At 50.2% G+C, this 72,089-nt stretch overlaps 1 protein-coding gene across 1 annotated transcript; it reads left to right on the top strand.

The window, feature by feature from the left end:
- Positions 1 to 12,788: 12,788 nt before the first annotated feature.
- LOC144947549 (zinc-binding protein A33-like) lies at positions 12,789 to 68,773 on the top strand. The gene is made up of 6 exons (XM_078876772.1): positions 12,789 to 13,410; positions 13,886 to 13,981; positions 35,189 to 35,422; positions 36,257 to 36,279; positions 36,613 to 36,716; positions 68,223 to 68,773. Exons 1-6 carry the CDS (start codon positions 12,853 to 12,855, stop codon positions 68,771 to 68,773), a joined length of 1,566 nt encoding a protein of 521 aa, XP_078732898.1. The 5' UTR covers positions 12,789 to 12,852.
- Positions 68,774 to 72,089: the final 3,316 nt, after the last annotated feature.

Below are 72,089 nucleotides of genomic sequence, written 5' to 3'. Positions count from 1 at the left end.
AACTGTCAGGGTCGGAATCCAACCAATGACCTCCTGCATACCAGGCGAGGGAGTTAACATATCCTAGCCACAACGGCGTCCCTCCTTAACGTGAGACACCAATCCGGTGTGAACCCAACCTCGAGTCTCAGGGTGTCGAGCAACGCTTAAATGATTTTGATTTGACACATTGATTATATTGTACCAGTTGAAATAATTGTGTAAACGCTAATTGCATTGTGCTCTGGGCTGTGGATGAGATTTCTATTTTCTTCATTGCTGGCATGGGTTTGACTTGTTTTGCTATTATTTTCATTTTTGTGAACCAGGTAACTCTTGTCAATGAGACTTACCCTGATCTCCTGAGTGATAACCTCGTTGAACTCAAATTCAACACGACTCGATCATCATCAGCAGAAATATCATCAGCTGCAGAATTAGTAACAACAACAGGAGCAACAGCATTAGCAGTGGTAGCTCCATCGTTAGCATCATGATCAGTATCAGAAGTAGAGCCATAATCAATAATAATACAATCATTATCAGCAGTAACAGAATAATCAATAACATAAGCAGCAGCATCATCGCTAGCATCATCAATATTATCAGGAGTAGGACCAGCAGCATTAATAATAATATAATCAGTAGTAGTAGTAACAGAATCATCAGTAGCAGCAGAAGCAGCAGCATCATCATTCTTGCAACCGACACTCATCCTAGTATCTTGAGTTCTCACCTGGTTAAACAAATCGACTTTAACACGTAGGCTTTCGCGACCAATATTATCAATAATAAAGGTTTCTTGGGTTAAATCGCGTAAATATAAGTATACTTGATTGTGTTCTGGGTTACCTGTGAATTGGAATCACGTTGTATTGTGGGTCAAGGGTCAAAATATTCTGGGTGAATACAAATTAAATTTGAAAATTATTTTCAAGATTGTCATCCAGGCTTGAATGTTTCTCTCTCAGAGCTGAGCCTGACTGCCTTGTGTTATATTACGCGAGATTAAACCCGGTACGATTTGGAAATCTACAGCATACGCCTTCACAGGTAAGTGCTGTCTGTAGCATTGGGCTAAATTCTATGGCGTGTCTCGTGGTATTTATAACTGCACACTCAGTCAGTTTGCTTGTTCGTATTCACGATGAGCTATGATGAATTGATCCCGACTGATGGATGATGATGAAGAGTATGATGATGATAAAAAGTAACAATGACTATGCTTGGTAATGATGACCACAACCCACTCACCTGCACCCAATACTCTCCTACCCGATACCTGTCACACCTTAACCCACGACTCACCCAGCCGTCTACAGAGACCCTCCCTCCCACCTGCCCACACTCACACCTGCTCGGCCATACACCTGCCCATCCTGCCACCCGTTCCTCCTACCCTCCCACCTGCCCACCCACTCGCCCACCTACTCGACTGCCCAACCTCTCACCCGTCCACCTCATGCATATTCAAGTACCCATTCCCGGCTGATCTCCCTCCCACCTGATCGCCTGCAAACCCGCTCACTCACACACACTCACACAAAGACAAAGATCCCCCGTATAATTCTAGATTTGAAGCTTTCGTGACTGCAAAGATTCATATTCTTAGGTTTTTTCAGTAAAGTCACGTCGGTAAAGCCACGTAGGTAAAACATTAATATTAATAATTAAGGCTCACCCTCTTAAGCCTCACCTTACCATATGAATAAAAAGTGTGCTGTACTTGGCCCTTCCCCCCTCTCCAACCATTATATAAACGGAGTGGTAGCTCCTGCAATCTCTCATTTACTTGATACAGCTGTCGTGGCTGTGACGGTTCCACCTGAAGACGGAAGCTTGTGTTGCCTCCGAAACGTCGTGATTTTTATTTTATTTTACTTTTATTAATTTTAATGTTTTACCTACGTGACTTTACCGAAAAAACCTAAGAATATCCCCCGTATAGCCTGAACAGACTATTGGGCAAGTCCTGTTAGCGAGCACCTATGACTTCTGGCACGGCACACGAATGGGTTGGTGGCCAGCACCAAGCCCGGCCGCCTTTGTCTCCCGAGTGGCGATGTTTATACTCCGCAGCAGGTACTCATTTGAGGCTGAATCGACCTAGGGGATGCCCATGACCGGTTCAGGCAATGGTCACTGGTGTTGGTGGCCGTGAGTGGATGTCGAACTTGGGTCGGCAGGTTCGTAGCACAGCGCACTCACCACTACAACACTAATCTCCACCTACACACACACCTGCTCAACCACCAATACGATCACCCTCATATCCTCCCACTCATGTACACGTGAAGTTGGGAGATGATTTGTCAAATTATTAACAATATTAAGTTAACTATTTTTTAAAGACAATTTTTATATATAATGCTCAAATAAATCCTGAACAAATAAATGGCAATGATAGAGACGACAATTAAAAAAAACTTTTATAAGAATGTTTTACAAGGTACGGTTTGGTGCAGAAATCCAACGATCCTCTCCAGAGCCGACGACATCAGTCCAAGGAACAAACCATCACCGTTTGCCTGGCCACTCTGGGTTTTGCAAAAATCGCGACCTGTAAACCCCAACACCGCGGTGTGAATGCAACGCTCCTGTCTACGCAGGTGAGAGTCGATTCGTGTCTTGGTTCGTCGCCGCCGTGTGCGCTCCAGCGACAGCGTCTCTCAGCCACAGCGAGCGGCTATCGGTGAGAAGCCACTGAGAGTCGTGGCGAGCGCAGCTCCCACTGAGAGCGTAGCGAGTGGACCTGGCTCCCGTCTGGAAGTGGTCAAAGCCGACCGTGTAACGTGTCTCACGTTGCGTCTAGACAGCTGCGTGCGATACGAAGCTCGTGTCTGTGACCTTGACCACCTGAGCACATTTCCACGGAGTGTCTCGTGAGGTTTGTAACCTCGTGCTAAGTAATGTTGGCTTCCTTGTTCATCTCCGATGTTGTGAGTCCCCAGGATGTTGATGGTTAAAATATTTTACCTGGAAAGTCGCTCGATTTAACTTCTCATTCGCAAGGGTGTTCTCGGTGTCAAGTGACACATGCGTAAAAACTTCAATAAGTTTACTGTGGACTATATTTTGTTATATTTCACCAGGTAAGGCACACTGAACAATGTAGCTCTTTTTCAGAAACGATCTGGCCATCACAGATGATAGCTCAACGAAGTGGTTTATCGTGTGGAAATGTATAGGAGTAGCTTAATACTCTAAACGCGTGATGTTGATTCTAAATGTGGAGGGGAAAAACGACCCCAGTGAGAGAGACACGCTAACTCCTAATATGCAGCAGGCGTCGGGGTCGGGATCGAATCCACGACCTCCTGCAGACCAGGCGAGGGAGTTAACATCTAATCACTCCAAATAAAAACGTTACAATCTACATCTTACACGGTTTACGTTTATAAACAACGTGAAACACATTGATACAGAGCCAAGAACAGAGGCAAGGCAAAACACCCACGAGCATCAGAGGGCAGTCAAACGCACGAAAGCGCGGTGCGCACTGACGGTTCATGTGGGACGTTCTCTCGCTGTCACAAAGTAACTCAACGCGTTCGTAAAACACTGCGTGGAGCTTAAAAGTAACATTAAACGACGTTTCAGGCAACGGACCTATTCATAGGACATCATTGAGAGTTAAAGGAGGAGGGCGATTCTGAATGAGTGCGTGCGTGCTTGGGGTTTGTACTCTGATGATCGTTGCTTGAGTGAATGTAAGGGTTTGGAATTGGTTCCCACGCACGCGTTTCTCTCTGTGTGCACGTGGCAGAGTTAAGCGGATCAACAGCGAATTAATAAATAAATAACAACGCCAGCCTCTGTAGCGCCTAAGCATGGCGAGCCGTTCTCCAATCACCAAAATGTTTTGGTGACGCTACGTTTGGCAGTGGCGGACAAATAACAACAACAAACAATCTCAGCACATTCGTAGAGTCGCTCTACCTCTCGTGCTGTGAAGAGGGGCCTTTGCTCGAAACGTCGCCTGTTGTATACAGTACTGCCTTTTAAGGCCACAGAGTGTCATGAATAAACGTGAGTTTTTATTGTTAAAAATACGTGTGTATTTGCACGTGTACATATATATTTTTGTGCATTTCAGTTTCTACGTGTCTTTGAGAGTGCAACTCACACCACTGAGTAGCTATGCGAGTGTGTGTTAATATTTACTACCCAGATTCAAGCGATGAGGTTGTCCATAACATGACACATCACACTATCTACTGTGTACAGCTCAGATACAGTATACCTGTGTGTAATGTTGTTACATACCCTCACCATGTACTATAGCTGAGTTACAAAGTGTGCTGTATAGTGTGATGTGTAATGTTGTTACATACCCATACCTGTCAACCCATATGGGTTTACCCGTATTGTTTCTTGCTGTGGTTGTCCCACCTGATGACGGACGCTTGTGTTGCGCCCGAAACGTCGTGATTTAATTAATTTTATACCTACGTGACTTTACCGAAAGAACCAAAGAGTATTAAATTATAAATATTACTTGACGCTCACGCCAGTTGGTTCAGGGCACGGGGTCTGCAACCTGCAGCTCCGTAGCGGCGTGCGGCTCTTTGAGGGACGGCTGCTTCGTGAGACGTTTTTATTTATCAAGGACCAACACCACCACCGTCTCTCGTACCCACACCACGTTTTATTTATCAAGGACCACCAGCACCGTCTCTCGTACTCACACCACGTTCTTATTTATCAAGGACCACCACCACAGTCTCTCGTACTCACACCACGTTCTTATTTATCACGCATCACCACCAGCACCGTCTCTCGTACCCGCACCACGTTTTTATTTATCAAGGACCACCACCACCGTCTCTCGTACTCACACCACATTCTTATTTATCAAGGACCACCACCACGGTCTCCCGTAGTCACACCACGTTCTTATTTATCAAGGACCACCACCACCACGGTCTCTCGTACTCACACCACGTTTTTATTTATCAAGGACCACCACCACCGTCTCTCGTACTCACACCACGTTTTTACTTATCAAGGACCACCACCACCGTCTTGTACCCACACCACGTTGCATTGCAGCTCTTGAAATAACGTGTTGGGTTTTTTTACTTACCGAATTGTAACAAACAAAGAAAACATGTCTCGTTATTTTGGTTTCTGAACCCCCTGGTTTAGGGGAATCGGTTTTTTAAACCCTGAATACGATCTGACAGCGGTGTAGTTTGCTGGGCAAAACGCACAGCCTCACCCTAGCCAGTGTTTTGTTTACGTGACAAACCTTTCTCATTGATTGTGTCGGGTGGTGGCGGGTTTAACGACACGTTAAATATTTACGCGATCGAACCCAAAAACACGTTTAATGAATAATATTGGTCGCGATTAGCCTACCTATATTTTTAAATCTGAAAAGACAGTACGAAGCGATAGAGGGACAGTACGGCTCCCCGGGACCATGGTTACTAATTGAAGTGCTAATGATGATTGATGGGACGAGCGTTGACAGGGTCACGTGAGGGGAAGCACGTGACCCAATGGCCGTGAAGTGTAAGATTGAATAAGAGACGGTGCGAACCGGACCTGGGAGCTGTTGTTGTTGTGGGGAATCGCCGTCGTCTCCATCGTCTGAGTAGTCTTGAGGCTAGAATTACATTGTCTCATCAGAATAGAGTCGTCAAATTACCCACGTGTATATCGTCACTCGTCACGTTGTCAGCAGACTTTATTCATAATAAATATACATGAACAATAAGACGGTGTCTCTGAGAGCTACATTACAAATGTAACGCCACGTCTACACAGGTGAGCACGGGCTGCCGCGGAGAACATTCCAGGGCGAGTCTAGTGGCGTTCATATTTTAACTGTAGGTGAAGTCAGATCGTTTCCTTGTTCGTCGTGGCTGCTCCATGCTTTTTACATATCGCTTCGGTGGCTAGGAGATGTTAACTACCTTGCCTGGTATACAGGAGGTCGTGGGTTCCATTCCAACCCTGACGCCTGCTGCTGTATATTTGTAGTTTGCGTGTCCCTCTCGCCGTGGTCCCGTGGATTTTTTTTCTGCTTCCTCTGGTGTCCCCTCGACATTTAGAATCAACGTCACGCGTTTAAAGTTTTTGGCTGAAAAAATATCCACGCGAAAAGCCGCTTTGTTGAGCTTTCAATCGTGGCCAGGTCGCTTAAAGAGCTACATAGCTCAGTGGATCTTACCTGGTAAAATATAAAGAAATATTTTTAATAGAATTTGCCAAAATCAGCCAGAGTAAAGGATGTAAAATGTTGACATTGATAAGAATAGGTGATGAAGACTTCTTTTGTTTAGGTATTGACGATTTTAAATATTGAACAATATATTTTATATTCTTGGTTCTTTCGGTAAAGTCACGTAGATATTTTTTTTTACCGAAACAATCAAAGAGTATGGATTCTTGCAGTCACGACAGCTTCAAATCAAGAACGATTAAAAGTGTCTGTCGTCAAAGTAAAAAGTCACATCGGCGATAAAATCGCGCCTAGTGAATTGAAAGAGACATTGATGAGACGTCAACCATTAATGTTGTACAACAACAACAGCAGCAGCTGCTGTGCGTCAACGAGCTGCGCCACCCGCACGCCGTTCGCCACAACGCGCTACAGACGCAGTCCATGGAGACACGGAGCCAAGGCGAAGTCGTCGCTGCACTCCGACAACAAAGAAAGCGGTGGATAAAGCAAAGCACTTTGTGGCAATCGCCCCGAATGTCAACAAGACGCAGGGAACTACTAACTTTTATATTTATATATATACTGTAGATGTACATAATGCAGGTTGTTTGGGTTAGATGGTTAACCACCGATTAAACTGTGTAATGGTTATTGGTCGCGAAAGCTTTACGTGTTAAACTACTGTTAGGTGTTCTAGATTTGAAACTTTTGTGACTGCAAGGATTCATAATCTTAGGGTTTTTTTCGGTAAAGTCACGTAGGTAAAAAATTTAAATTAATAAAAGTAAAATAAAAAATAAAATAAAAATCACGACGTTTCGGATGCAAGACGGAAGCTTGTGTTGCCTCCGAAACGTCGTGATTTTTATTTTATATTTTACTTTTATTAATTTTTACTTTTTAACCTACGTGACTTTACCGAAATAACCTAAGAATATTGTTAGGTGTGTTATGGTGATGTGTTAACTTTCCTTGTACTTGCGCTACTATCATGTTTGTGTACTGTTTGTTGTTGTGACGTTCTTACCCCGTGCTCCTACTGGACATCTGTTACAAAGAGCTTTACAGGTCATCGGATTCCTCCTGCAGTATAAATATTCCGATTCTGATGTACGTCAGTCCAAAGATGCCAAATTAACATATGTGATTACAAATCGCGTTACCGGTATCTGCTTTGATCCACATTGCTCACCGTAGCTGTTGGGCTGTTCGGAATGTACTACTCATTTAGCGGGGGGGGGGGGGGGTAGCAACAATTTTGCATTAACTTTTACTTTAAAACATAAATACACGAAGCAAGTCACAGCATGATAAAATCACTGTAACTGTTATTATACCATGATTAACAAATTACAATTTGAATCGATGGAATAGGGTAAAGTTTTTTCATAACATTGTGAAATAATGGTATAGAATCACCCCTGTGGTTGGTAATGATTTCTCCGTGGGTCATCGCAAGACAAATTATTGTATTCAATTGTAATTCAACTTTAAAGCATGTTTTAAACATGTTATTGTATTTAAACTTTTAAATATAGAAACACTTTCTTTCGTGTAAACATCCCCGATTGTAAATGTTGTTTTGGCCAATCAACAGGCGGGAAATAGTGAGCGTTAGCGTGACACACGCTGGTGCTTGTTAAAGCCAAGGGCGCGAATCTACAGGTACATCTAGACAGGTTTGTATGTTTGTGTGATGCGGGGCTTGTTTTTACATTCCTTAAACATCTGAGCACATTCTATGGGGATACCTCGTGAGGTTTGTAACCCCGTGTAAAGTAATGTTTCATCCTTGTTTCTCGTCTGTCTGCGAGCCCTGATACAAATACTCACCACTCACCATCTACACACGACAAACCAGCCGATATCCACAAACATTACTCACCATCTCATATGCACACACACACACTATTCACTCACCATACACACACACTACTCACCACTCAACATTCACACACCACTCACCATCCACACACACTACTCACCACTCACCATCCACACACACTACTCACCACTCACCATCCACACACACTACTCACCACTCACCATCCACACACATTTCTCACCACTCACCATACACACACACTACTCACCACTCAACATCCACACACTACTCACCATCCACACACACTACTCACCACTCACCATCCATACACACTGCTCACCACTCAACATCCACACACACTACTCACCACACACACTACTCACCACACACACACTACTCACCACACACACACTACTCACCATCCACACAAACTACTCGCCACACACACACTAATCACCATCCACACACACTACTCACCAGCCGCCATTAACCAGGGGGAACATCTCCCCCAGGAATAAACCCGTTTCGCACATATTCTAATGGAGATAATGAGACCAAGAAAGAACTGCAAAGTGTAAAAACAAATCCTTGCAGAAAGAAGAGACAATGATGGCAACGAGAAAAAATTAACCCGTAAAAACAAAGTTTTTCACTATAAATCCTTTATATGCGTGGCATCGGAGCGGCTAGAGTCCTCTCGTCCTCTGGCTTGAGATGGCTGCCACCTATGGGTCAGATGATTGTCTGCCACCATTAAGCAATTGGTCATTAAATATTAAAAACAAATTCTCTAAACAGTGTAAAATTTGGGAAAAAATTTTCACGAAAATTAATTGTCACGCACAACGAGTATGTGTGCAAAATGTCAGCTCGATTGGATCACGGGAAGTGGGTTAAAAAACGACCGAAAGATTTGCACGGTCCTAAGCAAGCAAGCAAGTGAACTTAATATAAAGGATTTAAAAAGGCAGCTCCAACCAACTCGCCCTCGCATTAAATGGACTTGCTCCTCGCTACATTCATGATCTCCTTCAGCCACGAATATTCCATCAAGATCGTCAAGATCCTCAGCTTGTGCATTGCTCACCGTCCCACGGTCTCCAGGCTACACACGTGGAGGTGCGTTGGCAATTATGGCACCTACACTCTGCAACTCGTTGCCCTTCGAGGTCAAGGGGACTTCCGAGTCACTGCTCATCTTCACATCTCCACTAAAGCCGTCTCTGTGTAAAATGGCTTTCTCCCTTTAGTGATGTTTAAATGTCCTCACTTCTTTCCTTGGGTGATGTTCACTATTTTCTGCTTTACCATGCATAGCACCCCGAGAGCGATTGTTTATGGGCGCTTTGTACATGTTAATTATTATATTACCATTACTGCATGATTATGTAATCAGTAGAAATGTATTATTTAATTATAAAAATACTATTACTGCATTAGCATCATAGTATTATAGCACGAGCATTTATTTATTATTTATTTATTATTTAGGTGTCAGTATTAAACAGTTATTATAATTAAGTTATTAATACATGAAAAAACGCAAAATCATTTTATTATTATCCATTTCCAATTACATAATAATTAAATTATTATAATAACATAATAAAACTATACTACTTAAATTATTATTATTACTTGACGGTCACGCCAGTTGGTTCAGGGCACGGGGTCGTCAACCTGCAGCTCCGTAGCAGCGTGCGGCTCTTTGAGGGACGGCTGCTTCGTGAGACGTTTTTATTCATCAAGGACCACCACCACCACGGTCTCTCGTACCCACACCACGTTCTTATTTATCACGCACCACCACCACAACCGTCTCTCGTACTCACACCACGTTCTTATTTATCAAGGACCACCACCACCGTCTCTCGTACTCACACCACGTTCTTATTTATCAAGGACCAGCACCGTCTCTCGTACTCACACCACGTTCTTATTTATCACGCACCACCACCAGCACCACTGTCTCTCGTACTCGCACCACGTTTTTATTTATCATGCACCACCACCACCACCGTCTCTCGTACTCACACCACATTCTTATTTATCAAGGACCACCACCACCACCGTCTCTCGTACGCACACCACGTTTTTATTTATCAAGGACCACCACCAGCACCGTCTCTCGTACTCACACCACGTTTTTATTTATCAAGGACCACCACCACCGTCTCTCGTACTCACACTACGTTTTTATTTATCAAGGACCATCACCGTCTCTCGTACTCACACCACGTTCTTATTTATCAAGAACCACCACCAGCACCGTCTCTCGTACTCACACCACGTTTTTATTTATCAAGGACCACCACCACCGTCTCTCGTACTCACACTACGTTATTATTTATCAAGGACCAGCACCGTCTCTCGTACTCACACCACGTTTTTATTTATCAAGGACCACCACCACCTTCTCTCGTACTCGCACCACGTTGCATTGCGGCTCTTGAAATAACGAGTTGTTTGGTTTCTCTTTTACTTACCGAATTGTAAAAAATAAGAAAAAATGTCTCTCCTTGTTGTTTTGGTTTCTGAACCCTCTGGTTTAGGGGAATCTTTTTTTGTTAAACCTTGAATACGAACTGACAGCTGTGTGGTTTGCTGGGCAAAACGCACAGCCTCACCCTAGCAGGAATGTTTTTTTCTTATTATTACACGCTTTTATTTAACTCACTCTGTTGTTGTCGTATCCTCAAATCTTGTAACTCAATTTTAACCCACTTCCCAATGTGGTATCGACTGCAAACTTTGTATACTTACGTCATACTGCTGACAATGCTATACTCTATAAAAAATGAAACAAGTATTTTTAAACAATCTTTTTTATATGTTATGTTTCGGCTTGGGTCTAATTGTCCACGCTCAACTGACGTTGGCTGTAAATCACCACGGTCCCTTACGTTGTAGCAAGCTTCGGGGTCACTTCCTGGAGTCGTCGAGTTCTGCCATTCCGAGTACGGTACATTTCATTAAAGCGTGTTTAAATATTACTTATTTTGTTTACGTGACAAACCTTACTCATTGGTTGTGTCGGGTGGTGGCGAGTTTTACGACACTTTCATATTTACGCGATCTACCCCAAAAACACGTTTTATGGATAATATTTGTCGCGATAGCCTACTTATGATTTTAAATCTTTAATACAAATTTACACGGTGAGGTTTACAGTGGAAAAACACAGCCTCACCCAAGCCGGTGTAACCAGTCTATAAGACAAACCATCACAGTTTTCATGGTTACCGTGGGGTTTTTGTAAAAATATATCAATTGCTACTCTTTAACCTTGACACTGTGTGTGTGAATGTAACACCACGTCTGCACAGGTGAGTTCGGGCTGCCGCGTGGAACATTCCAGGGCGCGTCTCGTGTTGTTTATAATTTATCTGCAGGTGAAGTCAGCTCGTTTCCTTGTTCGTTGTCGCTGCTCTGTGATTTTTTTTACATCTCGCTGTGGTGGCTGGAAGATGTTAACTACCTCGCCCGGTGTACAGGAGGTCGTGGGATCAATCCCGGCCCTGACGCCTGTCTATGCACTTGGAGTTTGCTTGTCTCTCTCACCGTGGTGGCTTGAATTTGTCTCCGGTCCTCCAATTTTTCCCTCCACACTTAGAAACATGCGTTTAGAGTGTTTGGCTGCTAGAAATGTCCGCATAATAAGCCACGTCGTTGAGCTATGATTTGTGGCCAGGTCGCTTCTGAAAATAGCTATAAACCTCGGTGGGCCTTATCTGGTAAAATAAAAATAGTTTTTTTTTATAGAATCGTCTAAACTCAGCGATTCCAGGATGTAAAATCTTAACATTAACAATAGGTGATGAATATATATTTGTTAGGTTATTAAGATTTAAATCCTCGATTTTCTACGCATAATAGGAAAATGGACGGTGAAAGTCATATAGATAATGAGCTTAAATGAACCACGATGTTTGTTTAGCCAGGGGCTGTTCGCTGTGGTAATGCGTGAGGCCACCCATCCAAGTAACCACTAACTCAACTGCACGCCCCTCCCAGCCACCCTTCCTTCAGCCCTCTCTCACCACCTGCTCGCCCACCCTCACGCCATCCTCCTGCCCATCTGTCTCCCCTCTCACCAAATAACCCCCCCACTTACTCACTCAACCACCGCCACCCACCCACTCACATACCTCCGATTAGCACGGTTGACTACGTATGGTGTGAAAGAAGTTCAACATACGTACAACCATCGTCCACCCAGAATAAAACGGTGTCGTAGGAATAAAAAACAAAAACATATTTGACACATGAACAGAGGACGCACAAAGCCAGTTGTTCAAATGCTGATAAAGATGTTAGACGATTACAGACTGCGAAGCTTAAACAAACAGGCCTTGCAAGAAAAAAATGGATAAAGACACAGATGGAAAAAAACAAGTTAACCTTTACATCAGAATGTTTCCACAAGGTGCGGTTCCATTGTGCAATACACACGGCCTGACTACCCGGTCAATCAGCTTGTAGGATAAACCATTATTGCTGTGTCCCGGGTTGCTGCTGCTGGGTTTTGTTTGTACAAATATATCAATTGAGCCCGGTCAAAGCTATGTATGTATGTTGAACTTCTTCCACACCGTACATAGCCAACCTTGCTAATCGGAAGTCCAGGGGAAGGACAACAAACTAAACACAAAAATCAGTTTTAGCTATTACACAGTGCGTGACTGTACCGCCACGTCTACACAGGTGAGCCCAGCCGCAGTGTGGAACATTCCAGGCCGTGTCTCGAGGTATTTATAACTTAGCTGCAGGTGATGTTAAGTTCATTTCCTTGTTCGTCTCCGCTGTGTGAGCAGCTGCTGCGATAGCTCCTCCGTGAGCCGCGGCGAGCGACTGAGTCCGAGTGAAGCCATGGGCCATGGCGAGCGCGTCTCCCAGTGATTGTGTCGACAGTGAGCTGAGCTGCCCCATCTGCTTGGGCACGTTTGACTGCCCCTCCACGCTGAGCTGCGGACACTCGTTCTGCCTCCGGTGTCTGGACGGTGCCTGGGAGACAGCGAGCAGCTTCAGCTGCCCGCAGTGCCGAGCGGCCTTCCCTGAGCGGCCCCAACTGAAGAGGAACGTGGCACTCGCCAACCTGGTGGAGCAGCTCAGAGTTGCAGAGAAGATGGCTGCAGTTGTCTTCTGTGACACCTGTGGTGATGGGGAGACTCCTGCAGTGAAGACCTGCCTGAGGTGTGAAATGTCCCTGTGTGAGTCCCACCTGAAGCCTCACATCAATAACCCCAAGTTGAAGGACCATGTCCTGGTAGCTCCCATTGTCAGCCTGGAGGAAAGAAGATGCAAGAAGCACAGAGAGGAGCTCAAATTCTACTGCAAACAGGACGCGAGCCTGGTGTGCATGGCCTGTACCATTACCGGAGAACATAGAGGGCATGATGTCGACACACTGGAGGATGAGCATGATACGCGGAAGGTGAGCACCTCAGTGTGTGAGAATGGTATCGCTTCAGTTCAAGGTAGCCATTCGGTTTTGGCAGGGAAAGGAAGGGACGAGAGTTTGAGTGTAAGGAGGAGGAGGGTGGTTCGACGCATTTTGGGTGAGGCGTGCTCGAGGAAGGTCATGTTTGGATGTTGCTCATGAAGTGAAGAGCTGTTGTGTTGAACGATCATGTCCCTGTCCCCTGATGTGGCCTTTACAAAACCAGGAGTGGAGCTGACAAATTCGCAACGTCTACATCTCATTCAATCAAAAATACCAGGAAGTTATTCTCATCACTGCGCCTTGCCTACTTGCTTACAGAATGTTAAGTCAGTCCAGCATGACAAACTGAGTACTCTTTTGGTGGACAATTATAGAGCCATCACTGTGGAGTGCTCCCTGTGGACCGTGGCTGAGAGGGGGGCCGCTCAGGGAGTGGAGTCTCCTATGGTGACTTTGTCTCTTGCAGAGTGGAGTCGGAGAGGAGACGCGAGTGGTGGAGGAGAAAAGGAAGAAGGCGGAGGCGTCCGTGGGACGGATGAAGGTCGCTCGCAAGGACGTAAAGGTACCACGCATGGGCTCTTATCTTGTAACCTTCACCCTCCGTGGAATCTGTGACTTCCTGTGAGGACAACTCCGTAGATTCAAGCGAACGTCGTGAGGCGTCAGTGTAATAGGAAAGAGCAATACATGATGTAAATTGCTGCTTGAATGTGAATATTAAAATGCAACGTTTATGACAAAAATTTAATTTCTAGTACCACTGCAAAACCATATACGGGATAACTCGAAATACTGTTTACAGGTTTGATAAAATAAAAGTGCATGGAGCAACGATTATATTGGATTAAAATCTAACACTTATAACAAGTGTAATAATCCTTCGGGAGACGGCTTCGGAATCAGTCCTTTTATTTCTACTCCACAATACACTTTGCTCACTCACTCTCCGTTGCTGGCAGACAACGGAGAGAGGACAGACTTCGCACTAAGTCCCCACCGCGCACGTGGCACCCAGAGCTCCCGTCCGCACGTGACCCTGCTCTTGTCAGTTTCAGTCTGCTCTCGATCGTTCTCTCTCACTCGCTCTTAATACCTTCGTCACGTGGTTCCCCCAGCCAATCGTTCATGGACAGCTTCGACCATTCTTGATGGTTCCCTGTCAATCCCAGGACCACGCCCCTCATCCGGCTCCCCATTAGCTGGGGCCCCGAATGGCTAGGCCAATCACTCCTGATGACCTGTCGTGATCACGCCTGGGCCATGGTCCCTATCTCAACCCTTATTGGCTACAAGCAGGACCGGCAAGCCAATCCCCACGTGAACCCTCTATGGCTGTTATTACATCACCCCCCCCCCCCCCCGGTGAAAAAATTTAGCCGTCTCGGCTGGGAAAAGGGTGAAGAACCAATTCCGCAACATCTTATTAGGGCACCAAGGTGCGTTTAACAAGTCGAGGGTGAACCGGCGTTCCCGCGCCTAACAACATTTAAAACAGTCACCCATAATAAAAAATCACAACATACATTAGGGCGCCCCTGCAGCGCAGTAACGACAGGGAAATCAGCGAAACGATCAAACGTTAACGAAACGGAAGAGATTTCGACCGCGTACGCGACGCGGGACCCTCTCCGCTCCCAGCGCAAGGTCGCTTTGCTTCCGGATGGACAGGAGGCGGCAGGCTCGAAGAAGAAGTCGGTTGTTGGTGCTTGGTCACGTCCAGGGCGGGCCCCGTTGGAGGGGGGGCAGCGGGGGCTTCCTCAACCCTCAGAACCTGTTCATCTGCAGGAGGCACAACACAGTCCCCCCTGGGATCAACGGGCGTGTCAAGCGGTGTAGTCGGCCCAGCAGAACCCGGCAGGTCAGCTATTGGGGATGAAGGACCGACACGCGCGTCAACATAGGGTTTAAGTCGCGAGGAATGAACATACCACCGACGTTTTCCATATTGAACGCGGATACTTTGCGAGTTCCGAACATCAACGAGCATCACAGGCCCCCGCCATGGCCTGTGCAGTTTAGGGGATGTGCCCGCCGGTACCTGGGGGCAGTGGAGCCACGCCAGGTCTCCCACTGACCAAGGCATGCGAGTATGCGATCGACGCGCGTACCATTCGTTCCTTGCCTGAGCACGGGCCGTCGCACACCGGGCAGCCTCTCGCGCCTCTGTTACTCGTTCAAGCGAGTCACGCACGTGGTCAGGCAGGGAGCGGGACGGTTGTTTACTCGGCGTACCCAGTTGCACATCGATGGGTGGAACATTTTCACGGCCATACATCAAAAACAATGGTGAGTATCCCGTGGACGTGTGCGGAACCATGCGGTATGCCGCTAAGACGCCTGGTATGTGCAGGTCCCAATCGGTTTGCTTTTCACTGACCGTGTGACAAAGCATAGCCAAAAGGGTACGGTTGAATCGTTCCACCATACCATCTGTTTGTGGATGGTATGGGGAGGTGCGAACTTTCTTTTTACCTAGCGCGTCACAAACTTCCCTAAGCAATTTAGAGGAGAAATTCCGGCCTTGATCTGTGAGCAGCCTTTCAGGTGACCCCTTGTCCATGACATACCCGTTCAAGAAAGCGTCGGTGATGGATGCTGCCGTTTGGTCGGGCAGAGGCCAGGCCATCGGCCATCGAGAAAAATATTCCACCCCGACCAGAAGGTATTTATTGCCCCTAGCCGACGGGGGAAACGGCCCCAGAATGTCGAGAGCCACTAATTCGTTGATACGGGACACTTCAATGGAACGCAACGGTGGTACATAGTGGTTCCGAGGCGGCTTCCTCTTCGCACAATCATGGCACGAGCGGACAAAATCATTGATGTCTGCCGTCATACCGGCCCAGAAAAAATCCTTTTGCATCGCGGCCACAGTCTTTTGGACGCCGAGGTGCATCAACTTATCAGCGTGCAGAGCACGGAGCAGGTCGTAGCGAAGCGAAGTAGGCACCACCAAGTGTGGTTGGTCAGACACCCCGTCGGTACACATTAACAATCCCGACTTACCCCGGAACATCTGCCACTTCCAGCCCGCCAATTGCGATTTCTGTTTCCCAACCAATTTACGTAGCGGAGACAGCGAGGCATCGGCCTCCTGCTCGCGCAACCAGACCGCGTGCGGCAGCCGTAAGGTATCATCGGTGTCCACCGACACCTGCTGGTCCTCCTCCTTCGCTTTCGCCCCTGCGTCGTCCTCATTCGCTATCGCCCCCATAGCTGGGCAAGGCGACGTGGGCGGTGCGGCGCAGCGGTGCGTGCCCGTCAGGCAAGTGCACGGAGGAACGGGCGGCAGCCTTGAGAGCGCATCAGCGTTCGCGTGACGGGCCCCCTTTCGGTATGTTATATCGAAGGAAAATTCCTGTAACGATTCCAACCACCGGGCCAATTGGCCTAACGGCTGATCCAATTTGAGGGAATATTGCAAAGCCGCATGATCAGTGCGGACCAGGAATTTCCGTCCATACAGGTATGGCCGGTACAATCGAACAAAATGGACAATTGCCAAAAGTTCCCGTCTTGTCACGCAATATCGCGTTTCCGCAGGGGACAGAACCCTGCTGCCGTACGCCACCACCCTCTCAACCCCGTCCTTACGTTGCGACAAAACGGCCCCAATGCCGATATCACTAGCATCCGTATCAAGGATGAACGGCTGCTAAAAATCTGGGTAATCTAACGTAGGCGCCGAGGCGAGGTGGTCCCGAAGTGCCATAAAGGAACTTTCTTCCTCCGCCCCCCATTTAAACCTTTGATTTTTGCCAGTCAGAACATGTAATGGTTTTGCCAACGTCGCAAAGTTCTTAACGAAGCGGCGATAATAGGAAGCGAATCCAATAAACCGCCGAACATCACCCACCGAGGTGGGTGTGGGCCACTCACGTACACACTTCGTTTTCAGAGGGTCAGTGGATACACCGTCCGAACTGACAATATGACCCAGGTAACGGACGGAGTGTTGCAGAAGGTGGCATTTCCTCGGTTTAAACTTAAAGTCAGCCGCACGCATTCTTTGAAAAACTGTCTCAAGGCGTTGGAGATGTTCCTCGAACGTGCGGCTAAAGACAATTATATCGTCTAGATATATGAGGCACGTTTCCCACTGCAGTCCCGCCAACACCAATTCCATGAGCCGCTGAAACGTGGCCGGAGCCGGGTTCAGGCCCATCGGCAACCGATTAAATTCAAAGAGGCCTTGCGGCGTGCGGAATGCCGTTTTGGCTTTTGACTCGTCATCGAGGGGAAGCTGCCAGAAGCCCGAGGACAGGTCAAGGGTGGAAAAGAATTTAGCACCCGATAAAGCATCCAATGAGTCATCCATCCTCGGTAAGGGGTACGCGTCCGCTGCCGAAATTTTGTTCAACCGGCGGAAATCAACGCAAAACCTCGTACCACCATCTTTCTTTTTAACCAGAGCGACGGGCGCGCCCCAAGGGCTGTTGGATGGCGAAATAATATCCGCCGCCAGCAATTAATCTACTGCCCCACGCATGTGTTCCCTTCCCGCCGGGCTCATGCGGTGAGGGTGCATACAGACAGGAGGCGCCGCACCGGTTTCAATATGGTGCGACAAAAGCGACGTGCGGCCGAGATCCAAATCGTTTCTGCTGAACACATCAGCGTACTGCAGCAACAGCGAACACAAGGCGTTCCTATGGTCATTTGACAAGGAAGAATTTTCTCCGCATAAATCTGCGATCCAACGTTCTTGTGAACGATCATGCGGAGGCCCATCCACGGGCATCCGAGCGCGCGGCGGTTTGTCACAAGAGGCGAAATCGGTAGTGGCGTGAGCCAGCACCGATCCCTCCGGAACAACAACGCGGTCAGGTCCCCCATTCAAGACCTGTATGAAGGGTGCCTGACCTGGGCGCACGATCGTTTGTGCCGCCGCCAAAGAAAAATATTTCGATACGGAATTCGATGGGGATAATAGCACGCCCTTCGCACCCCTTCCCATTTGAAGTGGTTTTCGGTAACGCAGCGGGATAAGCATTTGCGCTCCCGATGGAACCTCCACCGTAGCCGCAACTACAGCAGTAACTGCGTTACCTGTAGGCGCCTTGGCCAGCAGGGAAGGCAGGAACGCCATCCTACGACCCCCCGGCATTTCCAAACAGTCCTGGTCGACCCGTATTCTCAACGGCATCCGGCGCAGGAAATTCGTACCCAACAAGCATGGAACAGCTAGCGAGCGAGAAATTAACACAGGTCCTGCTGCAGTAATATTTCCGATAGCGATGCTCACATCCACCTGTCCGCAGACACCCATGCTCCCCCCATTGGCGGCAACACACGCATCATTAACCTTGCGTATCCGCGACGCAGGAATGGACAACAAATGAAAAATAACATCTGAAATGATGGTGGCCGATGCGCCAGTGTCCACCAAGATACGGACGTCAACGCCGTCGATGGTACCTCGTACCGTCGACGAGCCCGACGCCGCAGCCACAATCCTGCGAGCCCATTTCTTCCACTGTGTAGCAGAGCATGTCAATGGAGCAGGAGAAGTAAAATTATCCTTAGGAGTGTAAGAATGAGTGCGAGTGGATGAGTGATGTGACACGACCTGCCGGGTGTCCGATTTGTGCCGACTCGCCCGAGGTTGTTGCAGCTCCGCAGCAGGTAGAGGAGATGGAGGTCCCCTTGGCGGAGGAGGCGACAGCAGAGGTCGGCAGCGGCAGTCACGGGCGAAGTGGCCCCGTCTGCCGCACTTGAAACACGCGGCCGACGTCGGCCGGTGGTCGGACGACCCGGCCCTCGCACGCGGCCGGCCCGTGTAGTCGCCCTGCTGGTCGCGCAGCCGCCGTCCCGGAATCCTATGCGGGACAGCAGCAGCCAGCATGTCGTCGTCGCCCGAGTCGTCGGAGCAGTGGACAACCAGTCGCGGAGACCACCCCAGAGGCGGCCCGTCGATCTCGGGTTTCCCCGTCCACGCCGCCATCTGGTCCCAACGCTTGATATTAAACTTAGCGTCCAGGCCGCGCGCCACCCACCGCGATGAAAGCGGTTCGTGGCCGCACACTGGTAGAGAGATGTTGAGCTCCCAGCGCTTCTTCCTCCGTCCAGTTGACAGATCTAAAAGCTGACGCGAAGCGCCACGTAAAAGCACTCCAATCGCCCCCGGCGATAAATTCTTTTATTTGTGGAAGGCGATGTCCGCGGTGGCAGGCGCGTGCCGCGGGCGTCTCCGGCTGCCGTTCCCGCTCTCCGATCGGTGCAGACAAAATGGCGTCCGGCGGCCGCGTGGTGGTAGGCGCGCCCAAAATGGCGGGCGACGACTCCGGCGCAGCCGCCCCACCCAAGACGACGGCGTCCTCCCGCGTGGCAGGAGCAATGGTGGGTCCCGCTTCCATAGCAGGACCCCTTCCCGCGGCATCCAGCTGATCGGCGATCTGAAGACCCACGGCTGGTGAGGACGCCACCGCGGTCACCAGGCTTAGCAGAATGTCACGCAATGACTCAATCTGCTCCGCCATCAGCCGCCATTCGTCTCTCGGTCCTGCGGTGGTCGCATCCTCCCCCGGTCGACGCTGAGAGGCGTCGAGGCGAGCGTCATCAGCCGGCGGCACCAGGGCTGTAGCTCCCAACAGCTCATCTTCATCCGTCTCGACCTCTTCCTCCGATAGAGGCACGGGCAGGTTCTTTTTTCTGGGGTGCTTAGACATCTTGACGATCGTCCAAACAGTCGCAGAATTACTTCTGACACCAGTGTAATAATCCTTCGTGAGACGGCTTCGGAATCAGTCCTTTTATTTCCACTCCACAATACACTTTGCTCACTCACTCTCTGTTGCTGGCAGACAACGGAGAGAGGACAGACTTCGCACTAAGTCCCCACCGCGCACGTGGCACCCAGAGCCCCCGTCCGCACGTGACCCTGCTCTTGTCAGTTTCAGTCTGCTCTCGATCGTTCTCTCTCACTCGCTCTTAATACCTTCGTCACGTGGTTCCCCCAGCCAATCGTTCATGGACAGCTTCGACCATTCTCGATGGTTCCCTGTCAATCCCGGGACCACGCCCCTCATCCGGCTCCCCATTAGCTGGGGCCCCGAATGGCTAGGCCAATCACTCCTGATGACCTGTCGTGATCACGCCTGGGCCATGGTCCCTATCTCAACCCTTATTGGCTACAAGCAGGACCGGCAAGCCAATCCCCACGTGAACCCTCTATGGCTGTTATTACACAAGTAAAGATTGTGATAAAATATAATATAAAATCTTAGCTCTTTAATTCTAGAACACAAGAGATGACTTGAAGGGATATTACAGGTAATGCAGGGAAAACGTTTCGTCACGCATCCAAACGTAGAGACAGTGCATGGACTAGCGACCACGAATGGTTAACTTCAGGTGTGGAGACATTATAGGAGACGAGTGGTAACAACAGAGACAGTATATACGACTAGTAACCACACCAGGCCAGGAAACAGAGGGGAACGATTGAATATTCAGGAACCTGCGAGAGAGTTTGAGAAGTGGGTCATGGGCAGGAGTGGTTGCATGGGCCACGCTGGAGGATAAAAGCGGGCGAGAAGCGGGGTTCTGGGCTGCCGTGGGGATCGGGGTCGATGCTGTCATCATTGCCATCGCTGTCGGCACTGCGTCGTCAGTCATCGCTATATAGTCCGTCGTTGCTGTATAGTCAGTCGTCGTTATGTCCTCAAGTCGTGACTGTGTCATCGAGCCGACGCTGTGAAAATGTCAAGAAATAAATAAACCCTCTAAAGTCAGTTTCTCTGACGTCATTACATAAGTGAAGTTGAGTTGGAGAATAGTTGAAACACTTATTTAATTCACCAATGCACAGCAACACTCGTTCCAAACCAACCCCGAACACATGTCCCACAGCCCCTTTTAACCTCTCCGCCCTTGCTCCCAATACACATCCACGTCTGGTACGCCTCTGGACTGGGTAACGTCATTTGCCCTTTAACCCCTGACCCCCGTCCAGCGTATTCCCGCGCATGTGATTGGTGCATATTCGTGAGAGCGGAGATGTCATGTCTGCTTGGTGCGTGTGAGGAAGGGTGGCTCACAGATCCCTTACATCACCCCCCTTCTTCCTTGAGACCAAGCCGTCCTCGGCTCAACAAATGTATGCCTCGGCCGTTCAAAATCAACTGCGGCCGGGTGTATGTGTAATATAGTAATTACGGCGGGAGACCACTTGACGGGTAGCACACTTTTATTAACGTTCACTTAGCCACAACGACACGTGTAGCCAACTACAGCCTACGCTACGCGTTCCACTCGGCTACACACACGCGGGCTCTCCGGCCCCGTAGCTTCCAGGGGAACTCCCAGACCAACCCGACTGGGGTATGGGTCCCGACCACTGGGTCCCACGGCCGGCCCTCACACGGACGTCCGGCCCCGGGTCCCACGGTCCCGCCTCTGAACCACACAGGGTCCCGGCCCTTACAAGGACATGGGGGCTAGGGGTCTCAGGGCCCTATCTCTTCCTCCTCCGTCTTCTGTCTTCACTGGTTACCAACTCTCCGAGTGCTGCTGCGCATCACCCTAAATAGTCCTCCGCTCCAGGGGGCGGGGCCTATGCGGACCTTGATGTGGACATCTGCCTGCGGACTGCGATGTAGCCACACCCGACCCGCTCTCACACGATCCCCCCCCCTTGTCAGCACGCACCGCCACTACACCACGCGATGTAGTCACACCCGACGCGCTCTCACACGATCCCCCCCTGCCAGCGCGTACCGCCACTACATATGCAATCCAAACGATAACAAAAATTGAGTGAAATGAAGCAGTAACACAACACATGAAAAAAATTAACACAACACACGAATGAAATAGTGCAATAAAGTAAAAGTAACAAGACAATTTCCCCCTCCGTCTCCTTGTTAACAAGAGTGCCGCCTCTGTCGCCGACCTCCCCCATGATCCGATCCCTCGACCAAACACAACAGGGTTGCACGGATGTCCGTGTCCACAGCTGCGACGAGGCATGCGTGAGCGTGAGTGGGTCACGGGCCCCCGTCCTGTGGCCAAGTCCTCTGCTGCCGCTGTCTTCAGCCATGGACAGCAACTGTCGGACGTGAACATCTGAGCACAGCTGACTCCGCAGGGAAGAGGGCACCACCAGAACTTTCCAATTCAAAGTCGCATCCTAGTGCATCAACAAACCTTCCCACATGAGGAAAAACTTCCCTGATGTGGGGAGATCTTCAGCGCGTGCCGTCTCTGCCAGCCGGCGAAACGGTGCCAAAGATGCGTCTGCCTGCTACCGGTCCCTCCATTCCCGTAGGGTGAGCCCCAAATCACTATTAAGTGATACCGTCGGCCACGGCCGGTCCGTGTCCCCGGCGGAAACCGGCACCACGATCTCGGGTTGCGCCGCGGCCGGCGGACTACAGCGCTCGAATCTGTCGCCGCAAGCGCACTTATTGGGGGCTGCCAGTCTGGACAAAGCATCGGCGTTCGTATGCCTGACTCCTTTCCAATGCACCACCTGATATGTGTACTCCTGCAGGTGCTCCAACCATCGGGCCATCTGACCGGTCACTTGGTCAATGCGGAGTAAGTACTGCAATGCCGCATGATCCGTCCAAACCGTAAATTCGCGGCCGTACAGGTAGGGCCGAAACTGCTGCACAAAGTGGACGACGGCAAGCAGTTTGCGGCACGTGACGCAATACCGCTGCTCGACCTGCGACAAGACGTGACTTCCATAGGCAATGACAACCTCTCTCCCCTCCTGAACCTGGGAGAGAACGGCCCCAATGCCCACGTCGCTCGCATCCGTGTCCAGCAGGAAGGGAATCGTAAAATCGGGGCATGCCAGGGGTGGCACTTCTGTCAACCGCTGGCGCAGTGTCAAGGACACGTCGGTCTCTGGCTGACCCCAATGAAACGACTGTCCCTTCGCCGTGAGCGCATGCAAGGGCTTAGCGATGGTTGCAAAGTTCTCGATGAAACAGTGGTAATAGGAAACAAACCCCACGAATCTGCGGACTTCAGGCACGGACGTGGGTGTTGGCCAATAACGGACGCATGCCATTTTGTCGGGATCCATCGCAACCCCCGACGCGTTTACGACATGCCCCAGGTATTTAACGGAGGAGCGAACCAAATAGCACTTGGAGGGTTTTAATTTGAGCTTGGCGTCCCGGATTTTCGAAAACACTTGTCGCAACCGGGTTAAGTGCTCCTCGAATGTGCGAGCGAACATGATCACATCATTGAGATAGATGAGGCACGACTCCCACTGCAATTCAGCGAGCACCAGCTCCATCAATCGCTGGACAGTGGCGGGAGCCGTCTGTAAACCCATCGGCAAACAGTTGAATTGAAAAAGACCTTGAGGCGTTTTGAAAGCCGTTTTTGATCTGGATTCGGCATCTAATGGTAGCTGCCAGAATCCTGCCAAAAGGTCTAGCTTGTGGAAATGTTTTGCTTCTGCGAGGGCATCTAATGAGTCGTCTATGTGAGGGAGCGGGTAGGCGTCCGCCAAGGTAACTTTATTAATCCGCCTGAAGTTAACGCAAAACCGCAAGGATCCATCCGATTTCTTCACCAATACAACCGGTGCCCCCCACGGACTTGTCGATGGCGATTTGATGTCTGACTCCATCATCTCATGCACTGCCTGCCGCATATGCTCCTTCTCCCTAGGACCCATCCTATAGGAGTTCTGCCGAATAGGTGGCGCATCGCCCGTGTCGATTTGATGCTCCATCAGCGTCGTGCGACCAACATCATAGGGACCCTGACTGAACACGTCTACAAAGTTACTCAACAAAGTCCTGAGCTCCTCCGCTTCCCTTGCCAACAGATCTGTGTTCTGTGCTAGGAGCGCGTCTATCCATGACGTGTCCTCTGCGCCGACCGACGGGCCGTCCAATTGCACATAGTTGACGGTGTGCGCCTCAGGGTTCGAATGCATGGGACTGACATTTGCGAACAAGGTCCCCTCCTAAATTGTAACGGGGGTGTCGGCCGTGTTGAGGACCTGCATGAACAGAGGCAGATTTTTGCGCACGAGCGTGTCAGCTGCTGCTAAGCAATGGCGACCCACCACCAACGATACTGCGGAGACAATAAGCGGTGCATCCGACCAGGAAGTGACGAGCGGGGTGCGATATCGGAGCGGCACCGAGGCCTGGGCACCAGGCGGGATCGAGACCATAGTCCTGACCAGCGCCTGAACTCGTGGAAGCTGCTTCGGTTCACCGTCTGGGCGCAAGAAATACAAGTGACCCCCGACGGGGTCTCGACTCAGCCTACGTCCGTCAGAATGCGCAGAGGCATGAGACTCAGCAGGTCCTTGCCCAGTAAGCAGGGAACAGTGAGCACACTGGAGACCAGTACCGGAGCACGTACCTCCAGCTCCCCGATGCGAACCGGCACTACTACTTGGCCCACTATCCCCATACTTCCCCCATTTGCGGCTATGTACCTGGCCTGCACTGGCGCGAGACGACGCTGTCCCTCTGGTAACAAGTCAAAGATACGCAGGGATATGATGCTGGCCGACGCACCCGTGTCGAACAACACGCGGACGCGAACCCCTGCCACCGAGCCTACCAACATGGACGTCCCCCTCGTGGCCGCCACCACCCTTCTGGCCAACCGACGCCACTTTTTAACCATGTCCGGCCACGGGCCCGGACCGTCAGCGGGAATCTGAGCCGCCGCCCATGAGGAATGAGATGCGTGATGGGGTGAACATGGCTTGCATGGTTCCGGCCGGGTGTCCGAGGTGTCAGCACTCGCCTGAGTCGGAACAGCCGCGGACCGAGGCTGACGATCCCGGTTGGTTGTCCCTGGCCCACTCGTCCTGCTGCGGCATCCGCGGGCGGTGTGTCCCTCCCGGCCGCAGTGGTAGCAGATGATGTCGTCGTTGACCCGAGGATGATCTCCTGCCTCGCGAGGTGCCCATCACCGGGGTCGGCGCTCCGCTTCCCGCGGGATCCTCGGATACTGCCACAGGGCTGCCACCGTCTCTCCCTCGGCCTCCTCCGCCGGCGGCGCGTGTCAGGTTGGAGGCCGTGGCCGCTCCTCGATGTTACCGTGATCAGACGCAACGTGCCACAGCTCACGCGGGTCTCGCCATCTTCTCGTGTGCGTAAAGATGGCGTGCGACCCATAGCGAGGTGCGGACTTCCTCCTCCACCACTAACAGCATCGATCCCACCTTCCTTGCCATGGCAAGGAGTCGCTCTGCCACCAGCGAGTCCAAGGCCAGCTCGTTGAGCCGCGGGAATGCGGCTTCTGCCATGGCCAACAGTTCTGTCCTGAAAACCAGGAGCGATTCGGATGCTTCACGCTGGCAGTCTTGAAACCTCTGGCGCACACCGGACTGAGGATCGAACACGTCCGCCATCTCCTTGTAGACACCCTGCAGGGTTCCTCGTTTTTCAGCCGGAATCCGGTCGAACACCACCAGCGCGGGATCGTCCAACACAGTGGGCAGCATCGTCAGGGCTTGCTCCTCTGTCCACCTCATTGCCCGGGCGGCCATCTCAAACCGGCGGATGAAAGCACGCCATTCTCCCGATCTGGACGCGAACTTCTGTATCGCGCCCAGCTGGTGGCTCCATCCTGATCCTTCCTCCGCATGCTGCCTCGGCTGAGGTTCCGGCTGCATCTCGCCCCCGGTTGCCGCTGCTGACAGAGGATCTCGGGAGGACAGACTCGAGTGTTCTCCCAGGTCCCGCGCGGGACGCACGGTCAGTGGCGTCGCTGATGCTGCTCTATCCCCGGAGAGATGCTGCGGATTGCCTGGTCGGGAAGGCTGACTGTTGGCCCCGTCTCCTCGCTGGGGGGATGTTGCGGCTGAGGTTCCCACCGCTCGTTCGAGCTCAGGACCCAGCCGGCTAAGCAGCGCGGTGACTGCCTCCAGCAACAGATCCATCCTCTGATCTCTCGAGGATGATCTGCGGTGGCGGCGGCACTGTGTCTGCACCGCCGGATTGGTGGAGGAAGGTGGCCACACGGGATGAGCAGCTGCGACGGATCTCGTCGATGAGCCGGGAGACGAATCCCGACTCGTCCATTCCGTTTCGGAGCAGATCTCATCCTGGGCACTTAGTGTCTTCTTGCTGTGTCTCCCCCCTTGGGTTCGTGCGTCGGTTGAGGCGAGACATCCCACTGCTGCCACCAGATGACGAGGAGTCGGAGAATAGTTGAACCACTTCTTTAATTCACCAATGCACAGCAACACTCGTTCCAATCCAACCCCGAACACACGTCCCACAGCCCCTTTTAACCTCTCTGCCCTTGCTCCCAATACACATCCACGTCTGGTACGCCTCTGGACCGGGTGACATCATTTGTCCTTTAATCCCTGATCCCCGTCCAGTGTATTCCCACGCGTGTGGTTGGTGCATGTTCATGAGAGCGGAGATGTCGTGTCTGCGTGGTGCGTGTGCGTAAGGGTGGCTCGCAGATCCCTTACACAAGTATACAGTAGACAATGCATACATAATGAAATGTTAAAACTGGTTTCACTTGCATTGCAGTTTGCATTCATTGTGATGTATTAATTCCTGAATCTTGGTGTCGTGCACATAAGGCAACCGATAATTATGCAATTGCGTATACTTTTAATATTTCTGCAAGGAAATGGGTCTGAGCCTGTTTGCTATCAACCACATGGATTTATATTCTAACTAAATATATGACATACAAGAGAGCATTTCATCATATAGAGAACTTGACGCCTTTGACTAGTGGAGCTTGCGACGGAGACTTCACATTCACTCTGCGAGCTTTTCTCAAATACCGGAGTCCATCGATGAACAGCAGGACAGCCGCTTTCTGAAGCAGTCACAGCCAGGAGGATTTGGCTCTGTGGATACATTACATAGGCTGACATGTTGGCTCATCACACCAGAGCTCTGCGTGGAATCATTGATGGCCTTCCTCGCTATTGGAGGTGGCCCAGGGGCAGGCAGAGGCTGACCTGGACGCACAATTGAGGCCGATCTCAGGCATTCTAATCTAGGTGGCCTGCTCTTGGCATGGTGTGGAACCCAGGACAGGGTTGTATCATGAGCATCGCTATGCACCAGCATGCTAACTATTGATTTGTATCCTCCATCGAGTCACCTTGTGATGGTAATAATAATTTACACCAGTTTAACACTTTTGCGACTAATATTATATTATCCAAAATTGAGGTTTTTTGGGGTTAGATCGTGAAAATATAAATGTGTCATTAAACCCGCCACCACCCAACACAGCCAATTAGTAAAGTTTGTCACTTAAACAAAACATCCCAATTAGTTACTAGTTCAGCACACCGGTGTGTTGGAGAGTAAACCCACAACATTTACAATTCGAGTATGACGTTTCACCAGTAATTTCAACCAGCTACATCAGGCCACAGTCAAAATTGTGGAGAAATCCTCCGGTTTTGGTGTTAAGTAGAGAGATACATGCGATGTCATTGGTTGGGTTATTCACAGTTAATCAACATACATAATTTACATGTATGTACGTTATGTTTGTGCACAAAAAACCTCTTTCGGATAATTTACACCCTTTGTGAAACGAGTGTAACATTGAGGCCTTTCCACAACCGACAAGCAAGCAGATTGCTTAACAATACTTTACCAAGTTGGTCAATGTGGGTTGGTGAAGACAGCCCTGCACCCATTCGTAAATTACTCACCAAACAGTTTGATGACCACCACACCACCACTGCCCTACCTGGTGATCACCATCATGACGATCCATGGGCAGATAGCTCGTAGTGTCTACTGTCCGCATCGTCATTGGTTTCCACTTTCCTGTCTCTGTCTTGTGCCAATATGCTCTAGTAGTGCCACATCTTTCTGGCACCAATCTTTAATGTCATCAATCCATTCTCTGTGCGGTCTTACTCTCTTTCCGGTTCCTTCCATACTTCTGAACAACAAGACACCTTCCATTTGCCTGTTGTTTTCCTTACTGCATGTGTTTATCTAGTGCCAGTTTATTTCTCATCACTGCTGCATCGTAAGATCTTCTTCTGTGTACCATATTTTTATTACTTCTACGTTGGTCACTCTTAGATGCAGTACCCTTCTGTAAAAATACATTTCGAGTACCAATATCTTATATCTGTCAGTATTTTTAATGTCCATTTCCCGCAAGCATAAAAAGCTGTACTGGACACGCATGTTCTTAAGAAGTTTAGTTTGGTCTTGTAGCTGATTTGCTTCCGAACACCATTAATTCTCAGTCCTGCATTCTATCCTAACGTATTCAGCATATGAACACTTTGCTGCAGTACAATGCAGCTTTTTTTCCATTGGATCTATGTTGTCCGCGAATCTATATTCATTCTCCTTGCACAGATATATATCCTGTGTTATTGTCCTGAATGGCATATATCACTCTAAGTGTAGTGTCGTAGGTCTATTTTTCATTCTTGCTCGAGGCTTTTGTGTGTGTGTGGGTGGCATGTGTCACACACACATTCAGTCGGAAACGAGGTAGTCGCAGGAGGCACCGTCCTCCCCTTTAATTGTTGTTGAGTTCACGCCACCACTCGGGCCCCCTCTCTTCCACGACCACGCTGCCACACGACCCTGTCCACGTTGCACCGACAGCATCGACCAGTACAGCCAACTACTGTCTGGCCGCGCAATGATCGGGCGAAGGCGGCAACGTCCACAGCAACGACGAGACGAGTCCACTCCCAAAACTGGCAGCCTGGAGCTCTCACTGTCCGCTGCTTATATTCCCCTCGGCGCGGCTTTGCTCCACCCTAGCCACGCCTCCCTTCTCGAACCCACCAGAGGGTTCCAGGGGGTTCCCCACGAAGTCTACCGTGACCCTTGCCCCAGTTCCTCTGCCCTGCCTGCACACCTGTGTATATGCTCAACTACGTGCATGCTAAGTGCCCACCTGCAGTTGCAGCTGCTGTACAACAGTCAGCACTATGTCACTACACTATTAGAGGTAGAGGGAATGTAGCAATACCAGTTGCGTCAATAGGAATACCAGCAAAACTATTAGCTGGAGTCTGATCTGCTCATTCAGTCTCTAAAATCCCTTTGAAAATAACTGCAACAATGACTTGCAATATAAAGCCAAACACGAAGCCACAAATATAGTTCAATTGAAACTAATTGTCTGGGATGAAGCACACACGTATGTCAGGCTGTTGATCTATTATTGGATGATCGAACCGTAAAATGTAAATCATTTGGAGGCACGTCCTACCGGTTACTTTACGTGGTTCACGGCCTCTTACTGTTGTAAGTTGTATAAAGAAGCATCGTTTCTGGGGAGAATTACAGGTGCTGAAGCTGAAACAGAACATGTGAGCTCTGAAAAGTGGAAAGGAATTTGTGGAATTGCTCCTGGACGTTGTTGATGGAAAAACAGGCGAAACAGTAACATTAACCTCACACTTCTTCTTCCTAGCGTTGTTCCCGCTGTGGCGCAGGGTCCGATTTTTGGCATTGTCTTCTCCATTTGGCTCGGTCCAGGGCATCTTCAGGGGATGCGTTGACCGTCTTCATGTCTTCCTTTATTCGGTCCATCCATCGCTTCTTCGGACGTCCGTGTGGACGGCGGCCCTCTGGCTCAATACGCACGGCAGTCTTGGCCACTGATGACTCTTCACTTCGCATCACATGGCCGTACCACCGAAGCCTTGCCTCAAGCATCTTGTCCGCAATGGGGGCCACACCAAGTCGCTTCCGAACGTCTTCGTTCCTGACACGATCCCATCGAGTGAGCCCGAGGCTCCATCTGAGCATCCTCATCTCCATGGTGTGGAGAGCTTGTTCGTGTACAGTTGTGGCTGGCCAGCACTCGGATCCATAGAGTGCCACCGGTCAGACGATGGTCTTGTATATTTTTCCCTTCAGCCTATCTGGCATTTTCCGATCACAGAGGACTCCGGTGACTTGCCTCCATTTCATCCACGCCGCATTGACTCGTGACCTCACATTAGTCGTGATGCTACCATCTGAGCTGATGGTGGAGCCCAGGTACTTAAAGTCCGTCACTTTTTTCAGATCTTCTCCGTCAATACTGATGGTGCCGTCGGTTTGGGGGCCACACTCCATATACTCCATCTTTTTGATGTTGAACCTCATCCCGTTTTCGTCCAAACGTTCCTTCCACAGGCGCGTTTGTCTTTCCACTTCTCCTCTCTCTTCATCTGAGAGGAGGACGTCATCCGCATAGAGAATTGACCATTGGATGGGTGTGTGCAGGTCGGCAGTGATCGTGTCCATGCACAGGATAAACAGGAGTAGTGACAGGGCCGAACCTTGGTGAACTCCAACGCTGATGGGAAATGGCGGTGATATGCCCACTGCACACCTGACTGCACTGGTGACGTTCTTGTATAGGAGTTGCACCCAATGCACGTAGGTTTCAGGGACTCCATGGGATCGAAGCGAGTGCCAGATGAGGTCGTGGGGGACCCTGTCAAATGCCTTTTCAAGGTCGAGGAACGACACGTGCACAGCTTTGTTCTTCTCTCTGTGCCTCTCCAGCAGGAGCCTCGCCGCGAATATGGTGTCCATAGTGCCACATCCTTTGACGAAGCCGCATTGGTTGGGTGATAGGGTGATGCTGTTTCTAATCCTCGTGTCCAAAACTCGCTCAAAGATCTTCTTCGCATGACACAGGAGCCTGATTGGCCTGTAATTTGAGCATTCTGCCACGTCCCCTTTACCCTTCCAAATTGGAACCGTCGTGCTGGTCGACCAGGCTTCTGGGACCTCACTGGTGCTCGTGATGGTGCTGAAGAGCTGGGTAAGGAGGGCAGCACCCTGCCTGCCAAGGATCTTCCAGGCCTCAGCAGGGATATCGTCCGGGCCAGTCACTTTCCCATTCTTCATTCTATTGATAGCTTGTTCCACTTCGGTGATGGTGATAGTTGAAACCGGACCGAGGACGTGTTCAGCGCTAATAATAGGTGGGTGGGGAAATTCCTGGTTGCAGATTCCAGAGAAGTAGTCGCTCCAGCGTTGAAGGATGGCGGGCGGGTCTCTGAGAGCGCTGTGATTCTCATCCTTTATGCATTTGACCTGACCAATATCCTGAGTCGAACGATGGCGCGCCTCTGCCAGTCGATAGATCTTATTGGCACCTTCTGGAGTGTCCAGTTCGACATTCAGTTGGTCGTATTGAGCTAATTTCACCACTGCAACTACTCGCTTCGCTGCCGATTTGCAGTTTCTGTATTGTTGGTAATCCAGATCTGCGAGCGTTTGGCGCCACTTCTTGAAAGCTAGCTTCTTCTCTTTCACTGCTAGCTAAACTTCTTCATTCCACCACCATATTTGCTTGTCAATGAAGTGTTTTCCCGGCTTAGTTAGCCCCAGTGCTTCCGTTGCTGCTGTGCACAGTTGGCCGGCGAGATCTTCCCAAATCACATTCGCTGGTCGGTTGGTGTTCACGTCAATCTGATTAAAGGCGACTCTCAGCTGATCCTTGCATTCCTTCATCCGCCACCACTTAATTCGCTGCTGTCCAGTTGTTGGTGGGCGATGTCGCTGGCCAATGTCCATTTTTATGTCCATGACCAGGATGCGATGTTGTGGGGCGATGTTGTCCGATGGTATGACTTTAGTGTTTGTCACCGTTTTCAGCTTATCCCGCTTGACAAGCCAGTAATCAATTTGAGTTGATCTCCCACCACTGGCGTACGTAATGAGATGGGACGGTCTCTTCTTGAAGAAGGTGTTGGCGAGGACAAGATCATGGGCTTCCGCAAAGTCCAGGGCTCGGTTTCCCTCATCGTTCCGGGTACCATATCCTTGGCCACCATGGTTTCGAGGGTATCCATCCCGGGCGCTTCCAACGTGTCCATTTAGGTCTCCACCAATTACTAACTGCTCTTCTCCATTTATCGATTGCATGTGTCCATCAAATTGTTCCCAAAATTCCTCCTTGGTATCTGCTGGGCAGCCGGGCTGCGGCGCATAACAAGATACCACCCGGAGGCGTAGGTCGTTTGAGTCGATTTCGATGGACATGAGGCGGTCGGAAACACGGTGGACGGCCACGACGTTGTCTCGTAGATTTTGGCTGACTGCGATTCCAACGCCGTTCTTGGTGTTTCTTTCACCGTTGTAGAACAGTTTGTATCCTTCTCCAATCTCCCTGGCCTTTGTTCCACTCCACTTCGTTTCTTGGATGCATACGATGTCGATACGACGGGCCTTTAGGGCAGCTGACAATTCTCGACTTCTCCCTGTCAATGTTCCGATGTTGAGTGTTCCCAGCCGTAGTCGGACTAACTTCTTTAGCCTGCCCCATCCATGAACAGGTAGCCCTCGTCCACTTCTCGCGTCGTTTGGGCGAGGACGGCGCGCGTTTCCCCTGAGGGGTGCCCTAGCTTGTTCCAAGTTGATTTGACGTTGCCATAGATGCGACACAGAAATACTTTGGCCGGTGGGTCGCTCCATCTGACGCCAAAGACCCTCACCGTTGGTTGGAATCCAGCCGGCACCGCGTGGAGGTGGTGATGGGATTTTGCCGGCTATCCAGAAAATCTGCTATCCAGAAAATCAAGATACATTTCCACAACTACACGGTGACATTTACTTTTCTACGATTACTCCTGAACAGCTTCAATGAAGCGCAATACAGTGTTACAAACGGAGACTCTCGATCTCAACAATGGATCTGAAGTGGTTTTCAAGAGCATGGATACTTTTGTGAGTGATGATACTGCTGATCAACTTGCATTCCCAGAAGAATTATTAAAGTCTTACACCAACCGGAATGCCTCCTCATGAACTGAAACTGAAAGTAGGAGCCGTTATCATGCTACTTAGAAAAATAATGGAATTGTGAGGACTACATAATGGTATAGGACTTACTCTTACTCAAATACAAATACACATAATCTAAGCAAAAATGATCGGTGGAGCAACCTCCGACAGAGTACTTATTCCAAGAATCCCACTCATTCCATTAGACACAAATTTACCATTCAGTTTCAAATTCTAACAATTCCCCATACGATTGGCTTTTTCAATGACAATCAATAAGTCACAAGGTCAAACGTTTGACAAAAAATGCCTTTACTTACCTAAGTCTGTTTTTAGTCAAGGACAATTATATCTTGCTCGATCAAGAGTCATACCGTGTGAGTCACTTCATATAGTGCGGAAAATAACCCAGAAATTGACAATTGTGTCTTGAGATAAATCTTTGTTGAAAAAAATTAGTAAAAATTGCGTGAATGTTTCATTTAAGATCTGCTAGATCAGTGAATGTTTCACTGGGTACAGCTAGGATCATATAAAGCACTTACGAGTGGGAACACGCAGCATTCGCTCAGCCAATGAGAGCGACGCACGCGGAGCCAACCAGACCTCACCCCCCGTGATTTGATGATCAATCGATTTTGTTTTTTTAAATGTTAGCGAGGTGAGAACTCACTCGACCAGGATAGAGTTCCAGGCTCCATCTAAAAGAAACCTCACGACAGAAATATAGACTGAGGACTTCGCTAAGATCACGGATGTCTTGGAGCTGTTCTCTGAGAATGACCGCGCACTGGGAGTGTAGCAGCTCCTCCAACCTCATCTCCCACTGCTGCCATGGTAGCATGAGTACAGTATTATGCACAGTATGTCATACTTAATTAGGTTTTTATAATTAATTATTATTTTTATTCACGAAATAATGTTTACCATCTGCATTATTGGTGCTTTTACCGATACCCCAATTAAGCCCTCATATATTGGTCATCCGAAAGAAACGACGCTGATGGGAATGCAGCCCCATATATACAATGGCATAATGACCCTTTTTAGCGCTGATTTGATAAGCGCTCACTTCTTCAGGAAGCATATTGAGCATTTAGCGAGGTCTGCCGGTACTGATAAAATAATGCTGTCCAAAAAGGCCGTGGGGCCAATAGATTGTGTACAAAATACTTTTATTGGTGATGTGCAGAGATAAATCTATGAAGAAGGCGAGTCGTGTGCTTATCTGTTTGTGTAAATAATTTACAGATCCTCACCAATACACTTCTGGACGAAGGTTCCGCAACATCGCGTTGATCATTGAGGCTAGTTGGCCATATTTAGTTATGCGGGTCAGTGCAGGTTGGTGAAGGTAGAGTCAAGCACTGGCTCATATCTCACTCATCACGCAGCTCTCTAATCGTGGTGGAGGCTGGGGAGGGAGCCCAGCCTAGGCTGAGAGGCAAGTACACTCCAGTAACGTGGGGTAGCAACAGCAGCGTGGAAGGACGCGTCGCAAAAACCTAGTTTTAATTTCTGGTAATTTTAGAGAGAACAGGGAGGTACTTATTGAGGTTGCGACTGGGAATTTGGAGTTAGGAGGTTCTTAAATACTTGGCGGATTTGTTTAAAAGGAATCTTAGGATGAAGATAGTCCAGTGGTGGTCTCTAAACATATCCAGGGGGGGATAAATTGGAGGTGATGCAGAGGTTGCAATAATGTGTTGATATGGAGGCATCAAGGTCAAAGTGGGCAGCCAGGTGGTATAATGGAACAAGAGGCTAGGCGGTCGATGATTTAACAGGAGTCAAAGATGGGGAGAATGTTGGCTTGGACTATATCAAGTTGGAGCCGAGGTGATACAATTTGTTTATTTATATAGAAGATTTTGTTTATTAAACGATATGATCAATTTGAAGGGCAAGATAGCACCTAGATACCTAAAGTTATCGACCTGTTCAATGGGATGTGAGTCCAAAGACATAACGTGAAGGCAGGGTAAAATAGGTTTGGAGTAAGTGGAAAACAATGTAGCTTTTGTATTAACAGCATGGAATATGAATTTACAGATTCCATCGCATGCCCCTTGCAGGATTCCATGGTCCAGACCAAGGCTCACATCTCAGGCGAGTTCACCCGCATGAGGGTGATGCTGGATGAGGACGAGAGGGCAGCTCTGGATCGTGTGGACGTGAAGGGGCGCGAGCTGCTGTCCCGGATCGAGGAGAACATCGCTCATTACGAGCGTGAGATCAGCGAGCTGCAGGCAGCAGCCACGCGCCTGCGCGCTCTGCAGGAGGAGAGGGACTCACTCACGTTCTTGCAGGTAGAGCACTCACGGAGCCAGGGCGAGTGCCCCAGTTCACGTGTTCATTACGTTTATAAACTTGGCAGATGCGTTGCAACACAAAACACAAGATAACGCCACTTCCATTGTCAAGACAACATATAGCCCATGGGTTCTGAAAGTAAATGTAGAGTCAAGTTCACCAACTTGGATTTGTATATTGTAATAAAAATATAAACTAGCGCTGAATTAAAAAAAAAAACTATTAACACACAAATTCCTCGAGTTAATTGGTTGGTAATATATGCAGACATTGGCATTCCAAATTGTAACCGCATCATCCTGTAATGTACATCAGATTGAGGCCACTTGACACTACATTTACATTTCTTTTTACCAAATGTTTACCAACCATTAGTAATGCTGAACACGGAAGGGCTTTTAACATCAGGAAAGCCAGAAGCAGTTATATTTCAGCACTGACTGCTGATGAGTCTTTGAAATTTGAAACAAATCCCGAGATTGCTTGCCTCAACAAATGTTCACCCTGCTAACACCACGCTCTGTTTGTAAGTCACGCTCGCAGTGGATCATTATTTTGAATGTTGGTTCACAATCACTGCAACTCGATGTCAAGTGCCACGGACGCCTCTTGCCATGACATCGGGTACCGAGTGGCAACAGTTTTAGAGGCCACACCTTACTGATGAGAATCATTGAGTCCTAATTCATCCATGGCTTTGTCTTGATTACAACCAACAACACGAGGCCACGCGAATGTCTGAGTGCAGCCTCATCGCGTCTACCAATCACCGTGTGGTTAACGTGGCTGGAGGTGAACTGACTCACGCCCCCTGTGTCTGCCTCCTGCAGGTTCACCTGAAAGAGACAAACCGGTATGGACTATGAACTTGCACAGATTAACACACGGGGTGACGCCTTGTGTGGAACATGGGCTGAGTAATGATGATTATGTGTGGTGATGATGATGATGTGTGATGATGCTGTGTTATGTTGTGTGATGATGTGTGGCATGATGCTGTGTAAGACGAGGGTTGTGTGATGTTGTGTGCTGTGATGCTGTGCGCAATGATGCCGTTTGTGATGCCGTGTGTGATAATGCCATGTGTGATGATGGCAGGTGATGATGCTGTGTGTGATTATGCTGTGCGTGATGATGCTGTGTAAGACACGGGCTGTGTGTGTCACTGCTGGTTTTTGTCTCAAAGGAGAGACGCTCAGAAGGGAGATCCACCCTCATGTCCCAGCAAAAAAGACATCGCCACGATCAGCGCCCTGCAGGGAGCTGTGGTCAACCTGCTGGCATTCATGTGTGAGTTCCACGGACTCTTACCACCTGTGTGTGTGTGTTATTGTGCGTGTAATTGTGTCTTGTGTGTATGTTGCGGAGCGGTGGCATAGTGGTTAACGTGCTACAATATGAACCTGGCAACACAAATTCGATTCCCGTTCACAGCCAACACCAGTGACAATTTTCTGAACCGGTCATGAGCCTCCCCTAGGTCGACTCAGCATCAAATGACTACCTGGTGTAGTGTGTAAAAACTGCCACTTGGGAGACAAAGGCGGCCTGACGTGGTGCTGGCCACCCACCCCCTCATGTTCCATACCGGCCTTGAAGTGTCACTCGCTAACAATTCTTGCCCCACAGCCTGTTTGGGCTATACGGGGGGTCTTGTAATTGTGTCTGTTTGTATGCGTATGTGTAGATGAGCGAGAGTGAGTACGGATGTGCAATGATGATGGGATGCTCTGTGCACTGAGCTACAAACATGGCCACCTACACGTGACTCACGGCCATGGCTATCATCAATGGTGAGTGGATTCAGAACCAATTCTGAGCCTCTCCCCGATGAACCCTTGGCTTAAACGAGTACCGGGTACGTACTGTAAGCATCAGCACTGCGGACACAAAGGCGGCCTGCAGAATTCATATGGTGAAATGGCTTTTATAACTACATCAATATAAATTTAAATAATGTTGTGGCTTGGCTCTCCAACACACCGGAGTGCTGTACTAGTGACGAATTGGCATGTTCTGTTTACGTGACAACCCTTACTAGTTGTCTGTGTCGGGTAGTGGCAGGTTTAACGACACATTTATATATTTACGCGATCTAACCCCAAAAAAACCTCTTATGGATTATATAAACTTAGGGTTGATTGGTAATGCCCAAGGATCATACATCCAGACTAAGACACGTTGAAGATTTTTAGGCTTCATGTCAACAGCTTGATGCTCAGAGAGTGAAACTAAGGCATTTTAAGTATTCTTAGGTTCCCCAGTTAATGGCTGAGGCTCACAGAGCGAGATTAAGGCATAATCTTGGTCAACCTTGTCTATTAATACACGGCACGTGCAAACATCACCATTACGACTGTAATGTATTAATTAGATAATAATATATAGCACACACACGAGTGTATTTCACTATTACATACGCTCCATTGATCTTACAGGCGTGTATTATCCAGTAAGGATGCTGTTGGCCAAAGTAACCATTGTAGCAGATGAAACTACGAGTATAAGTCTTCTCTGTAATGGATGTCATCATCAGACTCGAGCCAGACTACATCACTGTAGTGATGCGTAAGATTCATTGTTAATGATGTAGGCTCATATCCAGACTAAGGCAGCCTAAGGATTCTCATTATTCATTAATAATGCTTGAGGCTGCTATATCCCTACTAAGGCATCTTAAGGATTATTGGGGTTCTATGTAAATACCCGAGGCTCACAGAGCCAGACTGGGCTATCGCTGTGGCTGACCGCGTGTATCACTGTGCAAACAGATACATTTATATTGCCCATGTATTGCAATACCTCTACGCTCACATACAGCACACACACGAGTGTAAAGTAGTATTACATGAGCTCTATTAACCCTACACGTGTGTATAATTGAGTGAGGATGCTATTGCTATTCTGCGTGTGAGTGTTTTACACAGAGACACTATGGCTGATATTCTTAGGATTCATATTCTTAGGTTTTTTCGGTAAAGTCACGTAGGTAAAACATCAAAATTAATGAAAATAAAATAAAAAAGATTTTTTTTTTCATTAATTTTGTTGTTTTACCTAGACTACATCACTGTAGTGATGCGTAAGATTTTTTTTTCATTAATTTTGATGTTTTACCTACGTGACTTTACCAAAAAAACCTAAGAATATGATTGCTTGCAGTCACGAAAGCTTCAAATCTAGAATTCTTAGGATTCATTATTAGTGCTTGAGGCAGCGTGACACAGACTCAGACACAGTTAGGATTCTTAGGGTTCCGTGTTAAAGTCTGAAGCTCTCAGCATCAACGGCACTGAGCCTTTGACACACAGGCTGTGGCTGATATTATTAAGATTCATTACACTGTGTAATAAATAAAAATTGTCCATGGGTAGTAAGTGTTATTTTATAATTGCTTATGCCTCAAAAGTACACAAAATGGCTATTATTCCCCACAAACTGGCTATTATTCCCCACAAACTTTGCTTTTGTGACCAGGACAGTGATATTTTGAAATTTACACATTTTCAATGGGAATTCCAGATAGATTCAGTGCTGAGTAGAAACTTGTAGTAACTTCTAGAACATTCAAGAACTTTCCAGTAATAAAAAAGTAGTATAAATACAGGACCCTTAAGCCCACCAGTTTCAGTTTATAGTGGTACCTCGGTATGTGTCGTTAATTCGTTCCAGAAGCTAGGACTTATACCGAAAATGACGTATACCAAACGAATTTTTCCTATAAGAAATAAAGGAAAAGGAAATAATCCGTTCCAGAGTATAAGAAATTATATTTAATATGGCATGATATACATTAATGGGGTTGTATAAAATTAGATTTAACACATTACTAAAATGCATACATAAATTAAAATAAATGCACACACGAGTGTACATCACTACACAATCACACACACGAGTGTACATCCTACACCATTACACACACACACGAGTGTACATCACTACACTATCACACACACAAGTGTACATTAATACACTATCACACACACACACACGAGTGTACATCACTACACTATCACACACACACACGAGTGTACATCACTACACGATCACACACACACACGAGTGTACATCACTACACGATCACACACACACATAGTGTACATCACTACACTATCACACACACACACGAGTGTACATCACTACACGATCACACACACACACACGAGTGTACATCACTACACTATCACACACACACACACACGAGTGTACATCACTACACTAACACACACACACGAGTGTACATCACTACACTATCACACACACACACACACGAGTGTACATCACTACACCATCACACACACACACACACGAATGTACATCACTACACTATCACACACACACACACGTGTACATCACTACACTATCACACACACACACGAGTGTACATCACTGCACTAACACACACACACGAGTGTACATTACTACACTATCACACACACACACACACACGAGTGTACATCACTACACCATCACACACACACACGAGTGTACATCACTGCACTAACACACACACACGAGTGTACATCACTACACTATCACACACACACACACACGAGTGTACATCACTACACTAACACACACACACGAGTGTACATCACTACACTATCACACACACACACACACGAGTGTACATCACTACACCATCACACACACACACACACGAATGTACATCACTACACTATCACACACACACACACGTGTACATCACTACACTATCACACACACACACGAGTGTACATCACTGCACTAACACACACACACGAGTGTACATTACTACACTATCACACACACACACACACGAGTGTACATCACTACACCATCACACACACACACGAGTGTACATCACTGCACTAACACACACACACGAGTGTACATTACTACACTATCACACACACACACACACACGAGTGTACATCACTACACTAACACACACACACAGTGTACATCACTACACTATCACACACACACACGAGTGTACATCACTACACTATCACACACACACACACGAGTGTACATCACTACACTATCACACACACACACACACACGAGTGTACATCACTACACTATCACACACACACACACGAATGTACATCACTACACTATCACACACACACACACACGTGTACATCACTACACTATCACACACACACGAGTGTACATCACAACACTATCACACACACACACGAGTGTACATCACTACACTATCACACACACGAGTGTACATAACTACACTATCGCACACACACACACACGAGTGTACATCACTACACTATCACACACACACACGAGTGTACATCCCGACACTATCACACACACGAGTGTACATCACTACACTATCACACACACACACGAGTGTACATCACGACACTATCACACACACGAGTGTACATCACTACACTATCAAACACACGAGTGTACATCACAACACTATCACACACACACACGAGTGTACATCACTACACTATCACACACACACACACACGAGTGTACATCACTACACTATCACACACACACGAGTGTACATCACTACACTATTACACACACACACGACTGTACATCACTACACTATCTCACACACACACAGTGTACATCACTACACTATCACACACACACCAGTGTACATCACTACACTATCACACACACACACGAGTGTACATCACTACACTATCACACACACACACACACGAGTGTACATCACTACACCATCACACACACACACACACGAATGTACATCACTACACTATCACACACACACACACGTGTACATCACTACACTATCACACACACACACGAGTGTACATCACTGCACTAACACACACACACGAGTGTACATTACTACACTATCACACACACACACACACACGAGTGTACATCACTACACCATCACACACACACACGAGTGTACATCACTGCACTAACACACACACACGAGTGTACATCACTACACTATCACACACACACACACACGAGTGTACATCACTACACTAACACACACACACGAGTGTACATCACTACACTATCACACACACACACACACGAGTGTACATCACTACACCATCACACACACACACACACGAATGTACATCACTACACTATCACACACACACACACGTGTACATCACTACACTATCACACACACACACGAGTGTACATCACTGCACTAACACACACACACGAGTGTACATTACTACACTATCACACACACACACACACGAGTGTACATCACTACACCATCACACACACACACGAGTGTACATCACTGCACTAACACACACACACGAGTGTACATTACTACACTATCACACACACACACACACGAGTGTACATCACTACACTAACACACACACACAGTGTACATCACTACACTATCACACACACACACGAGTGTACATCACTACACTATCACACACACACACACGAGTGTACATCACTACACTATCACACACACACACACACACGAGTGTACATCACTACACTATCACACACACACACACGAATGTACATCACTACACTATCACACACACACACACACACGTGTACATCACTACACTATCACACACACACACGAGTGTACATCACAACACTATCACACACACACACGAGTGTACATCACTACACTATCACACACACGAGTGTACATAACTACACTATCGCACACACACACACACGAGTGTACATCACTACACTATCACACACACACACGAGTGTACATCCCGACACTATCACACACACGAGTGTACATCACTACACTATCACACACACACACGAGTGTACATCACGACACTATCACACACACGAGTGTACATCACTACACTATCAAACACACGAGTGTACATCACAACACTATCACACACACACACGAGTGTACATCACTACACTATCACACACACACACACACGAGTGTACATCACTACACTATCACACACACACGAGTGTACATCACTACACTATTACACACACACACGACTGTACATCACTACACTATCTCACACACACACAGTGTACATCACTACACTATCACACACACACCAGTGTACATCACTACACTATCACACACACACACGAGTGTACATCACTACACTATCACACACACACACGAGTGTACATCACTACACTATCACACACACACAGTATACATCACTACACTATCACACACACACACACACACGAGTGTCCATCACGACACTATCACACACACGAGTGTACATCACTACACTATCACACACACACGAGTGTACATCACTACACTATCACACACACACGAGTGTACATCACTACACTATCACACACACGACTGTACATCACTACACTATCACACACACGAGTGTACATCACTACACTATCACACACACACACGAGTGTACATCACTACATATTTTTAGGTTTTTTCGGTAAAGTCACATAGGTAAAACATCAAAATTAATGAAAATAAAATAAAATAAAACAAAAATCACGACGTTTCGGAGGCAACACAAGTCTCCATCATCAGGTGGGACCGTCACAGCCAGATTAGCTGCATCAAGTGAGGCAATGATTCAAGATGTAATCCCTTATAAGCAAGTTGAAGGGGGGAGGAGAGGGGGGGGGAGTTCATCAGAATGTGGTAGCCAATGAATGGAACGTATCGGGAGGGAGGGGGGCGGGAGGGGGAGGGAGCCAACAAAAAGTTGGCGACGGCTTGGACGCGGTTGCTGCACACGCCAACACAATGGACAGAGAGGGGGAGGGGAGGTCTGATACACATGATAGAACAAAGGAACGAAAATGCCCATGTTTATACCAATGCTGGCTGAACAATGAAGAGAGTACTGTTAAAAATAACTGGGGATGTTAACACTCGGTAAAGTAAAATAAAATAGTGCCTGTCAGATAAGAAGGTCCAATAAAGTGTAATTAAGTCTTTTTTGCGTGGTTGATAACATCTTTCCAATGATTACTTAGTTTGTACCCATCATCACGGTTGAAATTATGTCTGTGTTTGTATATTTGTATGGCTTCGTGTACAAACCTTTGATGGTATCCGGGAGGTTTGCAGAGAACCTTGGTCTCGGAAAAGACAATTTCATGAGAGCCCACCGAGTTGTAGCAATGATCGGCAACGGCAGAAGAATCAGTTCTGCCGTGTTTCAGATCTGACTTGTGCTCGCGGACACGATCAGAAACATGACGTTTCGTTTCTCCAATGTAGCAATCACCACAAATGCAACTCAATTTGTAGACTCCAGGATACTGTAAGTCAGGAACGACATCCTTCACAGATGGAATCAGATCACGGATTTGATGCACTGTACTGAATCGGACTTGGATCTTATGTTTGTTTAGAATTTTGGAGATCTTTTTGGTCACGCCTGCTATGTATGGTAACGTGATGGTTTTGGTCGGAGTTTCATGTGGCTGTTTCTGTGTGGTGGGAGAGACAGCTTGGCGGATAGTACGGTCAGAGTATCCTCCCCCCTTCAACTTGCTTATAAGGGATTACATCTTGAATCATTGCCTCACTTGATGCAGCTAATCTGGCTGTGACGGTCCCACCTGATGACGGAGACTTGTGTTGCCTCCGAAACGTCGTGATTTTTGTTTTATTTTATTTCATTTTCATTAATTTTGATGTTTTACCTACGTGACTTTACCGAAAAAACCTAAAAATATGATTCCTTGCAGTCACGAAAGCTTCAAATCTACATCACTACACTATCACACACACACACACACGAGTGTCCATCACGACACTATCACACACACGAGTGTACATCACTACACTATCACACACACACACACGAGTGTACATCACTACACTATCTCACACACACACACACACGAGTGTACATCACTACACTATCACACACACACACACGAGTGTACATCACTACACTATCACACACACACACGAGTGTACATCACTACACTATCACACACACACACACACACGAGTGTACATCACTACACTATCACACACACACACAAACGAGTGTACATCACTATCACACACACACAAGTGTACATCACTACACTATCACACACACGAGTGTACATCACCACACTATCACACACACACACTCGAGTGTACATCACTACACCATCACACACACACGAGTGTACATCACTACACTATCACACACACACGAGTGTACATCACTACACTATCACACACACACACGAGTGTACATCACTACACTATCACACACACACACGAGTGTACATCACTACACTATCACACACACACGAGTGTACATCACTACACACACACGAGTGTACATCACTACACTATCACACACACGAGTGTACATCACTACACTATCACACACACACGAGTGTACATCACTACACTATCACACACACACGAGTGTACATCACTACACTATCACACACACACACGAGTGTACATCACTCCACTATCACACACGAGTGTACATCACTACACTAGCACACACACAGTGTACATCACTACACTATCACACACGAGTGTACATCACTACACTATCACACACACGAGTGTACATCACTACACTATCACACACACACACACACACGAGTGTACATCACTACACTATCACACACACACGAGTGTACATCACTACACTATCACACACACACGAGTGTACATCACTACACTATCACACACACACACACACACGAGTGTACATCACTACACTATCACACACACACGAGTGTACATCACTACACTATCACACACACACACACACGAGTGTGCATCACTACACTATCACACACACACACGAGTGTACATCACTACACTATCACACACACACGAGTGTACATCACTACACTATCACACACACACGAGTGTACATCACTACACTATCACACGCACACAGTGTACATAACCACACTATCACACACACACACGAGTGTACATCACTACACTATCACACACACACGAATGTACATCACTACACTATCACACACACACGAGTGTACATCACTACACTATCACACACACACACGAATGTACATCACTATCACACACACACACGAGTGTACATCACTACATTATCACACACACACGTGTTCATCACTACACTAACACACACAGAGTGGACATCACTATACTATCACACACAGAGTGTACATCACTACACTATCACACACACACGAGTGTACATCACTACACTATCACACCCACCTCGTGTGCCGTGTCGGCCTTCACAGGTGCTCACCAACACCACTTGCCCCTACAGTCTGTGAAAGGTGACACACGGGAGATGTTTGTGTTTGTTGTACACACACAGAGACGCTGCGGCGGTGTTGATATCCACGCTGCTGCTGCTGCTGTGATCCACTGCCTCCCACGGACACTTCCGCACAGTGGGGCTGAACGATGAATCGATTTCAAATCGAAGTCGCAATTTGAGACAATGCGATTAGCAAATTGCAAAGGCTGCGATTTTTGAAAAGTCCTATTACTTTCTTATTGGAATGTTTTATTTTTTATTATTAGAACTTTATTGATTTAATTTAACAATTAATTCTAGATTTGAAGCTTTCGTGACTGCAAGGATTCATACTCTTAGGTTGTTTCGGTAAAGTCACGTAGGTAAAAATAAATAAAATAATAATAAATGAAAATAACTCAATTAAATCACGACGTTTCGGAGGCAACACAAGTCTCCGTCTTCACGTGGGACCGTCACAGCTAAATTTACTGTATCACTTATTATTTTATTATTATTATTTTACCTACGTGACTTTACCGAAAAAACTTAACAATTGCTCTATGTTTGCATTAGAATACATAGAGCAGTTCACATTTTGATGGTATCATCACATGTTTTACATCTATTACACAGTGAATATTGAACTGAAGCTCGACTTTTAAAAATGTAGATGGCGGGGCAGACAAACGCACCGCTGTACTGTACTTCTGTGCTCTCGCCAGCTGCGCCGCCTGCCTTCACCAACGCGCGGTGACCGGCGTGGTGAAGTATGGTCAAATATCCCCCGCGACCCGCACGGCGTAGAGAGGCCCTCATCCAGCAGTGGATTGACAAAGTGCCTGTTACATCTCATCACACCGACAGCTACGCATTACAACGTTGTATAACAATGCTCATTATGAATTGCTCTATTGTAGTGTGCGTGCGTGTTAGTGCACGAGTGCTGTTGTTATAGTGGTGCTGTTGTTACACGGCTACTGTGATTATCGTTACTGCAGACGGACGCTCACCGACTGTGGACCCCAACTCGGTCAACAACAACCTCCAGATTTCCTCGGACCTCAGGACGGTGACGCTGACCGCTGTCTCCCAGGCTCGCCCCGATCACCCGCACCGCTTTGATGGCTATGCACAAGCCCTGTGCTCCGAGAGCTTCTCGTCGGGTCAGCACTACTGGGAGGTGGACGTGGGGGGTGTGGCGTGGGGCTGTTGGGTTGGAGTCGCGTACGGGACGATCGCACGGAAAGGGCGTGGTAAAGAGTGCAGCCTGGGACTGAACGACTCATCCTGGGTTTTATATAAAGACAACAACAGCTGCTCAGTGCGTCATGGCGGTGTATTGACCTCAGTGCCGGTGAGGGATCCTCCCCGGAAAGTCGGGTGTCACCTGCACTGGGAGGCGGGGCTGCTGTCCTTTTACCGCGCCGACTCCATGGAGCTGCTGCATTCCGTCCACCACTCGTTTCGTCAACCGCTCTACCCCGCACTGTATGTGTATTGTGATGATGGTGACTCAGTGAGGATTCTGGATCTGAGTCGTGCGTGCTGAGAACACGGAGTATGAACAGCGCAGAGAAACGGGCACAACGCACAGACTCACGCACACAAAGACACAGATCCCCCGTGCAGCCTTCACAGGCTGTTGGGGCAAGTGCTGTTAGCGAGCACCTATGGGGCCGTCCATAAATGACGTCACGTACCTGGGGGGGGGGCAAATATTTGTGACGATGGGGGGGGGTGGGTTGAGAAATGTGACGTCATGTCAAAATGAGTAACTTTAAATAAATATAGAACTTTGTGACGTCATATTTGAGGGGGGGTCTGACTTTTTGTGACGCCGTGTGATGAAGGGGGGGGGGTCAAAAATCGCGTGACGTCATTTATAAACGGCCCCTATGAAGGCCGGCATAGCACACTAGGTGGTGGGTGGCCAACACCACGCCCGGCCGCCTTTGTCTCCCAGTGGTGATGTTTACACACCGTACCAGGAACTCTTTTTTCAGGCTGAGTCGACCTAGGGGAGGACCATGCGCGGTTCACCAACACCAGTGACGATATTCGGTATCGGTCCAGGCTCTCCCCTAGGTCGACTCAGCCTCAAATGAGTACCTGCTGCGATGTGCAAACATCGCCACTGGGGAGACAAAGGCGGGTCGGGCGTGGTGCTGGTCACCGACCCCCTCGTGTGCCACAGTGCCGGACTTCATAGGTGCTACTAGCAAACAGCACTTGCCCCTACAGTCTGTTAAGACTACACAGACACACACACAGATAGACAAACACACTCACATACAAACACACAGACACACAAACAGGTAGACACATGTACATACACACACAAATACACTCACAAACAGATACATACACACAGATACACAGATACAAAGACAAATATCCCCCGTATAGCCTTAACAGACTGTATGGGCAAGTGCTGTTAGTGAGCACCTATAAAGGCCGGCACTTCACACGAGGGTGTGGGTGGCCACCATCACGCCTGGCCGCCTTTGTTTCCCAAGTGGCGATATTTACATATTGTACCAGGTACTTATTTTAGGCTGAGACGACCTAGAGGAGGCCCATGACCGGTTTACCAACACCATTGATAACTTATCTGAATTGGTCTTGAGTCTCCCCGAGGTCGACTCAGCCTCAAATGAGTACCTGGTGCGATCAGTAAATATCGCCCCTGGGGATACAAAGGCGGGTCTCTGCCAGGCTGGCCTTCATAGGTGCTACTCACTAGCAGCACTTGACCCAACAGTATGTTAAGGCTACAGGGCAGAGGTCGCAAACGGGTTTTCATTCCTTACCTGTACCCGGCCGCACCAGGGTCGCAAACGAGTACCCGTACCCGGCCAGGTACGGGTAGCCGGGTATCGGGTAATGAGTTACAAACGGTTACTCACCAGTGACTCACGGCCTACCCGTACCCGTACCCGACCGCACCAGGGTCGCAAACGGGTACCCGACCGCACCAGGGTCGCAAACGGGTACCCGGCCGGGTACGGGTAGCCGGGTATCGAGTAGGGTACGGGTATCGGGTACCCGATTGCGACCTCTGCTATAGGGGGTATCTTTGTCTTTAGTGTATAGAGGGGCATGTGCGTAGTGTGGGGTGGAGCGGTGGCTCAGTGGTTAGCGCACTGGTGGGGGAGGGCGGGGGGAGCCAAGCTTCTCTCTGACGTCATCGTCCCTCGCACCGCGCGCCGCGTGGCGCTCAACGCCGAGAGGGCGGAGCTCCACCGCGGGCGTGCTGGGAACACGCGTCACGTGATGCTGCGGGGTGACGCGCGCAGTCCCCCTCGTGGTCACTCGCTCGTTGGGCGATAAACCCGGGGTGGGAATGGGATGGCATCACTCGGGGGGGACTACTTGTGGTGTGTGTGCTTAGCGTCGCTGGGATAAAGCATTTTTGTTATAACCTGGGGTCGAGTGACCCCCTCCTCCCCCCACCAAAACTAGTTTTATTTTACAGGGCATAGAGAGAGATATAAGCCATTTTAATACCTAGTAGTAGTAGGACGTCTTTCGCCACCAATATTGTTCGTAAAGGTTTGTTTTGATTAATATTTTAATTATCTGCTCTCAGACTTGGACCTGAAGCCACAACCTTCGATTCATGGAATAACGCTTCTGCTGACAACAATGGGAACTGTGTTTTGACTTTGAAGTGGGTTAAAATTATTAAGCGCCTGATATATATCTAGAGTGAGGATCTACCTTACAATACGACACGACTAATATTGTCTCAACACGCATTAATAACACAAAGACACTGTGTGTTATTACAGGGATAGAGACAACACAAACTCCAAATTTCCAGCAACTGTCAGGGTCGGAATCCAACCAATGACCTCCTGCATACCAGGCGAGGGAGTTAACATATCCTAGCCACAACGGCGTCCCTCCTTAACGTGAGACACCACTCCGGTGTGAACCCAACCTCGAGTCTCAGGGTGTCGAGCAACGCTTAGATGATTTTGATTTGACACATTGATTATATTGTACCAGTTGAAATAATTGTGTAAACGCTAATTGCATTGTGCTCTGGGCTGTGGATGAGATTTCTATTTTTTTCATTGCTGGCATGGGTTTGACTTGTTTTGCTATTATTTTCATTTTTGTGAACCAGGTAACTCTTGTCAATGAGACTTACCCTGATCTCCTGAGTGATAACCTCGTTGAACTCAAATTTAACACGACTCGATCATCATCAGCAGAAATATCAGCTGCAGAATTAGTAACAACAACAGGAGCAACAGCATTAGCAGTGGTAGCGCCATCATTAGCATCATGAACAGTATCAGAAGCAGGACCAGAATCAATATTAATAATACAATGAATATCAGCAGTAACATAATAATCAATAGCATAAGCAGCAGCATTATCGCGAGCATAATCAATATTATCAGGAGTAGGACCAGCAGCATTAATAATAATATAATCAGTAGTAGTAGTAACAGAATCATAAGTAGCAGCAGCAGAAGCAGCATCATCATTCTTGCAACCGACACTCATCCTAGTATCTTGAGTTCTCACCTGGTTAAACAAATCGACTTTAACACGTAGGCATTTCGCGACCAATATCAATAATAAAGGTTTCTTGGGTTAAATCGCGTAAATATAAATATACTTGATTGTGTTCTGGGTTACCTGTGAATTGGAATCACGTTGTATTGTGGGTCAAGGGTCAAAATATTCTGGGTGAATAAAAATAAAATCTGAAAATTATTTTCAAGATTGTCATCCAGGCTTGAATGTTTCTCTCTCAGAGCTGAGCCTGACTGCCTTGTGTTATATTACGCGAGATTAAACCCGGTACGATTTGGAAATCTACAGCATACGCCTTCACAGGTAAGTGCTGTCTGTAGCATTGGGCCAAATTCTATGGCGTGTCTCGTGGTATTTATAACTGCACACTCAATCAGTTTGCTTGTTTTTCGTCACCGTGAGCTATGATGATGAATTAATCCTGACTGATGGATGATGATGAAGAGCACGATGATGATAACAATGACTATGCTTGGTAATGATGACCACCCACTCACCTGCACCCAACACTCTCCTACCCAATACCTGTCACTCTTTAACCCACGACCCACCCAGCCATCTACAGAGACCCTCCCTCCCACGTCCCCACACACATGCTCGGCCATACACCTGCCCATCCTGCCACCCGTTCCTCCTACCCTCTCACCTGCCCACCCACTCGCCCACCTCGCCTGCCCACCCTCTCACCCGTCCACCTCATGGAAATGGCGCTCCCGACTCCGGCTCAGCGTCGCCCTCGACGTCCTTCTCCTGGCCCCTGGTGAGCGCTTTCTGTCTTGTTTCCATGTTGGCGAGGTTCTTTGGCCGCTTCTAACACCAGTTGTAGTATTCTTGAATGAGGCAGAGACTTCGTAGAGGCCACACGCTTTTATTCCAATAACACGAGTCCTCCGGACTCACTGGGGGAACAGCCCAACCACACAACCTAGGGAGGTACAGCCTCCGGCTCTGTTCTCCTTACTCCCCTTCCCTAGCCTACAGCTACCCAGTTACTCTCCTTCCCTAGCCTATAGCTACTCAGCCCACTCAGTCCCAGCGGGGCGGCATCCTCGAGGCTTGGGGGTCCAGGATCTCCGGCTACACCTCCTTCAGCTTCTCGTGAGATTGACCCCCTCCGCTCTCCGGGAGCCGTCTTATATCGTCTCTCTGAGGGGCGGGGGTGTCTCGGGGCCCTGGCTCTCGCCAGCCCCCTCCCTTCAGAGCGGTTCCAACCACCTCTCGTCCCTGCCGGTCCGGACCGGTCCAGACCAGTACGTACCTCTCCCCTAGCTTGTGTGACCTGTGTGACCTGTGTCAACCTTGGTGTCAACCTTGACCACCACACATATTCAAGCGCCCATTCCCGGCTGATCTCCCTCCCACCTGATCGCCTGCAAACCCGCTCACTAACACACCCACACAAAGACAAAGATCCCCCATATAGCCTGAACAGACTATTGGGCAAGTCCTGTAAGCGAGCACCTATGACGGCTGGCACGGCACACGAATGGGTGTGTGGCCAGCACCAAGCCCGGCCGCCTTTGTCTCCCGAGTGGCGATGTTTATACTCCGCAGCAGGTACTCATTTGAGGCTGAGTCGACCTAGGGAATGCCCATGACAGGTTCAGGCAATTGTCACTGGTGTTGGTGGCCGTGAGTGGATGTCGAATTTGGGTCGGCAGGTTCGTAGCACAGCGCACTCACCACTACAACACTAATCTCCACCTACACACACACCTGCTCAACCACCAATACGATCACCCTAATATCGTCCCACTTATGTACACGTGAAGTTGGGAGATTTGTCAAATGATTAACAATATTAAGTTCACTATTTTTGAAAGACAATTTTAAACTATCATGCTCAAATAAATCATGAACAAATAAATAGCAATCTTGATTTGAAATAAATGGCAATGATAGAGACGACATACTTTTTAAAAATAACCTTTAATAGGAATGTGTTACAAGTGTAGGGGTGTTAGAGAGAGAGCCCGTTATGCATGGCAGCCTATGGTAAACAAACACAGTAGGCGGGGCTACATGAGTGCACGAGCAGGTGCCCTCTGCGACGTCCGCGCCAGACACCCTGGGGGGTCGATTCGGTCGTTATGATCCCCCGGGGCCCCACCCCTCAGGGAGGGGTTGGGTATAAAAGGGGAATGTATCGAAGGGCTAAAGGAGAGAAGACGGAAGACGTCTTAGAGAGAGCCCTGGACTCCCCCTGGTACGCCGTCCTTATCAGGACCGCGCAGGCTCGAGCCAGTGGCGTGGTACCAGGGCCAGAGCCAGTGCTGGTCTGGACTCTGGGTACCGGGCCCGACTGACCAGTGTCGGGCCAAGATAGCCTCCCCTAGCCCATTAGTGGAGGACTCAGAGGCAGGTTAGGGTTAGCTAGAGAGGTGTGTCCTCAGATAGACGGGTGAGGGGGCCGATACCCCCTCAAATGTGTATGTCACAACGTTGGTGTTAAATAAACAAGTGTGCCTCCAACTCCGGTGTGAACGAGTCGTGAGCGTTACTACATCTGGCGTCAGAAGTGAAACAAAGTACGAACATGGATACACGCCGGACGACTCGAGTCGGGGTACCAGAGGCAGAAGACACCACTGCAGTCGGAGGGCCCGAGACGGCTGAAGATGCCATCGACCAGCCGGGGCTGGGCGCATCCACGCCACAGCAGCTGGAGGAAGGGGAGCCGTCGATGGAGGGGCTGAGGGAGGCGCACGCGAAGCTGACCGAGCTGCTGTACGCCGCAGCCGCCATGCTCGACACCATCACGCAGCTGGGGGCTGCGGGACCGCCACGGGGCAACGGCAGCCGACGACCACAGCGCCTTCCCGCCATTTCCACGGAGCAACATTTTGAAACTCCCGCCATCGCCGCAGCTGCTGTTGAGGGCGTGGCCGCTCTAAGCATCGCGTCCAACGGCGGGAGTACAGTACCTGCCGCGTCACCACCAACGGGCGGAACGTCACCACGGGTGCGACCGGCGATGCCATCGCTGGTTCGTGCCGACGCTGAGTTGAGTGAGGCGGACGAGGGAGTGCGTTCTTCCTCTGCAGCCGCTGCCTTACATCAGCGGCTACCTCCACTCAAGGAATTTGTGGGCGAGGATGGCGACTGGGGCGGCTTCCAGCGGCGCTTCCTCGCTCACCAGGAGATGGCACAGTGGACAGACGCCGAGGCTCTCCGCGCGCTGCCAGCACTTCTCGACAGCGACGCCCTCGCCACTCTAACATCGGCTTCGAAGGAGAGGCGCTCCACGCTGCGGAAGGCGATGCAGGTGCTGTCGGCGGTATATGGTCCACCATCGGACTGTCGCCAACTCTTTTACGATCGCCAGCGGGGGACGAAGGAGTCGCCCCTGGCGTACCCCACAAGCCTCCTGGCACTGGCGAAGGAGGCCTTTCCACGAATGGATGACGAGGGTGTCGACGCCATGGTGACAGAGAAGATACTTTTGCTGGCGGACGACTTAGACATCGTCATTGTCGCACAGGACGATGCAGAGATGTGCTCCCTCCAAGCGGCCCGTCTTCTCCACGCAAACCTGTCCTCTCAACGACGGAAGGCCAGCAAGGCGGCGAGCGGGCGTGCCGTCGCTGCAGCCACCCTCCCGGCGGAAGAGGTTTGCGCCATCGACCATCAACGGCAGCATGGAGCGGGAGTACGGGAGGACCGGGCCGGTTCAAGCCGTCTACAACATCCATCGTCGTCACCAGCGCTTCCACGCTGTTACAACTGCGGCATCCGGGGCCACGTCGCCTCGGGGTGCCGCTCTCCTGGGCAGCGCAGGACGACACCTCAACGGGACGCCGGCCCTCGTCACAAGCTCCACCATCATAATCCGGCGAGTCGCGGCACCCCTCATGCTTGGCCCACGCACACGCCCGTCACACACTCAAACACCGCAGCGAAGGGGGGGCCAATATTGCGTACCATGGCACCAACACGCACCGCTCTGGGTACTCAGTTTGAACCCAGCCAGTGGTCCGTGTTGGCCCATCGGGTTGTAGCCGCGTCGTCAGGGTCGTCGGCCGTTGTGGGTCACATCGATGGGGTCGAGGTGCGCATCCTGGTCGATACAGGAGCATCGGCGACCATTATTTCGGAGTTGATTTATAACATTCTCCCTGCCCAAAGCCGTCCTTTGATGCCTGTTAACGTGCCATTCTTTGCTGCTAACGGGGGTTCACTTGGCATCATCGGACAAATTCGTGCCCAAATTTGTGTCGGGGATATTAAATTGTCTGGGCCGATTTTTGTTTCCTCCTCGCTGGCGGTTCCGTGCCTGCTGGGGACGGACTTCCTGGCCAAAATGCCGATTAGGATATTAATCGACCAGGGATGCATTGAGCTCCCATCGGGCCGACGCATGGCGTTTCTGCCATCCCCCGCTACGAGCCGGACGGCGTTCGCGACGGTGCCGGCGTTCGTAGATAGAACGGTGCGCGTTCCTCCGGGAGCGCAAATGTTGATTCCTTTGAAACTTCGGCGGCCCTTCGCTAAGGGCATTGGGGCTCAAGGGGTTCTGTTGGGACCGTCTAGGGCCGGGGTCAGTGGACCTGATTTACTCCCGGCCCAGACCATAGTGAGAGGGGAAGGAGAACCCTTCATCGCGGTCCTCAATGTGGGCTCGCAGACGGTGGTGGTCCCACAGGGGACCGTGCTTGCTCACGCAACGCCGGTGCCCTGTGAGGAACCCGTCGCGAGTCATGTCGGCGCTGTCCCTGCACCGCGACCACATTCGGACAGCGATGAAGGGTGGCTCGAGGCACTTTGTGCGGGATCGACGGACCTGTCAAATTTAGAGCGTCAACGTCTTAAGACACTACTAAGGGAATTTTCCGACGTTTTCAGTCGGGATAAATACGATTTGGGCTGCACTAATCTGCTGCGTCACCATATTGATACGGGTGACAGCGCGCCAATACGCCAGAATCCTTTTCGGTTGAGTCCCGCCGAAAAGGACCATGTCAAATCGGCTGTTGATGACATGCTAGCCACCGACATCATTTCTCCCTCCAACAGCCCTTGGGGAGCGCCGATCGTCCTGGTTAAGAAGCAGGACGGTTCGTTGCGGTTTTGCGTTGACTTTCGGCGCCTTAATAAAATTACGGTTGCCGACGCATACCCGCTCCCACGGATGGACGAATCGCTTGACGCCTTGGCGGGAGCGCGATTCTTCTCCACATTGGACTTACTTTCGGGATTCTGGCAGCTTCCTCTGGACGATGATTCAAAGCCTAAAACTGCTTTCCGTACTCCGCACGGCCTGTTTCAATTCAACCGGTTGCCGATGGGCTTACACTCAGCGCCGGCAACTTTCCAGCGGTTGATGGAATTGGTTTTGGCTGGATTGCAATGGGAGTCGTGCCTGATTTATTTGGATGACGTTATTGTCTTTGGCAAAACTTTTGATGAACATCTCCAGAGGTTGCGGGCGGTTTTCCTAAAGATGCGGGCTGCTAATTTGAAATTTAAGCCCCAAAAATGCCATTTGTTACGCGAGTCGGTGCGTTATTTGGGGCACATCGTGGGACGCTCAGGTATTTCTACCGATCCCGCCAAAACGCAGTGTGTAAGCTCCTGGCCGACTCCCACCTCAGTGGGAGAGGTTAGGAGTTTTATTGGGTTTGCGTCGTATTATAGACGCTTCGTCGCTAATTTTGCGACTATAGCAAAACCCCTACACGCTTTAACATCAAAAGGGGTTCGGTTCTGCTGGGGTCAGGAGGAGGAAGCTGCTTTTTGCTCCCTTCGGGACGCTTTGGTAAACGCTCCTCCCCTGATTTACCCTGATTTTTCAAAACCATTCTTGCTCGACACCGATGCGAGCAACACGGGTATTGGGGGCGTGCTCTCCCAGGTGGTTGACGGCGTGGAACGTGTGGTTGCGTACGGCAGTCGGGTGTTGTCTCCAGCGGAGCAACGATATTGTGTCACCCGTAGGGAACTGTTGGCAATTGTCCATTTCATCCAACAGTATCGCCCATATCTGTACGGTCGGCATTTCACCGTCCGCACAGATCATGCGGCACTGCAGTACGCCCTGAGGGTTCAACAGCCATCGGGACAATTGTCCCGATGGTTGGAGGTCCTCCAGGATTACGATTTCCAAACCACATACCGTAAGGGCGTTCGCCACACCAACGCGGACGCTCTGTCGCGCTTGCCAACCACCTCCGAGTGTGCATGCCTCCTGGGGTCTGGACGTTGCAGACCTCCAGGGGACACATCGGTTCCTGTCTTGGCGGCCGCCAACGACGACGATACAGTAGTTACTAATTCGATCGAACAACAGGGCAAAGATTCCCTGTTGGGGTTGCCCGTCATTGAATGGGGGCGCCTCCAGATGGAGGATGTCTCCCTCCTCGGGTGGCGACGTCGCGTTGGCGGTGCGGCGGGGGGAAAAAGAGGTGGTTCCGACGCATGGGAAATGTGCCAAGGCCTGCTGATGCATTGGGATGGGAAGTCGCGTCGACATCGGCTGGTGGTCCCTACTGGGTTGCGGGGCAGGGTGGTATGGGCCGCTCATGAGCGCCTCCTACACCTGGGGACCCAAAAGACTCTCGCCTTGCTGCAACTTGATTTTTATTGGCCTGGCATGACGAGGGATGTTGGGGATTTGTTGGGATCATGCCCTCGATGTGCACAACGCAAACCGCCGGCACGGGAGTCTAACCCGCCCTTGCAATCGATCAAAGTGTCCAGGATAAACGAGCTGGTCGCTCTGGACATTTTGGGACCATTCCCCGCCACCCCCAGGGGGAATAGATATTTGTTGACTGGTGTCGAGTATTTTACACGCTGGCCTATGGCCTGGCCTCTGGCCAACCAGTCGGCAGCAGCCATCGTGGAGGCCTTTGTTCAGGGTTATGTCCTGGACAAAGGTGCTCCGGAGAGGCTGCTGACCGACCAGGGCAAACATTTTTCCGGTAAACTACTCAGACAAGTCTGTGATCTCCTGGGCACAAAGAAACACACACACACACGAGTGTACATCACTACAATATCACACACACACACACGAGTGTCATCACTACACTATCACACACACACACGAGTGTACATCACTACACTATCACACACACAGTGTACATCACTACACTATCACACACACACACACACGAGTGTACATCACTACACTAACACGCACACGAGTGTACATCACTACACTATCACACACACACACACATGAGTGTACATTACTACACTATCACACACACACACACACGAGTGTCCATCACTACACTATCACACACACACAGTGTACATCACTACACTATCACGCACACGAGTGTACATCACTACACTATCACACACACACACACACGAGTGTACATCACTACACTATCACACACACACACACACGAGTGTCCATCACTACACTATCACACACACACACGAGTGTCCATCACAAACACACTCACACACACACGAGTGTACATCACAACACTATCACACACACACAAACGAGTGTACATCACTACAACAACCGCCACCGCCATTCGCCACTAAGTGGCGGTGACGTCAACCACGACGCTTGTGCCAGGCCAAGTGCACCTTGAGGCCACGTGAAGTGTCGAACGCCTGCTGGCAGGAGGTCACGGGGCAGACCCAGGTGCCACGGGTCGACTGACCGAGATGACCGAGATGACTGGCTGATGCACCATCTGTGCCCCCTACTGTACCAACTTGCTGTGCTTTAGCCACCCGGCGCTCCGCTCGTTGTTGTGAGCGTCGCTCCTCCGCCCTTCCGTTGTTGTTGTAGGGCGACTGCCTCCAACTGCCCAGTAGCGTCCTTCACGAGCCTCCTCCACTGAGGCCGATCTTGACACCGCTGGTACCAGTCATCGGCAAGTCCACTCAGCTCCACGTCCTCCTTTACCACATCACTCCATCTCTTCTCTAGCCCGTGCCGCGCCCATTTAGCCCCCTCGATCCGGCCGAACAAAAGCTGTTTAGGCATGCGGTGGCTGGGCATGCGGGCTACATGACCCAGCCAACGCAGCCTTGCCTGCCGGAGGAGCTCACTGATGGGACTTTGCCCAGATCTTTCAAGGACTTGTGAGCTCCTCACACAATCCAGCCTGGTTAAACCCAGGATGGATCGTAGGCAGGCCAGCCTAATGTTTCCAACCGGCGAAGATGCTCCATTAGGGGGGTCCACGTTTTGCAAGCGTAGAGAAGGGAGGAAATGACCGTAGCCGAGAAGACCTGCAGCTTCGTGCGGAGCGACAGACCAGGTAGCTTCCACACAGCGTTACGCAACGATGAAAAGATATTGCCGCCCGACTGATTCGGAGTGAGACCTCTGCTGATAAACTGGAGCCGGTCATAAGCACACTGCCCAGATATGGGAAACTCTCCACTCTCTCCACAACTGCCCCATCACCGATTGGGAGTTGTGGGGGTGGAGTGTCCGATGGTACAAAATACCCAGGCAGGTGCTTAGTTTTGGTGGGGCTGATGGTAAGGCCCCACCTCTTAGTGGCACGCTCTAGTCTCAGCAGCAGCGTCTCCAACTCCTCTTCTGAATGAGCAGCTATTACCAAATCATCGGCATACATAACGTGGTTGACCAATAGGGAGCCATCCCTTGATCGCACCCGGGCGTCGATCAGCCTCCCATTATATCTGTACCAAATGGAAATTCCCCCGGTACAGCTATTGAAGGCTTCACGAACTACGCAGTCGAAATATATGTTACATAATGTGGGAGCCAGAGGACATCCCTGTCGCACCCCAAGGTGTACAGGGAAAGGCTCCGACTCCCGGCCACGTAGTTTTACCCGGGCCCGTTCACCATCATGAAGGTCCTTAATGATCGTGAGCAGAGGGTCAGGGACTCCGAAAGCACGAAGAACAACCCAGAGCCCAGTCCTACTGATGGTATCATAGGCCTTGACCAGGTCAATAAAGCAGAGATGTAGGTCTTTTTGGAATTCCCTACACCTCTGCTGTAGCAGACGGACAGAAAATATGGCATTTGTGCAGGACCGCCCTTTCCTGAAACCGCATTGGGGCTCCGCAAGCCTCTTCTCAGCGTGCCTAGCAAGGCGATGTTGAATAATCCTTGCCAGGACCTTACCCGGCACACTGAGGAGTGAGATGCCCCTGTAGTTGTCACAGTCGGTACGGTCCCCCTTCTTAAAGAGGGGGACCACCAGGGCATCCTTCCAGTCCTGCGGAACCCATCCAGTGGTCCAGACTGTTGTTATGATGTCATATAGGGCAGTCTGTGCACAAACGCCACCCTCCCTCAGCATTTCGCTTGGGAGATCATCTCTGCCCGGTGCCTTTCCTGGTCTCAGACTCCGGATCGCCCTCAGTACTTCCTCAACAGCTGGCACCTCAGCCAGCCACTCACAGGGGTGACCTCTTCCAATATTTGAGGCACCGCAGCCTCAGCAGGGATATCCCCACTTTGTGCCATGATGTTTTCCTGGCTGAGAGATTTTCCCTCCCCCAGGACCTCACAGAAATGCTCAGCAAATCTGCAAACCTGTTCATGGGGGTCGGAGATTGGATCACCGTTTTTTCCTCTAATGATGGTATTAGGTGTGGCGCTGCAGGTTACTTTTTTGATGGCGTTAAATAGTGATTTGTGATCGCGGGCCACTGAGGCAGACTCCATCTCCTCAGCAACCCGCGACCACCACCCATGCTTACAGCGCCTTACGGCTCTCAGAACCTCCGAGCGAAGGCTGCGGTAAACCTCCTCATTCTCTGACGTGGGATGCTGTATGCGATGAGAGTGGGCCTGTCGCTTTTTCTCAATTAACCTGAACACCTCCTCTGTCAGCCAGGGTTTCTGGGGAGGTCTGGACCGCGTACCCAAAGCAGCCATTGCAGCTGCATGAGTCACAGTCTTAAACCTCGCCCATTTACCCTCGACATCAGGTGGAGTGGGGGACGATGCCAACCATAGCTGCAAGCGATGATGAAATTCTCGCTTGCAACTTTCATCAGCTAACTGAGACAGTGTGCATCACTACACTATCACACACACACATGAGTGTACTTCACTACACTATCACACACACACACGAGTGTACATCACTACACTATCACACACACACACACGAGTGTACATCACTACACTATCACACACACACAAGTGTACATCACTACACTATCACACACACATGAGTGTACATCACTACACTATCACACACACATGAGTGTACATCACTACACTGTCACACACACACACGAGTGTACATCACTGCACTATCACACACACGAGTGTATATCACTACACTATCACACACACACGAGTGTACATCACTACACTATCACACACACATGAGTGTACATCACTACACTGTCACACACACACACGAGTGTACATCACTGTGTAATGCGGGCGAAAGCGACCTTCCGGATGTGACGTCACGAGGAGGCGGAGCCAGGTGACGTGGGTGAAAGGTAGGGGGTCCTTAAGCGGGTAAACCGGAAGGAGAAGGCAGTCGGGGTGTGAATGGAAAGGTGTGGGGCCACGCGGGCGTACGAGCCGAGGGGGCACCGTCAGAAGCGGGAGCCAACCCTGGGAACAGTAGGGAGCTACTGGGAGGTGTAAAGCTGCAGATAGAGATAGGCAGTAAGGCTGTGTGTGAAGAGCAGCGGGGTGGCTGCCAGGAGTCGCAGGAGCGACGAGAAGGCGAGACAGCACGAGGCCGTCAGAGCTGCAGCAGGAACAGCCAAGGGAGCTGTGTGAGAGTACAGCAGCGGAGCTGCTGTGGGGCTGCAAGAGCGACAAGAACAGCAGCGGGGCTGCTGATGTGGACTGGAGTGACATCGGAACCAGCACAGAGAGAATAAGAGAGACAGCCGTGTGGGGACGCAGTACGGACCGAATAAAGGACACTGAGCCAGATATCGTGGTCAAGTCTTTTATTACACTGGGGTCAGAAGTGAAACGGCATGTCTAAGCAAGTAAGGAAGAAAATTCCCCCGGCGCCAGCATCGGCTTCTTCGTCCGACGACGACGAATTCCCTCCGACCACGGATTTTGCTGGGGTGGTGGAGGAGAGCCCTGCTGAGGCGAGCACGGGGACGGGCGTGGAAGATGTCGGCGCGATGGCGGGTCCGTCAACAACATCGGACGCTGAGCAAAGATGGCAACAGGTGGCAGAACAACTGGAGACACTCAAGGACGTCCTGGCGCATCTGTGTCACCTCGTTACGCCAAGGACGACGATGGAACGAGAAGGTGCTCCACGGGCCGCCACGTTGCCTGCCCTGCCGCCGCCATTGGCCACGCGGCAAGAAGACGCCATCTTGCGCGCTCCGCGGCGCCAAACCGCCATCTTGGCCACGCCGCGGGCCGACGCCATTTTGAATTTACCTCCACAACAACCATCATTGGAAGACGGCGTGAAGAGGAGTCGGAGTCGCCACCTTACTACGGTTAAGGAATTCTCTATCGGGGGCGATTGGAGCGCTTTCGCCTGCCGATTTTTGGCGGCGGTTCGTTCAGCAAGATGGACCGATGCGGAGGCCTTGGAAGTGTTGCCGACTCTACTGGACGACGAATCTGTGCGATTTTTCCGTTCCATAACGGCCGATAAGAAGAAGACGTTATGTGGAGTTTTTGAGGAAATGGCCGACGCCTATGAGCCACCTGACGACGCGCATCGGCGATTCGCTCAACGACAACGAGCACCCGAAGAATCGCCCGTGGCGTTCAGGGGTGCGGTGTTGGAGCTGGCCATGGCAGCATATCCTGACACGCCACAGGATCTGCTCGAGCCCCTCATATTGGGAAAAATGCTGGAGCTGTCTCGGGATCTGGGGATCCCCATGCCTGTGTGTGGGCATGAGAAGCTCACGTCCCGGGCGGCAGCAAAGTGTCTGGACGCGCAGTTTAATCTCCGTCGCTGGAAGCAAGTGGCGGCATGGACGGGTGGGCCCGTCAAGGAAGGAGGCGCGATGGGGTGGGACCCCACAAGGGCGATCTATGTGCCGGATGAGCGGGGTCCACAGGAGCTGACGGCTGCCTCCTCTCCATGGCCGGGACGCGGAAGGCCGGGGCCGCGCGCTACGCCATCGGGACGGGGCCGCCGGGACGCAGGACCTGCGCTTCGGCGCAACGAGGCCGATTGCTTCCGCTGCGGCCGTAGGGGCCATTACGCCAAAGATTGCTGGGCCCGCTTCCCGGGTCCGCCGCAGCAGGAGCCCACAACACCGGACAAGCCGACCAAGGAACCTCCGAAACAGGCATGTCGGCACGCACCAGACACTCGGCAAGGCTTTACACCTCACCCACCACCTGTGTTGCGCGATCCTATTGTTGTTGTTAAAGAAAGGCCATCGACGGGGCCTTGTCATTCAGTTACGCAGTGGCGCAAATTGGCACGGAGAGTTGTCGCGGCCGCTACGGGTTCGTCCACTGTACCGGGGTCCATACAAGGTGTGGACGTGCGCATTTTGGTCGACTCGGGAGCGTCTGCAACTATTATATCGGATGTCATTTTCCATCTGTTGGGCATTCCGCCGGGGGCTGTGCGTCCGGTTTATGGGTCTTGCGTCGCTGCAAACGGGGGTAGTATGGGGATTGTGGGCCAGGTGGATGCTAAGATATCTATAGGGGATGTGTCGGCTTCGGGCGTTGTGTTAATATCGAGATCTTTGGCGGTTCCTTGCTTACTAGGCACGGATTTTTTGGCTAAGATGCCCATTTTGATTAAAATCAATGAGAATTGTATTGAATTGCCGGGGGGCCGTCGAATCTCGTTTGTGCCGTCGCCCTGGGGGCGACCTGCTTCGGCCGTACAGGTGCAGGCGCTGTCCGTCGCATCTGTGGACATCCCACCTGGTTCACAGATGCTTATACCCTTGCGGTATCGGAAGCCCCTGCCCAATCGGCTAGGAGCATTAGGGGTCTTGTTGTCACCATCCGCCACGATAACAACGGGATTGGCGTTAGTTGGGGCACAGACCATCGTCCGGCCGGATCAATTACCGGTTTTACAGGTGCTTAATGCGGGGGTGGAAAACATCCGTGTTCCGGCCGGTACGGTTGTGGCACATGCCACTACGGCGTTTGCGACGCACGATTGTCCGCATCGCCGAGGAGTGGTCGCTGGTGTTTCCGAGCCAAGGAGTTCGGATAATCGTTGGATCGCTACCTTATGTGACGAAAATTCTTCCCTGTCCGTGGGGCAACGTGATGCGCTGCGTAAATTGTTGCTGACGTATTCGGATGTATTCAGCTCCGACGATTTGGATTTGGGACGCACATCGTTGCTTTCCCATCACATTGAGACGGGCGACGCTGCCCCTATTCGGTTAAATTCGCATCGGATGAGTCCAGCGGAGCGAGAACACGTTCGGGGGGCGGTGGAAGACATGTTGGCTGCGGACATTATATCGCCATCTAACAGCCCATGGGGCGCTCTTGTGGTCTTGGTTAAGAAAAAGGATGGCAACTTGAGATTTTGTGTCGATTTCCGGAAATTGAATAAGATATCGGTGGCAGATGCGTACCCCCTGCCGCGTATGGACGACTCCCTTGACGCATTGTCGGGGGCTAAGTTCTTTTCCACACTGGACCTCTCTTCGGGATTTTGGCAGCTTCCCCTTGACGAGTCCTCACGGGAGAAAACCGCATTCCGTACGCCGCAGGGGTTATTTCAATTCAACTGCCTCCCGATGGGATTGAATGCGGCCCCTGCTACGTTTCAAAGATTGATGGAGCTCGTTTTGACGGGGTTGCAGTGGGAGACGTGTCTTATATATTTGGACGATATTATTGTGTTCAGCCGCACATTTGAGGAACATTTAACGCGGCTGGAGACAGTGTTCACGAGGATGCGCTCTGCCAATTTGAAATTCAAACCAAAGAAATGCCACCTACTGCAACGGTCCGTCCGTTATTTGGGGCACATTGTGAGTGCCGAGGGGGTGTCCACGGATCCGGAAAAGACGGCGTGTGTCCGGGATTGGCCGACTCCGGCCTCTGTGGGGGATGTTCGACGGTTTTTGGGATTTGCCTCGTATTACCGAAGATTTGTGCCGGGGTTTGCGACGATTGCGAGGCCCTTGCATCTCCTTATGGGTAAAGGACGGAAATTTGTTTGGGGAGAGCCGGAGGAGGCGGCCTTTCGGAGTCTGCGCGATCTATTGGCTACGGCCCCGACATTGGATTATCCCGATTTTGATCGCCCTTTCATTCTCGATACGGACGCGAGTGACACAGGTATTGGGGCGGTATTATCACAGTCTAAAGGGGGCGTAGAGCGCGTCGTGGCGTATGGTAGCCGAGTCTTGTCGCCTGCGGAAACACGCTACTGTGTCACTCGTAGGGAACTTTTGGCGGTTGTTTTTTTCCTACGGCAATTTCGACCGTACCTTTACGGTCGTTCTTTTATTGTGCGTACGGATCATGCGGCCTTGCAATATGCACTTAAAATGGACCAGCCATCGGGACAGTGGGCACGTTGGTTGGACACGCTGCAGGAGTTTTCCTTCCAAATTCAACATCGGAAGGGAGTGCGCCATGCAAACGCTGACGCACTTTCCAGATTACCAGGGCGCGCCCCTTGTAAATGTGCGTCGGGGACGCATAGGTGTTCGCCGATTCTCAACCCCCCTCAGCCGCTCACGTTGGCCGTCGGGAAGTCGGATACTCCGATGGAACCGGGACCGACTGATGGGGTTTTGAATCTGCCGCGGTCTGTCTGGATTCGGGAACAGATGATGGACGAGTCGTTGTTGTCCATGCGGAAGCGGTCTATGAGGGACAAGGGGAGTCCGAGTTCGGCTGTGGGGCCGCGAACCGCTCTCCGAGATGGTCTGCTTATGTGGCAAGAAAGGTTCCAGGAAAGCTGGCGTGTGGTGGTACCAACGTCCTTGCGATTTGAGTTGATTAGAACTCTCCATTGTGACACACTATTGCATTTAGGGGTGCAGAAGACCTTGTTGACGTTACAACGTCATTATTTTTGGCACGGCATGGCGACAGATGTCGTAGGGCACGTGCGCGCGTGCCCTGAATGCGCCCGGCGTAAGCCGCCTAAACATCCTTACGTGCCGCCTCTCCAGTCGATTCAGGTGTCTCGAGTCAATGAATTGGTGGCACTGGACATATTGGGACCCTTCCCACCATCGGCGAGGGGAAATAAATATTTGCTGGTAGGGGTCGAGTATCTCTCCCGTTGGCCGATGGCCTGGCCGTTGCCCGATCAGTCGGCCGCGGCCATCACCGACGCCTTTTTGTTTGGGTACATTATGGACAAGGGGGCGCCGGAGAGACTCCTCACGGACCAGGGCCGAAATTTCTCTTCTAAATTGTTGGCTGAAGTGTGCGCAGGCCTTGGGACTAAGAAGATACGGACATCTCCATACCATCCGCAGACGGATGGTATGGTTGAGCGGCTGAACAGGACATTGTCTGCCATGCTTTGCCATACTGTGAGTGAACAGCAATCGGATTGGGATCTGCACATCCCCGGAGTGCTTTCGGCGTACAGGATGACGCCCCATGCGGCTACAGGATATTCGCCGTTTTACCTTATGTATGGTCGGGAAAACGTGCCTCCGGTGGATGTGCAATTGGGTACTGGGGTGAAGGGACCTCGTAAACCACTCCCTGAATACATTCAGGACACGGTTCGCCGGGTTACGGAGGCGCGGGAAAACGCCCGCGTGGCTACGGCCAAAGCCCAGGCCCGGAACGAGCGGTATGCTCGGCGGTCTGAGGGGGAGTGCCCCTGGAAGGTGGGAGACCTGGCCTGGCTCCATTGCCCGCAGGTGCGGCCGGGGACCTCTCCTAAATTGCACAAACCTTGGCATGGTCCTGTGCGCCTCATTGAGGTTCCCAATCCACAGTCGGCGCACGTTCAGTTTGGTTCTCGCCGTTGGTTTGTTCATACGTCGCGGTTGAAACCATATGTTGCTCCCCTACGTGATGCGTCATCTCCCAATGTTGCCTTGCCGGGGTCTGTTGCTGCTGACTCTGACTCTTCCCCGCCTGCGTCCATTGATCTTGCTAGAGCGCCTGTCGTACCTGTTCCAGACAGGCCGACCGTGACACCGCGGGGGAGGAGTGGGCCTGCTCGGAGGGCGCCTGCCAAGGCTGCGGGACCTTCAAGCCCGGCGACCCTTCCGACCCCGCTGCAGGCGCATTCGCCGAATATGACCAAGACTGATTCGTCAGGGACACGAGATGTCGGTGGACTTCCAATCGCAGCAGGGGAATTACCCCCTGTCATTTCTCGTGTTCCATCGCGTCCCCGTTCTACAAGTGGGCCGCCGACCGTCCGGGACGGGCCGGCGACCCGCACTCGTTCCAAATCGCTTACGTTTCGTTGATTGTATGTTGTTATTGTTCTTGTTCTTGCCGTCGTATTTATCGCATGCTTTCGTACGTTCGTCGATGTTACTTGTGTGTTGTTCTTGTTGTTATATTGCATGCTTAGTGTCCTTTAAGGGGGAAGGTCGGTTCACCGCATTACGCTTTGGTGTTGTTCAGCCGAGGTCGGCTGGGTTTTTTCTATGGGGGAGGGTGGTGTAATGCGGGCGAAAGCGACCTTCCGGATGTGACGTCACGAGGAGGCGGAGACAGGTGACGTGGGTGAAAGGTAGGGGGTCCTTAAGCGGGTAAACCGGAAGGAGAAGGCAGTCGGGGTGTGAATGGAAAGGTGTGGGGCCACGCGGGCGTACGAGCCGAGGGGGCACCGTCAGAAGCGGGAGCCAACCCTGGGAACAGTAGGGAGCTACTGGGAGGTGTAAAGCTGCAGATAGAGATAGCAGTAAGGCTGTGTGTGAGGAGCAGCGGGGTGGCTGCCAGGAGTCGCAGGAGCGACGAGAAGGCGAGACAGCACGAGGCCGTCAGAGCTGCAGCAGGAACAGCCAAGGGAGCTGTGTGAGAGTACAGCAGCGGAGCTGCTGTGGGGCTGCAAGAGCGACAAGAACAGCAGCGGGGCTGCTGATGTGGACTGGAGTGACATCGGAACCAGCACAGAGAGAATAAGAGAGACAGCCGTGTGGGGACGCAGTACGGACCGAATAAAGGACACTGAGCCAGATATCGTGGTCAAGTCTTTTATTACAACTGCACTATCACACACACGAGTGTATATCACTACACTATCACACACACGAGTGTACATCACTACCCTATCACACACGAGTGTACATCACTACACTATCACACGAGTGAGCAGCTGGTGCGGTGTGTAAACGTCACCACAGGGGAGACAAAGGCGGCCGGGCGTGGTGTTGGCCAACCCCAGCCACCTCGTGTGCCGTGTCGGCCTTCACAGCCACTCACCAAAAGCACTTGCTGCTACTTTTGTGAAAGGTTATACGGGAGATCGTTGTGTTTGTTGTACACACACGGACGCTACGGCGTGTTGATATCCACGCTGCTGATGCTGCTGCTGCGATCCACTGCACCACCTCCTGGCACCTCGCAAAGCCCCGCAGGGGCTGGGCCTGGGCAGGGCTCGCACGGGCAGCCACCACCACCACTCTGCCTAGCAGGTGCTACAGGCTGCGGGGCCACGTGGTGGGGCAGTTACCACCCTGCCTAGCAGGTGCTACAGGCTGCGGGGCCACGTGGCGGGGCAGCCACCACCCTGCCTAGCAGGTGCTACAGGCTGTGGGGCCACGTGGCGGGGCAGCCACCACCCTGCCTAGCAGGTGCTACAGGCTGCGGGGCCACGTGGTGGGGCAGTCAACACCCTGCCTAGCAGGTGCTACAGGCTGCGGGGCTACATGGCAGGGCAGCAGATGGCGGGGCAGCAGATGGCGGGGCAGACAAACGCACCGCTGTACTGTACTTCTGTGCTCTCGCCAGCTGCGCCGCCTGACTTCGCCAACGCGCGGTGACCGGCGTGGTGAAGTATGGTCAAATATCCCCCTCGACCCGCACGGTGTAGGGAGGCCCTCATCCAGCAGCGGATTGACAAAGTGCCCGTTACATATCATCACACCGAAAGCTACGCATTACAACGTTGCATAACAATGCTCATTATGAATTGCTCTACTGTAGTGTACGTGCGTGTTAGTGCACGAGTGCTATTGTTATAGTGGTGCTGTTGTTACACGGCTACTGTGATTATCGTTACTGCAGACGGACGCTCACCGACTGTGGACCCAAACTCGGCCTACAACAACCTCCAGATTTCCTCGGACCTCAGGACGGTGACGTGGACCGCTGTCTCCCAGGGTCGCCCCGATCACCCACACCGCTTTGATGGCTGTCTACAAGCCCTGTGCTCCGAGAGCTTCTCGTCGGGTCAGCACTACTGGGAGGTGGACGTGGGGGGTGCGGCGGGGAGCTGTGAGGTTGGAGTCGCGTACGGGACGATCGCACGGAAAGGGAGTGGTGACGAGTGCAGCCTGGGACTGAACGACTCATCCTGGGTTTTATATAAATATAACAACAGCTGCTACGTGCGTCATGGTGGTGTATCGACCTCGGTGCCGGTGAGGGATCCTCCCCGGAGAGTCGGGTGTCACCTGCACTGGGAGGCGGGGCTGCTGTCGTTTTACAGCGCCGACTCCATGGAGCTGCTGCACTCCGTCTACCACTCGTTTAGTCAACCGCTCTACCCCGCACTGAGTGTGTGGGGTGATGATGGTGACTCAGTGAGGATTCTGGATCTGAGTCGTGCGTCCTGAGAGCACGGAGTGTGAGCAGCGCAGAGAAACGGGCACAACGCACAAAATCGCGCACACAAAGACACAGATCCCCCGTGTAGCCTTCACAGGCTGTTGGGGCAAGTGCTGCTAGCGAGCACCTTTGGGGCCGTCCATAAATGACGTCACGCACCTAGGGGGGAGGGTTACACATTTGTGACGGGGGGGTTGAGAAATGTGACGTCACGTCAAAATGCGCAACTTAAATAAATATAGACAACATGTTCTACTTAGTTAAATAGACTTTTTAATAAATGTTTTCTCCTACAACATCAGAGTGCAGCGCCACATTAAATATGCACTACAATGACAATAGTTTAAAGATATTTGAGGCATGTTTTATTTTCTTGGGGGGGGAGGGCATAGCTTTGTGACGTCATATTTGAAGGGGGGTCTGACTTTTTGTGACGCCGTGTGACGAAGGGGGGGGGATCAAAAATCGTGTGACGTCATTTATGGACGGCCCCTATGAAGGCCGGCACAGCACACTAGGTGGTGGGTGGCCAACACCACGCCCGGCCGCCTTTGTCTCCCCAGTGGTGATGTTTACACACCGCACCAAAAGCTCTTCAGGCTGAGTCGACCTAGGGGAGGACCATGCGCGGTTCACCAACACCAGTGACGATAATCGGTATCGGTCCAGGCTCTCCCCTAGGTCGACTCAGCCTCAAATGAGTACCTGCTGCGATGTGCAAACATCGCCACTGGGGAGACAAAGGCGGGTCGGGCGTGGTGCTGGTCACCGACCCTCTCGTGTGCTACAGTGCCGGACTTCATAGGTGCTACTAGCAAACAGCACTTGCCCCAACAGTCTGTTAAGACTACACAGATACACACACAGATAGACAAACACACACACATACAAACACACAGACACACAAACAGGTAGACACATGTACATACACACACAAATACACTCACAAACAGAAACATACACACACAGATACACACACATACAAAGAGAACTATCCCCCATATAGCCTTAACAGACTGTACGGGCAAGTGCTGTTAGTGAGCACCTATAAAGGCCGCACTTCAACGAGGGTGCGGGTGGCCACCATCACGCCTAGCCGCCTTTGTTTCCTAAGTGGCGATATTTACACATTGTACCAGGTACTTATTTGAGGCTGAGACGACCTAGGGGAGGCCCATGACCGGTTTACCAACACCATTGATAACTATTATTTGAATCGGTCTTGGGTCTCCCCTAGGTCGACTCAGCCTAAAATGAGTACCTGGTGCGATGATAAAATATCGCCCCTGGGGATACAAAGGCGGGTCTCTCCCAGGCTGGCCTTCATAGGTGAAACTCACTAACAGCACTTAACTCAACAGTATTTTAAAGCTATACGGGGGATCTTTGTCTTCGAGTAAGTGGGTTGGTGTGTATGTCTTTGTTTGTCTTTGTTATTGTGTATGTGTCTTTGTTACTGTGTCTGTGCGTGTCTTTGTGTGTCTTTGTCTTTGTGTGTCTTTGTTATTGTGTTTGTGTCTTTGTTACTGTGTCTGTGCGTGTCTTTGTTATTGTGTTTGTGTCTTTGTTACTGTCTGTGCATGTCTTTGTGTGTTTTGTTATTGTGGTTGTGTCTTTGTTACTGTGTCTGTGCGTGTCTTTGTGTGTCTTTGTTATTGTGTTTGTGTCTTTGTTACTGTGTCTGTGCGTGTATTTGTCTTTGTGTGTCTTTGTTATTGTGTTTGTGTCTTTGTTACTGTGTCTGTGCGTGTCTCCGTGTATTTCTGGGCGTGGTGCTGCCTACCCACTCCCTTTTGTGTCACAGTACTGGCCTTCATCGGTGCTACTCGCTACGAACAGCACTTGCCCCAACAGTCTGTTAAGGCTACACGGGGGATCTTTCTCTTTAGTGCATAGAGAGCCATGTGCGTAGTGTGGGGTGGAGCGGTGGTGCAGTGGTTAGCGCACTGGTGGGGGTGGGCGGGGGGAGCCAAGCTTCTCTCTGACGTCATCGTCCCTCGCGCCGCGTGGGGCTCAACGCCGAGAGGGCGGAGCTCCCTCGCGGGCGTGCTGGGAACACGCGTCACGTGACGCTACGGGGTGACGCGCGCCGTCCCCTCGTGGTCACTCGCTCGTTGGGCGATAAACCCGGGGTGGGAATGGGATGGCATCACTAGGGGGGGACTACCCGTGGTGTGTGTGCTGAGCGTCGCTGGGCTAAAACATTTTTGTTATAACCTCGGGTCGAGTGACTCCTCCACCCATCCAACGCAGTTTTATTTTACAGAGCATAGACAGAGAGAAGCCACACCTAGTAGGATGTTTTTCGCGACCAATATTATTCATATAAAGGTTTGTTTTTATTAATATTTTCATTATCTGCTTAGACTTTGAAGTGGGTTAAAGTATTTAAGTGCCTGATATATCTCTCGCATTACAACACGACTAATTTTGTCTCAACACGCATTAATACCACAGAGACACTGTGTGTTATTACAGGGAGAGAGACACCGCAAACCCCAAAAAATAGCAGCCGTCAGGGTCAGAATCCAACACACGACCTCCTGCATAGTAGGCGAGGGAGTTAACATCTAGCCACAACGGCGCCCCTCCTTAAAGTGAGACACCAATATGGTGTGAATCCAACCTCGAGTCTCAGGCTGTTTAGCAACGCGTAGATGATTTGAGACACATTGATTATATCGTACCAGTTGTGTACTTGTGTGAACGCTAATCGCATTGTGCTCTGGGCTGTGGGTGAGATTTATATTTGCTTCATTGCTGGCATGGGTTTGACTTGTTTTGCTTTTTTCATTTTTGTGACCCAGGTCACTCTTGTCAATGAGACTCATCCTGATCTCCTGAGTTCTCACCTCGTTAAATTTAAATTCAACTCGACTCGATCATCAGCATCAGCAGAAATATCATCAGCAGAAGAATTAGTAACAGGAGCAACAGCATCAACAGCAGTAGCTCCATCATTATCTTAATCAGCATCAGGAGTAGAACTAGCATCAATAATGATAGAATCATTATCAGCAGTAACAGAATCATCAACAGCAGCAGAAGCAGCATCATTATCATCACTCCGTGCAACCGAGACTCGTCCTGGTTTCTTGAGTTCTCACCTGGTTAAACAAATCGACTTTAACACGTAGGCTTTTGCGACCAATATTATCCATGATAAAGGTTTTTCGGGTTAGATCGCGTAAATTTACATAGACCTGATTGTGTGCTGGATTACCTCTAGATTGTAATCACATTGTATTGTGGGTCAAGGGTCAATGTGTTCTTGGTGAATAAAAAATAAAATCTGAAAATCTATTGTCAAGATTGTCATCCAGG

The sequence above is a fragment of the Lampetra fluviatilis genome, chromosome 45, assembly GCF_964198595.1.
Source record: "Lampetra fluviatilis chromosome 45, kcLamFluv1.1, whole genome shotgun sequence".
Taxonomy (NCBI): domain Eukaryota; kingdom Metazoa; phylum Chordata; class Hyperoartia; order Petromyzontiformes; family Petromyzontidae; genus Lampetra; species Lampetra fluviatilis.
The sequence above is the reverse complement of the archived record's forward strand: the minus strand, read 5'-3'. Positions and strand labels throughout refer to the sequence as shown.

What these genes read in the sequence shown, in the direction of transcription:
- LOC144947549 (XM_078876772.1), top strand. Translation starts at nt 12,853, where the DNA reads ATGGCGAGCGCGTCTCCCAGTGATTGTGTCGACAGTGAGCTGAGCTGC. An exon ending in ATGAGCATGATACGCGGAAG is followed by an intron (nt 13,411 to 13,885) that starts GTGAGCACCTCA and finishes TGTCTCTTGCAG; the next exon opens with AGTGGAGTCGGAGAGGAGAC. An exon ending in CACCTGAAAGAGACAAACCG is followed by an intron (nt 36,280 to 36,612) that starts GTATGGACTATG and finishes TTTGTCTCAAAG; the next exon opens with GAGAGACGCTCAGAAGGGAG.